The sequence below is a fragment of the Phoca vitulina genome, unplaced genomic scaffold, assembly GCF_004348235.1.
Source record: "Phoca vitulina isolate PV1807 unplaced genomic scaffold, GSC_HSeal_1.0 scaffold13, whole genome shotgun sequence".
In the NCBI taxonomy this organism is placed as follows: Eukaryota; Metazoa; Chordata; class Mammalia; order Carnivora; family Phocidae; genus Phoca; species Phoca vitulina.
The window spans coordinates 5,287,105-5,357,416 of record NW_022589716.1 but is presented as its reverse complement, the minus strand read 5'-3'; the positions used below and the strand labels follow the sequence as shown (position 1 = coordinate 5,357,416).

Genomic DNA, 70,312 nt, shown 5'->3' with positions numbered 1-70,312 from the left:
GGTGATAGATGCCCTTGGGGAGGGGGTGCCTAGGCAGACGGAGTTGGCTCCCAGTCTGGGGCTAGGTGCTATTCACTATGAACAACGGTGAGTGGAGAGAGAAGGGAAAGGTCTCAGGCAAACGACCTAACTGAGGCCATCTTGTGTCCTGTGAGGCTGTTGACATTTCTAACTGATGCATTTGTACAACTTGTGGTCCCTGGACACCCTTTGGAGGGGGAAACAGCTTTTATCCAAATACCTCCAACTACTACAGAGAAATCGACAGCTTGCTTTTTTACAACACCAAATGAGATTTGGGTTTTCTTTTCATAGCATCAGTTTTGTTTTGCTGGGCTGGTCTGGTAAGTCCAGATAGTCAGTTTGACTTTTTTGAAGATAAATTCCTGCAATAATGCTTGTCAGATTTTCTGATTGTCATTGATTACGTGCTGATTTATCTAGTCTGTAGTCCTTGCCTTTTTTTTTTTTTCCAATTAAAAAAGAAACCTGAATGATTTGGGATTAGGTAATTTCTCACTTTCAATTGCTAGTGTTGGTCTCTGCTATGGAGGTCTCTCTGTATGCAACGGGGGATAATCTGTGCAGAAAATTTACATCATACACTCAGTGCAAGAAATAATTGTGTCACTTAGAAGTGCTGTATCACTTAAGAGAAGAATGTGAGCTCCCTCTTCTGTTCTCATTTCTCCATTTATTTTCTATTTTTTGTGTTTTCAAATAGGGGTTGACCTAACGGGCAAAGCTGGCCAAGTCTGCAAAGAAGCTCAGAGACTCCTGGAGGCGACCAGAATTGGAAAGGGCTCTCTCCTCTGACGAAGTGCCAGGTCATGCTGAGGACTCCTTTGGCCAAATGGCATTCTGCCTTGTTCTTTTTTTTGTTTATCATCTTCCCTCCAAGAGGAGACGTAGGAGATGGTCTCAAGAAGTGCTAATTGTCTTATAAAGTGTAGCTGTTTAAGGAAAAGATAAGGAAGGGCTCCTTGCTTGCCTTCCTCCCCCTCTTCTTCCTTCCCTCCCTCTCTTCTTCTGTCTTTCCTTCCTCCATGCATAGCTCTAGGGAGCAGCTCTAGGTCCCCCACCCCCATTGGCTCACAGATGCTGAGGATGCTCATGGACCAGTGGGGGGGACAGACATGAAAACAAATCAGCATGATGGAGTGTTATGGGATCTCTGAGAGAGGACTGTTGGGGCGGGGGTTCAGCTCATAGAGTGGTCCATCCTCGGGTGGTGGGTGTGGGAGGGATAGGAAAATTGGGAAGGGTTGGGGGAGCCCCGGATCATTTCACCTCCCAGATGTAAGATGCTTGAATTATACAGGGCCAGCCCTTTGGCCAGCGCTTTGGCCAGCGCTGGGGCCGGGGAGCGGGGGGGCGGGCAGGAGAGGGGAGGTGTTACATTTTAAAAATGGCCTATCAAAATCTATGCCAGCTTTTAGAATGTGGAATTGTCCTTGCTGTGCTCCTTGACCGGCCCATGACGTTGTCAGTCCTGGGGTGGTCAGTGGGGTCCAGGATGCTTTGCTATTGTGTGTCCTGGGTTGCCTCTACTGATTAAATCGGGGTTCACATCTGTTCCCTCCTGACTTCTCTGTCAGGCTTAGTATGACTGATGACCTTTTGGAAGCTTCTTTCACTTTTAAGTCTTCTCAGGGGCTGTTCCTTCTTCCTCCACCTGGTCCTTGGATGCTCATCAGGGCTGCCCTTGGCCCTTTCCTTAGCCTCACCTTGTCCTTGAGCTGCCCTGCCCTGCCTTGGCTCTAATTCTGCCCTCCCCAGGGCCTTCCCTTTCTCTCCTCTTGGCTTCTTTAATAAACAGGGTTAGTCTTTCATGCCTTTTTAAAAAAAGATTTATTTATTTGTGAGAGAGAGAGTGTGGAGGGGAGGGGCAAAAGGAGAGGGCGGGAGAAACTCAAGCCAATTCTGCGTTGAGCGCAGAGCCTGACAAGGAGCTCACAACCTGACATCACGACCTGAGCTGAAACCAAGAGTCCGATGCTTAACCAACTGCACCACTCAGGTGCCTCCCCCTCTTTTTTCATCAAAGAAATGCATGTGTCGAGTTTACAGAATTGGTACAGCTGAATATTCTTCCAATCGTGGTACAGGCAACGTAGCGCCAAATGATTTTGTTGGTTTTGGAAAATTTTTCAACTGAAGCTTTAAAAAGAAAGTAGCTCCAAGCCCACACAGCGGGGTCTCCTGTACCTGTGTTCTTGCTGCCTCAAGGCACCTGGAGAGCCCCGGCCGGCCCGGAGTGGCTGCGTTCCTGCTGCCCCTTTTACCGCCCAGCGAGGGCGGGGGACGAGGACTGGCACCCTCGCTGTGGGGGCACTCAGGATGCGAGGTCTTCTTGCAGGAAAAGTGTGGGGTAGTCAGACTCCTTGAATTCCCCCGTCCCTTTTTTTCTTGTTTTTGTTTTAGGACCTTGTTGCAGGGAGAGAGGGATCCCTAGAGAATATTGGCTAATAATTGGGACTAGCTCATGGTCCCCGATGAATGTCTAAGCTGTGAAGAGAAGGAAGCAATTGTCAATTGTTCCTGATTACTTGCTGAACATTGTCAGCTAAGTCCTGAGGTGAAATGATATGTGCACGGTTCCATAAAATAACATAAGGCAGAAGGAGAAGTAATTATGGACCACAGGAAATGTAAGTAGGGAACTAATTATTTACTGTTACTGAAGCAGCTAGACCCATGCAGTGTGTGTGTGTGTGTGGTGTGCATGCATGCACAAAGGCGGGGGGGGGGGGGGAGGGACCCACCCAGGAGGCAGGACTTCCTGGCGGGTAAATCAGAAAGGAGTGTTGGCTCAAAGCTGCATCTTGTTGGGAATTGCCCTCGAAGGGAACCACCTTGAACAAGGAGATGCTTCCTCTCCAGGACAGAACACCTAACAATTGGCTGCTATGGAGAGTCCAAAGCCCAGGTGATTCCCTGGGGCAGATCTGGGTCCTCCCTGCCCAACTAGATGGTCAATGGGCAAATACTGTGGCCACAGCTGAGAAGGGCAGGGCGGTCAGGGGCACAGACCTTGGGGACGAGGGTCTTGTCACTCCACCAGGTGAGCCATATAAAGCATCAGCAGTGACAGCTCAGGGTGAGGGAATGTTAGAATGGGTGGAGGAGGAAGGAGAAGATGTGTTATCAGCAGTGCCCCAAGGTCATTTGCAGTGTTGGCGACTGCAGCCTGGTCCACTACTCCTTTTCTTAAAGTTCCCCCAGGACTGATCAGAATCCCGGAGGAAGTGAATCCCCAGCAGGAGGGGCTGATCGCGATGGACACCTGGATCCCCTCCTCGGGACCCTGATACTTATTCCCCCAGTTGCTGGGTGTGTTGGCTGGAACTGTCCTTATCACATGGACGCTTTGCTTTGAGGAGGCTGTAAGCCTTTTGAAGGTAGGATCTACATCTTTTGCATCCTCTGGAGCACCATTTCCCAAAATGTACGTGTAGTTCATGATAATAGACAGTGCACAGGTGACCATTGTTTTTTTTTTTTTTTTAATTTTTTTATTGTTATGTTAATCCCCATACATTACATCATTAGTTTTAGATATAGTGTTCCATGATTCATTGTTTGTGCATAACACCCAGTGCTCCATGCAGAACGTGCCCTCCTCAATACCCATCACCAGGCTAACCCATCCTCCCAACCCCCTCCCCTCTAGAACCCTCAACAGGTGACCATTGTTACTATTCATTATTATTGCTTTTAAATTTCAGGCCTTGTGTAAATTATCCAGGACTTCACAATTTGCTTTGGACAGGTAAAAAGCATTTTAGAAAATGAGTTGATGGCCAATCGGAACATGAAAAGATGCTCAACATTATTCATCGTTAGGGAAATGAAAATCAAGATCACAGTGAGATACTACTCCACACCCACGAAAAATGGCTAGTCTTAAAAAAGCAAAACAAAATGAAACCCAGGCAGCAACTAGTGCTGGTGAGGATGTGGAGAAACTGGAACCATTGTGCAACGCGGGTGGGAATGCAAAATGGTGAAGCCGCTGTGAAAACAGGATGGTGGTTCTTCACAAAATCAGAGGATTGCCATGTGATCCTGCAATTCTGCTTGTGAGGAGCTACACAGAAGAACTGAAAGCAGGGACGTGAACAGGTACACCAATGTTCACAGCACATTATTCAGTTGCTAAGAGGGGGAAACAACCCAAATGTCCATGGATGGATGGGTGATAACATACATACCATGGAATATTTTTCCACCTTAAAACGGGAATGAAGTTCTGACCCATGCCCCTACATGGATGAGCCTGGAAGACATTATGCTAAGCAAAATATGCCAGTCATATGTATGGCTCCACTTATGGGAGGTGTCTGGAATAGTCAAATTCAAGGACACAAAAAGTAGATTCAACTCCCAGGGGCTGGGGGTGGGGAGGGGAATGGGGAGTTACTCTTTAATGGGTAAACTTTCAATTTGGGAAGATGAAAAAGTTCTGGAGAGGGATGGTGGGGACGGTTGCCCAGCAATGTGGACGTACCGAAAGCCACCGAACTTTGTAGTTAAAAATGGTTGCAATGCTAACTTTTATGTTATGTGTATTTTACCACAATAAAAAAATGAGTTGATATTAAAAAAATTAAGTATGGCTATTGTGGCCCAAACTGAGGTGACGTGTGAATGCCCAGGTTTGGAAAACACTGGCCCAGCCTCACCTGCAGAGCAGTTTCAGGTTATTTGCATGCAAATGAGAAGCCTTTTTCAATATTCTGAAGTTGCCTTTTCCTTTTAAGAATTTCCATTTCTGGGCAAAAACCACTCTGGTAAACAGGCAAGTAGAAAGGGAAGAATTGTGCCATTTGTTGAGAATTTTTGTACTAGTGCTCTATTTTAGTTTATGTTATTCTAACAACACTGTGGTGTAGAGACTCACCCCGGTTTGCAGGTTGGGAAACTCGGTCCCCACCCCCCCACCCTCCGCCCCCGCAACTAAGTGGCTAGACCAGTCTTCCTTCCACACTGGGCAGCCCACCCCCATGCTCTGAGCTCTTCAGGATGCACCTTTGGAACTTTGCATCTGCAGGGCATTAATTTGGAGAAACAAGAACTGGGGACCAAGTGGTACCTAAATGATGGAAACAAATGTCCTTCACAGCAGAGAACACACACAAAAGCCAGAAACAACACTGGGTCTGCGCTCTTGGCTCTTCTAGTTACTTAAGTTTTGAGCCTGATGTAGTCCTGGCTTTCCCCATGAAAACAGATGCAACCCACCCTCACTGTGGGAAACACAAAGTACAGAGAGGAAAAACCCACCACTGCAAAGCACTTGTCACAGCACAGCCCAGAAATAACCACAGTTCACACTTTGGTCAATAGATTTCCCATTTTTACTGGGCATAGTCACATATACAATGCAGTTTTAAAATACATAGTTTTATCACCTGGTTTACAACGAAATATATTGTGAACATTTTCTCTTTTGCAAGTTAAAATTCTTGCAAGGTATGGAGAAAACATAATTTATTAAGCTCTCTTGTTGGAGAAATTTAGTTAGAATTTTTTTCCAGGGAAGACTTCATCTCCTTTACAATGCATTGAGAAAAAAGGGGGCGTCCTTGTCTTCTACAGCTTTCTATAGAGGATAGAAATTTGCCTTTTGGGAACCCTCCTACACTGTTGGTGAAAATACAAGCTGGTGCAGCCACTCTGGAAAACAGTATGGAGGTTCTTCAAAAAGTTGAAAATAGAGCTACCCTATGACCCAGCAATTGCACTACTGGGTATTTATCCCAAAGATACAAATGTAGTGATCCGAAGGGGTACGTACACCCCGATGTTCATAGCAGCAATGTCCACAGTAGCCAAACTATGGAAAGAGCCCAGATGTCCATTGACAGATGAATGGATAAAGAAAATGTGGTATACACACACACACACACACACACACACACACTGGACTATTATGCAGCCATCAAAAAATGAACTCTTGCCATTTGCAGCGATGTGGATGGAATTAGAGGGTATTATGCTAAGCGAAATAAGTCAATCAGAGAAAGACAATTATCATATGATCTCACTGATATGTGGAATTTGAGAAACAGGATGAAACCAGAGAGGGAGACAAACCGTAGACTCTTAATCATAGGAAACAAACTGAGGGTTGCTGGGGGGGGAGGGGCGGGTGGAAGGATGGGGCAACCAGGTGATGGACATTGGGGGGTATGTGTTGTAATGAGCACTGGGTATTGTATAAGACTGATGAGTCACAGACCTGTACCCCTGAAGCAAATAATACATTATATGTTAATTAATTGAATTTAAATAAAAAAAATAAGAAACTTGCCTTTCAACTTAGCTTTTTAACTTGCTTCTTGGACCCGTCTAATCATCAACCAAGTAATTCATTTTATTTTTCCCAATATCTTTCCCATTTGCTTCCTCTTTTCTACCCAGTCTCCCTGGTACACACACACATACACATACTTCTAATACTTCAGCATCTAGTCCCTCACCTCCAGTATCTGCCCTCTGCACTCTTGTCTGCTTTCTTTACAGACTGTTCCTTTCCTTTCTTTTTAAAGATGAGGCCTTGGGGCACCTGGGTGGCTTAGATGGTTGAGCTTCTGCCTTCAGCTCAGGTCATGATCTCCAGGTCCTGGGATCGAGCCCCGCATCGGGCTCCTGGCTGGCTCAGCGGGGAGCCTGCTTCTCCCTCTGCCTCTCCCCCTGCTTGTGTGCTCTCTGTCTCTCTCTCAAATGAATACATAAAAAAAAAAACCTTTAAAAAAAATAAAAATGAGGTCTTAATTGATTTTGGTCAACTCTACTCAAAGCCTCAGTTCCACATTAGGAGTAGCCTTTAATAATCTGAAGATAGAATTCAATTGTTAAAGGAAAATAGTAAGAAACCCTTGGTAGAGATACGTGTTATCAAGAAATGTAGATCTTGGTCACAGAGTAGATATGGCTGACTTTTTTTTTTAAAGATTTTATTTATTTATTTGAGAGAAAGGGCAAGAGAGAGCATGAGCGGCGGGCAGAGGCAGATGGAGGGAGAAGCAGGCTCCCCGCGGAGCAGGGAGCCCGATGTGGGACTCGATCCCAGGACCCTGGGATCAGGACCTGAGCTGAAGGCAGACGCTGAACCCACTGAGCCACCCAGCAGCCCCTATGGCTGACTTTTTATTTATTTTTCTTCTTCTTTTTTTTTTTTTTTTTAATTTTTTTTTTTTTTTTTTTTTGAGAGAGAATGGGAGAGAGAGAGAGAGAGTATGGGGGGGGAGGGTCAGAGGGAGAAGCAGACCCCCCGCTGAGCAGGGAGCCCCATGCAGGACTCGATCCCAGGACTCCAGGATCATGACCTGAGCTGAAGGCAGTTTCCCAAACAACTGAGCCACCCAGGCGCCCTGGCTGACTTTTTAAAGAAGTTTTTTGGAGAGGGCAGGGCAAAGGAAAGTAGTTGGTACCTAAAGAAAATGTTAGGGACCGTGATAAAAATCCATTCGCTGTTTCAAGGCAACTAACAAATATCATCTCTCAGTTAGGACACTGGAACGACAGCCTTTACGGGATATGAAACTCACATGACAAATATTGCGTATGCAAATGTCCATTAACAGTAACTTTGTAGAGCGAGGCAGACGCCAGCTAGCGAAAAAGTGGTGCCGGAAGACAGTGTTAATTCAGGAGTCCTGGAGACCAGGAAGTGCTCATCCATCACGTGGCCATCTGAAAGGTAGGGACCCTTGGTCATTAAAGGAGATCCCTCCAGCAGTTTATCCTGCCCACATGACACCTCTGTACCAGCCAAAAATCAGTTGGGACTCAACATTTGATGAGTAGAGCATGCTTATGGGACCAAGAGTACCGATCACAAGGAATTCAGGCTCCCCTGAAAAAAAAACTCTTTCAGCAAAAGTCGCCACGGGCCTACCGTTAACTTGGGTTTTCCCCGGACACGTGCTCTCACACCTGGAAACTTACCCCAGCCGGTGACACCCTCAAAGGCAGGGGTGCCGCAGAACTTGGTTAGGCATCGACGAGAAGGAGACAACACATTTTGGGCCCCAAGTTCCAGGAAGAAAATACGGTCTCCGCCCCTCCAGTCATCCCGTTCACACTTACCAAACACCTATCCTGGGCCTGACACAGCAAGGATGCAAGTGGAAAAGCCACAGTCCCCGTCTGGGTCCGGGCTCCCCGCTTGTACTCAAGTGAAGCATCTTGACCATGTGCAATTTCTAACATCTCCAGGGTCAGAACTCTGAGAGGCCTCTGAACTTGGGGGGACCGAGAAATCTAGCTCAGGGCGGGGCGGGGTGAGAACCCTCTCTCCTTTGGGTCCCTGTCCTTCTTGCTACTGTTTTCCTCAAATCAATAAAAATCTGCAAGGTGACAGGGTTGAGACCATTCACCAAGGGGTCCACGAGGGGGGGCCCTTGAGTATCCATGAGGAAGTTCCTGAGGAACAAGAAGGGGGTGGGGGTCAAGCCTCTGGTGGAATTTAAGGGCAGGAGTTGGGAGTTGTCTGCCTGGAGCTTGTCTGGGTCTCCCTGTCCAAAGGAAAGGAACCCCCAAGAGCACCTCTTGGTGTTTAAGAGACCAAACTTTTTGTTTGTTTTCCTTAGTAGAAGGTTACACACTATAACACGTCAAATAGCCTTGACATAACTCTCCAGCTGGAAGGTGACATTTCTGAGGCACGAGATATGAAGGACGCCAGCGTGACCACCCCATCTGGAGCCCTTGATGCTTTTAATAAGCAGCCCTTTGGCTGCCAGGATCTAGCAAGCCGTGGGGTAAGAGGAGAGACCCTTCCCCCCTCACCAAGTGGCCACAGACAACTAAGGAACTTGAAAGGACAGAAGAGGGGACCATGGCTTACCACAGCCCGGTAGGAATGTCTGCCGAAAGCAGTGAAGCTGGCCGCGCCAGCATTTACAAATGGAACATCCCTTGGGCAGCCAGGTGTCATGGGGCACGGACTCACAGTTCCTGGGCAAGAAGGAACAGAGAAGGCGATGCATACGGATTTTAACTCCCTCCTCTTTTCCTCTCCGCCCACCCCGCCCCCCTTTAATGGCTTACTCTTTGCGGGAATCATGCTCACAGTTGCGGCCATAGAAGGAGGGGGGGCAGGCACAGAAGGACCCCAGCATGCAGGTTCCCCCATTCAGACAGCAAGTTCTGTTTAACTCCTTACCTGAAATGTAAGAAGAGGTGGCTGAGAGGGTTGGGGGGGACTGAAAAGCTAAGCTCCTGGGAGCAAAGGTTAATACAGTACTAAGGGCTTGGGTTCCCCAGTGCTCGGAGATGTCTAAATCTTGTGAATCGCACAGAAAAGCACGCTTGCTTTTTAGTGTGGCTCTGCTACCTGAGCTTCCGAGCAGAGAAAGCTTTTACGTCCTCAGGCTGGGGGTGGTTCCCAGAGCCCCGGGAATCAGGAGGGAAACTGAGTGCATCCCGGGGAGGTCAAGTACACACTGCCGTTCTAGGCTCCAGAGCCAAGTCCATCCATCCGCCCAGCTCCAGAATCAGCTTGCCACCCAGGAGAAAGAGCGTCAGGAAGAGAGGAAACAGGAAGGACCAGGACGGTGATAGCACACAGTAGATCTAAGGCAGGTGGGTCTTACTATCCTGGATTCCTAAGGACGGCACAAACTGGGAAGACCGGTGACGGATTGCAGGCTCCTCCCGGGACCGAACGCTGTCATCTTTTAAGGGCGGCTCTCTCCTGGCAAGTTCACGGAGGCCCAAGCCTTAATGACAAAAATCAACCGGTGGGCTCAGGATTTCAGGCCCCGTGACAATTGCTGCTGATCAAAATAACAAAAAGTCTCTCACCAGCAACCAATTCCAGTTCAAACGCTTTGGAAATGGCCATGATCAGAATCACACTGGGAAGACGAAATCAGACACCCGTTAGCAAAACAAGGCAAATAAAACCTTTTGCGTTAACAGAGTTTAACACCTGGGTCTTCCCAGCACAAGGAGAAGACCACAGCCCACTAGGGAGAAATTGTAGAGTCCTACCTTTCTTTCTCCTTCCTTTCTTTTCAAATGGCTAACTCATGTAACAACATCAAGAAAAACGATGAGAATAAAAATCACCTAAAAGCCAATTCTTTTCAATATGTATCATGACTTCTTAGGCTCTGTCCTCCTAGAGCCATAATTTTAAGTAGGCGTAAATCTTTTAGCTTCGATTTCACAGAACGCATATTCTCCTGCTCTTAGATTTCATATAAGAATTTTAAAACGACTGCATGACATTCTCTGGAATCAGTGAATCACATTTTATAAACGATTTCATTTAAACCGGCCATTTGAAAGATTTTCAGGTTAAAACAAATCCTGCCTATAACTCTTCACGGTTTTGCAAATACTGAATCTATGCCTTGAAACTTCTCAGGAGCAGATTTTTAATCTGGTTGTTGATACCGATCTTTTCTTACCCAAGAGAGGAAAACGCTAGTCATCTATCCCCCAGGCTGCGCCATTAACCCGATTGAAAATGTTAAAAACCAACGGCAAAGCTGGACGGACTCTGTAAGTGTGAAGTTCTGGGTCTTTAGGAAAAAACAGCATCCCTGAAGTTCACATTCAAGATGGGTTCATACCTGCAAGAGAAGCGCTCCATCTTTCTGCGGTCCATAGCTCCTAACAGGTTAGGGGGAAAAAAAGGTCAGCATGGCTTTCATTCATGGTCGTTGCTAAAACACCCAAAGGAAAACATGAATTTCCTGAAGTGAAAATGGGAATTTAGAAAGAAGAGTGTCCCCGATGAGAAATATGCTTTCCCCAGAAGGTCTTAGGAAGAGCAGGAGCCAGGATGTCTGGGAGACTGGGGGCTCATCACCCAGCTGGGTCCTAAGGAATGCTTTGACCTTAGCCGGGGAGCCAGCCCGGCCCCGGCCTCTCCTTTCTCAACAACCACGCCAGCGGCGGGGAGGGCCTGCAGGAGGGCGGGGTGGGGGGGGGCGGAGACCTACGCCCATCACCCTGCAGAGCCTCTCCTGGGCTGAGGTGAGGGCGATGAAGCCCTGGGACAAAGTGGGATGGAAAAGGCGGGGTCTTGTTAAACTGGTTAACTAGCCCTAATATCTCTATCATTAGTTGCCTCTTTAAAAAAAAAAAAAATCAGATTTACTCTTAAAAAAAAAGCAAATCAATTGTTCTGTGCAGTTGGTGATTCCAGATTGGAGGAGCAGTGGAAAGTGATTGCTTTTTTTTTTTTTAAGGATTTTATTTATTTATTTGCGAGAGGGAGTGAGAGAGAGAGAGAGAGAGAGAGAGAGCGCACGAGCGTGGGGCAGGGGCGGAGGGAGAGGGAAAAGCAGACTTTCCATCGAGCAGGGAGCAGGGAGCAGGGAGCAGGGAGCCGGACTGGGGGCTCGATCCCAGGACCCTGGGATGATGACTTGAGCCAAAGGCAGACGCTTTACCGTCTGAGCCATCCAGGCGCCCCAAAAGTGATTGCTTTAATTAGGAAACCCTCAACACCACTGAAAAGTCTCATCTCAAGGAATTTGATATTTTGTTGCCAAGTTTTACTTGAATTTCATCTTTGTTTTTCCCAAAAAAAAGGCGTGTTGAGCCTGGTGCTTGGCCCTGAGTGTCCTGGGGTGGCTGAGTTGGGTGTCTCCACCAGTGGGAGGACAAAGACTAGGAAGCTCTCAGAGGGGAAGTTCAGGGTCGCCAGGGGGCCCTGGGGGCTCCTGACCCCCCTGTGAGTGAGTGAGTGTAAATTCCAGGTGGGCCCGAATTGCAAGGGGAGTCTCCGCCTGGCTCCCCAAGACACCGGAATTAACCCCCTATTCCGGGTCCTGTGTTACCCCTACGAGTGGTTATTTGGTGGTTCCTGGAAGCCCCCTGAGGCTGCCGCTGGAAAGGCGCGTCCCTGAGTCGGAGTCCCCACCTAACATCTTGGTGCTCCAGATGATGTAATTTGTCCCAAGTCATGAGTAGTTCAGATATCATTTAATTCTATTTTCTAAAGGAAAAGCCTGTCGTTTACCCACTGCTGCGGGGCATACGGGTGTGAGGCTTTTCTGTGCTATTTTTTTTTAAAGATTTTATTTATTTATTTGACAGAGAGCACAGGCAGGGGGAGCGGCAGAGGGAGAGGGAGAAGGAGAGGGAGAAGCAGCTCCCCGCTGAGCAGGGAGCCCGACTCGGGGCTCGATCCCAGGACCCTAGGATCATGACCCGAGCCGAACGCAGTCGCTTAACCGACTGAAACACCCAGGTGCCCCCTCTGTGCCATTTTCACCCATCTCTGTCCATTGAGGTCACACCGTGGCAGAAAGGACCAGGCAGCATCCAGGCCATTTCAGTCTCGGTGTCCCCTGTGCGCAGGCCACGGGCCACAGGTGCTGAGAGGAGCCCTTAATGGCTTCCACACCTGCATCTTGGGGGAATTAAATTTAAAATAATTTTTACTGAGGAGTAGGGCCCCATCAGAGCAATGGTGGGGTGCAGCCCATTTACTTTACTATAGAAGCAGCCGGCTCTTGGGTTCCTGCTGAGCTTCAGCTCCCGGTGTGGCCTTTTGACTTGTTAAAAGCTTCAGGTGGCCTGCTGAGTTGCATCGGGAACGGGGAGCTTAGCTAGAAGCCCTTGGAAGCTGGCTGCGGGGGAGGGCAGTGTAGAGGAGAAGGCTAACCCAGCCCCAGGAGCTGCAAAGAAGCAGAGCGCAAAGGAAGTACCGTATAGGCGTGCCTCCTGCTGTCACGCTTCGCTGTATTGCACTCTGCAGATACTGTTTTCTTTTGTTTTTGTTTTGTTTTGTTTTGTACAAATTGAAGGTCTGTGGCAATCCCACGTGGGCCAGTGGTTCCCCTGTCTTCTCCCTCTCCTCGGGCCTCCCAGTCCCCGAGAGACACCAATATTGAAATGAAGCCAATTAATAACCCTATGGCGACCTCGAAGTGTTCAAGGGAAAGGAAGAGTCGCATGTCTTTCCCTTTAAATCAAAAGCTAGAAATGGGGGCGCCTGGGTGGCTCAGTCGTTCGTTAAGCATCTGCCTTCAGCTCAGGTCATGATTCCAGGGTCCTGGGATCGAGCCCCGTATCGGGCTCCCTGCTCCACGGGCAGCCTGCTTCTCCGTCCCCCACTCCCCCTGCTTGTGTTCCCGCTCTCTCGCTCGCTGTGTCTCTCTCTGTCAAATAAATAAATAAAATCTTAAAAAAAAAAAAAACCAAAAACCAAAAAACCACAAAAGCTAGAAATGATGAAGCTTAGTGAGGCAGGCCGTGCCAAACAGCCAAGCTGTGAATGCAAAGGCGAAGTTCTTGAAGGAAATGAAAAGTGGGACTCCAGTGGACACACAAAGACAAGAAAGGGAAACAGCCTTATTGCTGAGAGGGAGAAAGTTTTCCCAGCCAGCAAATTCCTAGCACTGGAATTGCGTGTTTGAAGGGTGGACACGTCCAAATCATTTTCCAAGAAGGCTGCACCAGTCTCTACATATCCCCCACTTCTGCTCCCCCACCCCACATCCCTCTCCTAACCAGCTGGCTGCAAAGAGCCTCTTAATTTTCACTAATTCTGTATGTAAAAAGAGTATCTCATTATTTGGATTTATACTGTTGCCCAGGGTTTATTGGATCTTGTATTTCTTTCTCCATGAGCTGGCAGGTAGTTCTTGGAGGGAACCTGAACTGGCTTCTTTCTTGCCATTTGCTCTGGGAAGCCCTTCCCTGGCTTCTGGTTAGCCCAGAGCCCTGGCCTGGCACCCACTGCTGGAGTTCACCTTATCTTATCAACACTGTATTGTAAACTGCTTGTTTTCCTGTCTTTCACCAACCCTTCCCCCTATGCCTTCTCCCCACAGACTAGGAGGTCCAGAAACCTGGTGTGCCAGAATTTCAGCTTCCCCAGCCTCCCGTCCTGTGTCTGCCGGTGCTAATCTGACCCCGTCTGCCCCATCTCTGGCTGATGGAAATGTTGTCTTAGCCTCCGTTTCTCAAAGTGGGGGTGGGACGAGGGCAAGGTCTTTGAGAGGCACCACAGGAAAACAACTTGCTTTCCCTATCGAGAGCCAGAAGATAGGACAAAGAATGCCCCAACCCCCAACAATCCAGGAGAGAAAAAGAAATCACGTGCTATAAACCTCGCCCATTCTGGGTAACTTCTTCAGGAGAGTTCACCGTACAGAAGACAAGATAATCTTGATGTACTTACTGGAAAAGTCTGATTGAGACTTTTAGACGTGGCTATGGTTTAGAGTTCTTTCCCACCAAAACTGTTCTTCTAATCAAATTCAACAAATATTTACTGACTGGCTACTCTGTGCTGAGCGCAGTGGGGGAGATGGGATCTCTGAGACTGGGGCTCCCGCTCCCTAACCACCCCCTCCTTCTGCTGCACGTAAGACAAGCCCAGAAATCTATGCCAAGTGCCATTTTACTTTTATCAAAACTCTGCTGATGGCGAGGGAGCGGTCACTTCCTGAGGCCCTGCTGACCAAGTCATGGCTCCAGCAGAGAGCTGGTTTCACAAGACCTGGAGAATCTCATTTAAAAGTGCTTCTTAAGTGGATTTTGTATGTGATTGCATCCGGGCATTCTTCACAGCTCTTGATCGTTTTGAAATGGATTAAGAGCAAGTGGAAGTCCAAGGCTGAAATGCAAATCCCAAATCGTATCAGAAATCAATTACAGTGAGGCTTCCTGTATGCAAATGGCCCCCGGGAAACTTTGAAGTGTGCCCCATTCTGGAGACAGCCCCCAGGCTGCCCTTCTGAGCTGCGGCCACCACCGTGATAATCAGTGGATGTTGTGTTAACCCACTGAGTTTGTGAGAATTTGTTACCCAGCAATATAGAATGAATGCAAACACTTTGGAACTTTTTTTTTAAATTGAAGTTAAATTTTAAGTTTATGCACTCATAAAAATGTACAAATAGCAAGGGTTGTAGGTTAATAAATTATTCCAAAGTACCATGTAACCACTACCCAGTCAAGAGTAAGAATATTACTAGAACCCCAGAAGTCCACCTCCCACTTCCCCAAAGCTCACTACTTTTCTCATTTCAAATCCCATAGATTGGTTTCTCCATGGTTTGGAACTTTATCTAATCCCGAGTGTGTGTGTATGTCTGCTTCTTTCTGCTCAACGTTATGCTGGGGGGAGCCATCCATGTTGTTTGTAGAAGTTTGCTCTTATTCACTGCTGTGTGGTGCCCATTGCATTGAATCTACACAAAGATTCAGCACCGCTTTACTGGAAAGATCATTCTTACATTACTGCTCTACAATGGCATTTTTCATCAGGAATCATTTGTTCATGTGGTGTGAAGGGTTTTGTTTTGTTTTGTTTTTAATGTCTTATTCTATTGCTTTATTCTGTTTGGTTAGCCTCTTTGTCTCTTCTTGTAGAACCCACACACGCTATATTCACCAACAACAAGATTCTACATGTAAATAATCCAAAAGACTCTAGAGATAAACTATGGGACTTGAGAAGTGTTCTGAGCTTAATTGGTGTGTCCTGAAATTTATATGTTGAAGTCCTAACCCCTAGAACCTCAGAAATGACTGTTGGAGATAGGGCCTTTGATGAGGTAGTTAAGCTAAAATGAACTCATGTGGGTGGGCCCTAATCCAATATGATGGGTAACCTCATAAGGAGAGGAGATTAGAACTGAGGTGTGTGCATGCACAGGAAAGACCATATGAGGACCCAGGAAGAAGAAACCCACCTGCAAGCCAAGAAGAGAGGCCTCAGAAGAAACCAAACCTGCTGACACCTTGATCTTGGACCTCTAGCTTCCCGAACTGTGAGAAAAGAAATGTCTGTTGTTGAAGCCCCTAGGTCTGTGGTATTTGCTATGGCAGCCCCAGCCAACTTACATAGTAAGTACATTTCACAAGGGTACTGGATGCAAGGTCAACAATGAGAAGTCAGCCACCTGGAAGAGGGCCCCCCCTGCTCAACCGTGCCGGCAACTTGATCTTGGACTTCCAGCTTCCAGAGCCGTGAGAAACAGATTTCTGTTGTTCATAAGCCACGCGTGTACAGTACTTTATTATAGCAGCCCGAATGGATGGAGACAGTATGTGAACAGGCAGGCTCCTGATAAATCTGACGGTGTAAGGCCTCAAGGGGGATTAATCAGAAAGACAGGACCCTGAGCAGACTAGCTCATCCAGCACTGGATCCTTCGGGCTAGAGCAAGGCTGTAGTGAATTCAAGATTTTAATAACAGGGAAAAAATGTCATTTTTTTTTCCATTTCAATTTCTGGGTATGTATTTACCTTTCTCCTTATCCACTTACGAAAATCACCAGGTTGGAAATCCATTGTCTTATTTCATCTCTAGATAAGCCATTCAGGTTTTCCTGAGCGGGTTTTCTCCAGAACTCTATTTGTCATTGATGTGGACATTGTTTATGAAGCATTATTTGTGGGTGCTCTTTGGTTTTTTTTTTTTTTAAGATTTTATTTATTTATTTGACAGAGAGAGAGAGAGAGAGAGCATAGCAGGGGGGAGGGGCAGAGGGAGAGGGAGAAGCAGACTCCCTGCTGGGCAGGGAGCCCGACATGGGGCTCGATCTCAGGACCCTGGGATCATGACCTGGGCTGAAGGCAGGCAATTAACTGACTGAGCCACCCCAACACCCAAGGCCATGCTTCCTGGGATTTCTCAACAAATATGTTGAAGGCGGGTGGAAGGGGGAAGGTGAGTGCATACCCCTGGGCACATTTAACTTGCTTTAAAGAGGTTACTAAGCCTCAGCTTCATTATCCTGCATTATCCTCCTACAATGGGAATATGAACATCTGTCCACAGAGATGCTCTACTATAGGCTTCTTATATTTTATAAGATATCTTATCTCTTTATTAGATAAACACCTACTATAATTCTAGCACATTCAGGCATTTGACAAATGTCACCGCCTTTAAAAAAAAAAGATTTTATTTATTTATTTGACAGAGGGAGAGCACAAGCAGGGGGAGAGGCAGAGGGAGAGGGAGAAGCAGGTTCCCCGCTGAGCAGGGAGCCCGACTTGGGGCTCAGTCCCAGGACCCTGAGATCATGACCTGAGTTGAAGGCAGAGGCTCACACAACTGAGCCACCCAGGCGCCCCGTCACTGCCTTTCTATATATTTCTTTCCCTCCTGAGGCAGGTCAACCAACCCTCAGACATTCATTCATTCCTTACTCCTACTGTGTGCCAGGTAACGGGCTAGGTGGGATGACTACCAAGATTTAAAGGAAGGATGGTTCCTGTCCTCAGACCCTTACAGTCAAGGGGAAATGGACATGTAATTAAGCGCGTTTCATCAATGTTAGCGAGTCTGTGCTGATGATGGTGCGGTGGCAAAAGAAGTAAGGGGTCACTTTTCCAGAGGCGGAGTCAGAGAGGGGAACAGGTACAAAAGCATAACTGGGCCTGGCAGAAGGAGGGAACGGGAAGGGTGTGTTTGAGCTGGAGAAGGGTGATGGGGCAGGCAGTGGTGATGCTAGGGGCAGGTGAGACCTGGAGGCCCCCAGGGGGCGGGCCCTAGACACCCGGCACACAATTTTGCCTTTAATGTAGCACTATGAAGAATCCAGCAGGAGAGTGACCTGAGCAGGTCTGCGTGTTTGGGAAGATCTGTGGCGACAGAGGTACAGAAGCTGGGAGCGACTGTTGTAATAGAGCAGCCAAGAAACGCACAGGCCTTGAGTGATGCTCCGCTGCACGCCTGGAGAAGTGGGTGCGAGGGCGGGGCAGGAGGAACCTGCAGGCTCTCCCAAATTCAGCAGGAGGAGGGAGTAGTGACTGGCTCTGAGTGCAACGTGCAGTTTCTAGTTTCCTAAGGACTTCGAAAAAAGGAGATCCATGTATAAAGAAAGCGTCAACAGGCTTCTGGACGCAGCACAGTATCTCAGGGAGGTCACTGGTGTTCCCATGCTCACCTGAGAACAGGGAATCCTTGGGCCTCGTAGCCTGCTCAGTGAAACGAATGGACTAATGCCTCTCTGTCGGTGTGGTGGCCAGAGTGTGACGAGATAACAGAAAATGCTGACTGTCATTTCTGCTACGTTAAGGACAGTGGTACCTTTTATTTCCTGTTTTGTTTCTGGTATTTTCCAAGGTTAGACATGTCATCAAGCACCCAGAACTGTGCCTGGCATATAGTGGGCACCCAAAAAGTGTGAGCAATGATTCGTGGGGTGTGTGTTTTTTGGTTTTTTGTTTGGTTTTGACTTTGTGTGTGTGTGTGTGTGTTTCATTTTAATCAAGGATGGTACCAAAATTTAAAAAAAAAAAAAAACCACGAAAGAATTAAACAAAAGCAGCTCCATCTCCAATTGCACCAGCCCACAGGAAGAACTTCCAATGGGAATTTTAAGATTGGCATTCTTGATCATTACAGTTTGGCTGAGTGGGAATGACCAATGCAACCCTGGGTTTCTTAATAGAGCCCAGTCATCGGCAAAACCGTCCTCCAGGGGGCGCCGGTGAGCACCACGTCCGGACTGCCTGGGGACCACAGGGATGTGTGGTCCGCGTCCAGGATACGGGTGACACTATTCTTAGCGGCGGACCTGGCACAGATCAGCGTTCTGGCCTCCTGCAGTTGAATAACTGTATTTGGGAAGAGGCTTGGCCTCCTCCCAGAGAAAAACTACATGAAAGTCTTCGGGAGGGTGCCACATTCTGAGCCTGGCTTCTTAACCCTCTCTGTGGCCCATCTTGGTGGCGAGGGGAGCAGCCGTCAGGATGGCCCACTGGGGTCACCCACGTCTAGGCTCAGTCCCTCGGGGAGTGCAGCCCAATAGAAATGCCATGCCAGCCCCCTGTGTGAGTTTAAATGTTCTGGCTGGTCATGTTAGCGAAGTACAGAGAATCGGGTAAAATTAACTTTCGTGATATATTTTGATTGCACCCAGTGTATCCCAAATAGTATCATTGGGTCATGTAGTTAATGTAAGTTACTGTAAGATGGGGGCAGGGCAGCCTTCCTCGGGGGCTTTTAGCGGCACCTGCCAAGCGGTGAAGCAGGGGCCCTCACCAGGCATTCCTTCTTCAGCGGGAAGCATTTGGGAACGGTCACTGCAGTGGCATGAGTTGGTTTCTAACATTTTGGGTTTTTCATTCTTCTATCATTATGTCACAGGCGTGTGACACCAGGGATTTACTTGGAAGAAGGCTTTGCAGTGTGTGTGACTCAGCGTTCCCACGGGCGTCCTGGGCTCAGAATGGCTGTGAGGAGAGCACGCGGCCCCGTGGATGTCTGGGCGGCTTTGTGTGTGAGGCCCCCTCAGATCGGAGGCAAACCTGGGGGTCCCCGGGGAGACGCTGAAGCTGCGGACTGCACTTGGTGAGAGGCTCCAAGGCCAGCTGCTGCTGAAGTGCATAAGAAAGTGCCCAGCTGTGAGGAAGCAGCTGAGGCTGGTAATAATAAGACTGTGTTAAGAGTTGGGGACTGTAAGGGGACCCTGGGGGTGAAGACCACAGGGCACAGTTCTACCTTCTGCCCCTCGGGAACTCAGAAACTCCAAGTTCGTTCTTTCTTTTTAAGATTTTATTTATTTATTAGAGAGAGAGAGAGAGCATGAGCAGGGGGGAGAGGGAGAAGCAGACTCCCCGCTGAGCAGGGAGCCTGATGTGGGACTGAATCCCAGGACCCTGGGATCATGACCTGAGCGGGAGGCAGACACTTAACCAACTGAGCCACCCAGGCATCTTCCTTCCTTCCTTCCTTCCATTCTTTCTCTTTTTTCCTTCTTTTCTTTTTTTTAAAAGATTTTATTAAGTAATCTACATCCAAGGAGGGGCTCAAACTTACAACCCTGAGATCAAGAGTCCCATGTTCTGCTGACTGAGCCAGCCAGGCGCCCCTGGAAGTTCTTTCCGGACACAGCCAAGAGATGCAGCATCTGCACACAGTGAATTTAATACAGTAATAACAGTTCCCTGTATTAACGTAAGTACATTGTGTATTTTAAAATACTCCTTGATCCACATCCCTGCCTGTGAATCAGAAGCCACTGTGGAACATGCTGAACTATGATCACTGGACCTCACCCCAGACGGAGTCAGAACCTCCTAGGGAGAGAGGGGTCCACCCAGGCCACCCGGGTACCACTGTCTCAGACTGAGCTAATTCCAGGTCCTTAGGGCCCTTTGTGTTGGGGTCCCCGGACCTGGAGCTTCAGCATCACCTGGAGCTTGTTAGGGAGACAGACTCCGAGCCCCTCGCTGGCCTCCTGCGTCAGATTCTGCACTCACTAAGATCCTAGGTGGTTTGGGTGGGAGGTTGCCAGATAAAATACAGGACACCCAGGAATATTGAAATTCCAGATAAACCACAAATAATTTTTAAGTATGACTCATGCAGTGTTGGAAACATACTTATATTAAAAAATTACTTGTGGTTTATCTGGAATTCAAATGTAACTGAAAGTATTTTTATTTGCTAAATTTCTCAATCCTATCTGGGTGCACATTGCAGGCTGAGGAGCCTGGGCTGAACAATGACCTGCTTCTCTAACCCTGACATCATAAAGGATGCCCATTGTATTTGAATGTATTGGTGGGGGAAAATATTTTCCCCTTAAATATGATTGAGCTTTTGAATAATTAGCCCTCTTATAAATTGAAAAAGTATTTAAGTAGTGTTTGACCTGAAACTAGCTTTTCAATTTATATTCTTTGGTTCAGAACACCATAAACAAAACAAAACAAAAACCAAAGGAAACAATTACTAAATAGGAAACTTACATTGTGTAGCAAAAGAGAAAAATACTATTCAAATTCTAAGTAATAAAAAGCACATCCAACACTTTAGAGGTAGGATTTAATATTGTCACAGAGTTTTATTTGATTCCCATCAACTTGGCATACAATTTAAAATGATAATTTATTAAAAAATTTTTTTGTCTATTAAAATAAAAAACCTTATTTAAAAAAATTTAATTCCAATATAGGTAACTTGCAGTGTTATATTAGTTTCAGGTGTACAATATAGTGATTCAACACTTCCATACATCACCCAGTGCTCATCCCAACAAGTGTGCTCCTTAATCCCCATCACGTATTTCACCCATCCCCCACCCACCTTCCCCTGGTAACCAGCAGTTTGTTCTCTATAGTTAAGAGTCTGTTTCTTGGTTTGTTTCTCTCTTTTTTTCCTTTGCTTGTTTGTCTTGTTTCTTAAATTCCACATATGAGTGAAATCATATGGTATTTGACTGGCTTATTTCACTTAGCATTATACTCTCTAGCTCTTTCCATGTCATTGCAAATGGCAAGATTTCATTCTTATTTATGGCTGAATAAAATGGACACTTGGGCTGCTTCCATATCTTGGCTATTGTAAATAATGCTGCTATGAACATAGGAGTGCATGTTTCCCTTTGAATTAGTGGTTTTGTCTTTTTTTGGTAAATACCCAGTAGTGTGAATACTGGATTGTAGGGTAGTTCTATTTTTAACTCCATACTATTTTGCACGGTGACTGCACAACTTTGCATTCCCACCAACAGTGCACGAGGGTTCCTTTTTCTACACATCCTCACCAACATTTGTTGTTTCTTGTGTTTTTTATTTTAGCCATTCTGACAGGTGTGATATCTCATTGTAGTTTTGATTTGTATTTCCCTGATGATGACTGATGTTGAGCATCTTTTCATGTGTCTGTTGGCCATCTGGATGTCTTCTTTGGAAAAATAACTGTTCTAGTCTTCTGCCTGTTTTTAATTGGATTGTTTTTTGGGGTGTTGAATTGTATCAGTTCTTTATATATTTTGGGTACTAAGCCTTTATTGGATATGTCATTTGCAAATATCTTCTCCCATTCTGTAGGTTGCCTTTTAGTTTTTTGATCATTTCCTTCACTGTGTAGAAGCTTTTTATTTTGATGACGTCCCAATAGTTTATTTTTGCTTTTGTTTCCCTTGCCTCAGGAGACCTATCTAGAAAAACTTTGCCATGGCTGCTCTGAGAGACATTACTGTCTGTGTTCTCTTCTAGGATTTTTTTTAAAAGATTTTATTTATTTATTTGACAGAGAGAGACACAGCGAGAGAGGGAACACAAGCAGGGGGAGTGGGAGAGGGGGAAGCGGGCTTCCCGCGGAGCAGGGAGCCCGATGTGGGGCTCGATCCCAGGACCCCGGGATCATGACCTGAGCCGAAGGCAGACGCTTAACGACTGAGCCACCCACACGCCTCTCTCTTCTAGGATTTTTATGGTTTCAGGTCTCACATTTAGGTCTTTAATCCATTCTGAGTTTATTTTTGTGTATGGTGTGAGAAAGTGGTCCAGTTTCATTCTTTTGCTCATTCATTCTTTGATCATACGTAGCTGATCAGTTTTCCCAACACCATTTGTTGAAGAGACTGTCTTTTTCCCATTGCCTATTCTTTCCTGCTTTGTTGAAAATTAATTGGCCATATAATTGTGGGTTTATTTCTGGGTTTTCTATTCTGTTCCGTTGATCTACGTGTCTGGTTTTGTGCCAGCACCATACTGTTTTGATCACTACAGCTTTGTAATATAACTTGAGGTCTGGAATTGTGATGCCTCCAGCTTTGCTCTTCTTTTTTCAAAATTGCTTTGGCTATTTGGGGTCTTTTGTCGTTCCATATGCATTTTAGGATTGTTTGTTCTAGTTCTGTGAAAAATGCTGTTGGTATTTGGATAGGGATTGCATTAATAAAATGATAATTTAATTATAAATGTCAACACATAGAACATAGTCCCTTCAAAATCCAACTGTTTTGTAGTTAGAGTTATTATGTCTATATTAGACAAAGGGTGTTTTTCTGTTTAGGATGAAGGTGTATGAGGAGTCTGTTGCCCGGAAGTGGGGTGGTTGTAGGGACCCTCTTGGAACAGGCAGGGGTGGGGGTGGGTGGGGGACATGGCGGGTGGGGGATGCAGTAAGGTGGGAGCAATTCCTGATTAACTGATTGGCAAATTGTCACAATGTTGGATCTCAGCAGAGCATCTTTGCCCAGTTAGTAAAATCACTAAAGAGAACCTAAATTCTCATATGTTTTAGGAACTTTAAAAGAAAGACAAGGTGAAATCCAGACCTGTGAGAGCTGTAGCTTCAAACATTGAAAACAGTTTTACATTCGCTGCGTCGTATGGTGTTCTGATCCTGCTTTTCGTGTGGTTCTTAGCTCGGAGTGCAGAGAACACAGGGCCCTTTCCCCTCTCTGGCCTATTTTACTTGACTCGCTTCAGGACGGCCCGTGTGAAGAGGGAGGTACGGTAATCCCGGGTTGTAGGGCTCACACTGGCCAGCTCGTCATTTGCCCCGTGCCAAGCCCTCCCCTCTGAAATGTGTTTTGTCTCATGCCGGGCTGAGTCACATAGAATAGATAGATAGTTTATCAGCACATGTCCTACAGATCATATTATCAGCCGACAAATATAGCCCATTAGTGCACAGGCCAGGAAGCTCCAGTGTGTGGTGGCCGCGGGTGTCAACAGTCTCCGCAACCCGGATTCCACTGGGCAGGCACCAGGCAGGGGCTGGGGCTGCCGGGCAGTCACAGGTAGGTGGCCGTCGTGGGGGTGGGGACGCGGCAGGGGCAAGTGAGCGTCTGCTCCTGAGACTGGGGGGAGATCGTGGGGGCGGGGGCTGGGAGCGAGGGGGCTTGTGGCATCTGCCGGGAGGATGGGGGGCAGCGCCTCCTTGTTTATATCTTCCCACTGTCCCATGGCAGGACAGGGGTAAACACCCCCAGTGAGACATAGGGCGGAGGCTCATGCATTTATCTGCATTTTAGGGCAAGAACTGGAATTGAGTGGAGAAGGAGAGAATGTGGCCAGGGCAGGTGGTCCCCAGCAAGGCTGCTGCCGTGGCAGGGGGTCCCCAAGATTCCTGCTCCTGGTTAGTGGGGTTTTCCCCAGTAAACTGCCCTGGTGCCCAAGGCTGAGCTCAAAACTTTCTGGTCCAAAGTGTTGTCTAGGGGAGATAAATCAACTTTGTTTGTGTCTTGGGTGGCCTGGAAGGGATGATTGACATCTGCGGGGGAAGTCTTTCCTCCTGGGACTGTCTCACCCTCCTGGGGAGAGGGTGACGTTGGGAAAGTGATCAGAGACCCAGGGGAGAATCATCCGGCTTTGTAAGCAGCTCAGCTGAGTGCCGGTGACTCTTTTCTGCCAAATCCTCTCCGGTAACTCAGGGGCTGGGGCGATCTGGCAGAGAACCTCCGCTAACCATGCCCGGAGCAGAAGAATCCTCAGGTACTCATATCTAACCTTTCACTGGTGACAATGTCTGTCTTCATTTCTTTTCTTCTTTTCTTTCAATAACTGACATTTTTGGAGTTTACTAGGTGCCAAGTACGGTCTTAAGCACTTGACACAAATTATCACACGTGACCTTGTCACCAGTTCTCTGAGTGGAGTGCTGCTGTCCCATCCGTGTTCAGATAAGTACACTGGGGTGCAGAGAGGTTAGGTGACCATCTCAGGGACGTGCAGCCCTAAGTGGAGGAGGCGGGACTCCAGCCCGGGCAGGCAGGCTGACCCTGAGAAGGTCCTCCTGATCCCTTCCCTGAGCCTCTGCCTCCCAGCCAGGATTTTCTAGCTTAACAAATTACCATGAAAACAATGGGTGTTCCCAGGGAAACTGACCTAGTGAGAGAAACTGTAATTTAATTTGGAATTTGGCTGCAATATCGTGATTATACAGACCTCACTCGAGTATTTAGCCTTTAATAACCCTACTGTTTCTATCGGAACACTCGCTCTGTGTTCCAACTCTGGGGTCCAGGCAGTGGCTTTATGTGAGGATCGAATGGGATTTGTGCGTCACGAAAGCCCCTTGTTGGCCATGTCTTTGCTCCCTCTGTACACTGGTGTCACCAGGAATCCCCATGGTCATAGTCACTCCCTTAGTTCCAGCAAGGCTGATGGTGGGTCTTATTCACATGGCGGCCACACTGGGAAGAATGCTGTGGAAAGCCTGGAGCCGGTCTGTGCAGAGGAGAGAGGGGCCCTGGGGGTTCTGAAGAGCAGGTGGGGACCATGGGGCTAGGCCTCTCTCCCCATGGATGTTCGGGTGACCCCCCGGACCTCAGCTCCGTCCCTCAGACTAGGCACACACTGTGCGTTCTGCCTAGACACACCTCCCCCTTGCTGCTGTCTGTCTCCCACCCAGAATGGCCGGACCCCTGTATTGTGGGCTTTGTTGGGTCTCCTCCCCCAGACCCTTCGTACTTCAGACCCTCAGAGATGTGAGCCCTGTACCCAGCCTCCCACGCCCCTCTGCCCAGTCTGCTGCTTGACCAGAAGGGGGAGGATGAGGTGACCAGAAAGTGCTCCTCCCGCCTGGAACCCTGGCATTCGTCTTCTGAGTGGAGACGAGTGCTCTGGTGCCAGGGGACATGTTTTTCCAGTCATGCCCTCTGGCTCGGACAGTGGATAGCTCTGTAAAAGGGATTCTGATGTACCTGGGTTGTGGAGGAAGTGTGAACAATTATCCAAGCAAACTTGCATGGACAGTCCCTTTCCCCTTCCTCGGGGTCCCTATGGGACTGCCTTGAGCCCCCCTCCCCACGTGCACTTGAGGACGTCCCTCCCTTCTCTTCTGACTCCACAGCATCTGTCCGCCCCCATTATCGAATCCACACGCAGCACTGAAATGTATCTCTGTGAGCATCTGTTCTCCTCCCCAGATGGAGAGCTTAGGGGCAGGGACATTCATCCTTCCCCTTTTGATGAGTGCCCCTAATGTCAGTTATTTGGGGTTCCCAGGAATCAAAGAACAGGGACACATGCCAAGTAAACTGGCTCAACATGCAGGGTTTCTGTGTTGAGGTCCAGAAGCAGAAGCCTGGCTGCCTCTCCTCCAAGGCTGCCGTCTGTCACCCTCTGTCCCCTGGTGGCCGCTCAGGGTCAGTGGCTGACTCTGAGCCCACGTCTGGGGCTTCTTGGGTGGCTGGCCCTTCTCAGTGCAATCCACAGTCAAATTATAATTAAACCAACAAGCAAATCGTTCAACTCATATTATGTGCTGTGAAATAAATTAGCAACAGTCTGAGAGATAAAATAACGGTAGGATCTACCTTAGATGAAGAGGCCGTGAAGGCCGTGCTGAGGAGAGAACACTGAAGCTGAGTTCGGGGGCGTGGGGTGTGGGGAAGCCAGGCAGATGGGGGAAGAGTGTCTAGGCAGAGGGCACAGTGTGTGCAGGGTCTGAGGTACAAAGAAGCGCGGGGTGGGTGAAGCACCGAGGAGGAGAGCGGTCGAGGGCGGATCATGCCAGAGTCTCACTGGACCCTAGGAGGAGCTGGGATCTCCCCCTCACCCCGGAGGGAAGTCTCTGGAGCTCTTGAACCAGGCGGCAGGATGATGTCATTCTCTCACCGTTGTGCGACAAATGGATTGGATGTGGGTGAGTGGGAAGTCAGGACACCAGCTGTGAGGCTTCTGCGTGACTGAGGCCAGCTGTGGCACGAACTGGTGGTGAGAAATGCATGCCCTCTAAGACTTGGGTGATACGCTGGATGTGCGAACGAATGCGTGTGTTTGTGTAGGTGCTCATGCCCACATGGCGGGCGGGGTGAGGAAGCAGAAGGCATAAAGGAGTGACCTCCAGGTAATGACAGAGTCAAAGTGAGGAATTAAGGCAGCCAGGAATGGTTAGATTCTAAGTGAGGAACTTTGGAAGAAATTACGTTTCTTTGAGATAGGTGTGAGACATCCAGGTGGCTATGTCAAGGAGGCAGCAGGTTATAGACACCAGATGTCGCTATAAATTGAGACTGATTCTTATTTTACTGTCTACTGTATTAATGATTTATTGCTGCATAACAAATCACCCCAACACTTACAGCTTAATACAACAAACATATTATGTCATGGTCTCTGAGGGTTGGGAATGGCTTAGCTGAGAGGTCCTGGCTTAGGGTCTGTTGTGAAGTTGCAGCTGAGATGTCTTCTGGGGCTGCTACCATCTGAAGGCTCAACAGGGGCTGGAGGATCTGCTTTTAGACAGCTTCCGCTCACGTGGCTGCTGGCGGGAGGCCTCTGCTCCTCTCCATATGAAGCTTCTCCATAGGGCTGCTTGAGCATCCTCATGACACAGTGGCTGACTTCCCCCGGAGTGCATGCCCCAAGAGACAGACAGAGGAGCACCTGGTGGGACTTGGTCTCAGAAGCCGCATGCCATCATTCTCACCACATTTTATTCATTAGAAGTGAGTCACTGAATCCAACCCATGCTCAAGGGGGAGGAATTAAGTTCTACCCTCTTAAAGGAAAGAATGTCAAGGAATTTGTGGATACTAGTTAAAGCCATCAGATCCACAAAGCAAATCTAGTTTATTGTTCACTAAAGTTTATTGTTCACACACGGGATCGGCACATGTTTTTGTAAAGCACGTGGGCACCGCTGGAGGGGGCTAGCACTGTGAGCCATGGAGACCAAGCTGGAGCGCCACCCCCCACCATTCCCCTCCACTCTCAGTGTCTGTCTATCTGACCAGCTGTATCTTGCTACTGCCCAAGGCCCATGCTGGTTGCTCTCTATATGTTGGAGACTCTGCTGTTGGCAATGGCCAGGCACCAGGCAGTGGAATCTCTCCTCAGGAGTTGGTGACTTAGCAAGGCCACTTAGCCTCCAGCCAGCTACCCAACTTGAGCCGGCAGGAAGAGAGAAGGACACACCGGCATCTGGGTGTCACCAGAACAGAGAGTGAACCTGACTACAGCAGATCCCCATTCCCAGTCCCTCTGCGTGCTGGCCTGCCGGGCCTTTCCCTCTTGGGCCAGTCGCTCTTGTCCTGAGAATGTCTCTAGCAGGTGGCAACCGAGCACGAAGCGTGGAAGCATGCTCATGGCTCTGGCAGGCCCAGGGCAAGTCAGCAGGGAGGGGCAGGCCAGGAGTTTTCTCTTTTGTGATGTAAGTACCTACAGAATATCTTCCATTTTGCCAGTTGGACCGGGAAGCCTCCAATATTTACTATCTTGCCCTTTACTGAAAAAATTTACTGACCCCTGTAGTGAAGCAAAAGGTTTTCCCAGGAGGAATTTTCCTTTCCACTGTGAATCCAACCTTTGAGAGTCTCTGCTTGTTGACGTGTTCACTCAGGACCCAGAACACCAAGCACGGGAGGAAAAATGAGCCTCAGGGCACTCTGGCCCAGTGTCCTTCCTGTTGCCATGAGCGATGTTGTTGTCATCCTCTCCTCTCTTCTAGTCCTGTGTCTTTTCTTCTCTGGAAGATGCTCCCTGGCTGTGGACTGTGGGGCCCAAAGCTAGGGATGCGTGTTCTGGTGCTTCTTCTGTAATGCAAAGCCAGATAGATCTCCAGCAGGCAACTGGAATCAGATGTCCCCTTGGGTCCATGAATCTTTGCTGCAAAATCCACTGAGGGCTCAGGCTAATGCTCTGCATTTCTTATGGTGCCTCAGGAGAGTCTGCTCGGATGTTGTGTTTTCTCTAGGAGGATAGTGCTTTATTTGAATTGACGGTCTCTTACACTACATCCTGGAAAGGTGAATTTCTCTTTACTGCTTTGGGATAGTATATCATGGTGCTCTTTCTATAGTTCTGGAGAAACCTAATGCTTAGGAAATTGCATTTTACGTGTTTGCCTGAAAGGTTGTGTTGACTGGAGCTCATGCTAAAAGCAGAGATGAGCTTTGTAAATTTGCCAGGGAATCGTCTTTCATTCCTGAAACTGCTGAGTGACTGGTCCCTGCTCCCCAGTGTGGCTTTGTTCCTGGATCCTATTATAAAACCACTCTTCTGATCTGACACCCACCCACAGAGCTACCATCTCCAGGGTTGATCTCGAACCTGCCCAGTTGTCTAGGGAGGTCTAGATTCAGCCCTGTCCTGCACAGGACACCAGGGGCTGGGTTGGACCTGGCATTCACGGGTTGGTTATTTCTTAGCTTCCCAGGCTTTCTGGACAGTACACGCAGACCTCTAGCAAATGTGGTTATCTCTCACTGCTCTTAGAGCCTCTGCATTTTGTCACACACATTTGCAAACAGAACATCTCACAGGCAAGACCTTGATTTAAATTCTGGCACATTCAAAACCCTCTTAATTGAAGAATAGAACCTCCTTCTCTGTTTTGCAAGATACAAGGGAAATGGGGAACATGGTTAGATGACAGACAGGATATGCTCTTTCCCACCAAAATACTGACATTAAAATTGATTTGGAAGTATTTAAAAATAGAACCTAAAGGCATCAAGAAGAGACCATTCCTCTAGGATACAAACCTGAATTACATTTTTCCAAACGAATGCATAGAAACTAATGAGCAATGGTGTGTGTGTGTGTGTGTGTGTGTGTGTGTTCAACGCATGGGCAGTTAATGGACAGATCTGGCTACTCCCCAAGGATTTGCTGGTCTAAGAAAATGACAGTAACTCAACAGCAGAGGCTGAGCCACGCTGGTTGATCGAGAGCACACACACCCTGAACAGAGAGCAGTCTTTCCAGCTTTAAGTACCCTGGGCTGCCTGGGCTGTCCACGCTGCTCGGAAAGCTCCCTTTACTTTGGCTTTTTGCTTTGCTTTTATGTGTAGACTTGGATTATGTGTAGAGGTGGCCTCAAAGCATTTAAGTCGTCCTGGTTCTTTCTCTCCTTCTAATTTTTCTCCATTTCAGGCTGGGGACTGTGCTCTCTTGTCTTCAGGCTGATGCTTGGCAGGCCTTTATGGCAGCTTTTTTTTTTTTGGTCAAAAGCCAAAACCTTAAGACCTTTGCAGCTTAGGAGCTCCTGAGCTCAAAATGACAGAGTAAGGAATGTGGTAAAAGACAAATTAAATGCAGTGGTTTCTGGTTCTGGGTGAGACAGAGTTAGGAACACTCTACCATGTCTGTCCCACTGAATGCAGCTCTGAAACCCGGAAGGAATACATGGAGCGGGAATATGAAGACTCTGAAAAGTAACTGGTTGCAAGAGAGTAAGGGCAAGACACCAGAATTCCAAGTACAGAGAGCCCGTGGTATGTTTCCCATTTTCGCCTTCAGTGTTGCGCAGCCTGGACGCAAAGCAGCCTAGAACCCAGAATTGGGCACAGGGTGCCTAATATTGCTCCACAGGTGGAAAAGGGGACCCCTCATGCTCAGAGAGTGCAGGCAAATCCCTGTTCTTCTTTTCTCCATCCTGTCATGCTTCAGCCCCCAAAGGGTTTAGTAGTAACAGGAGGGGCAAGGGCATGGCGGGGGGAGGTTGATAGCGGAGGGCTTCAGTCACTCAAAACTTTGAGAAAGGGGTCATTCCTTTTGGATTGAAGGAGTTGCAGGCCCCAGAGGATGGAGAAAACTCTCATTGCTTTTTCTCTCCCCAGGCCTTCCTGCTACTTGGCCCCCAAAAGAGCGTGCATAGCAAAGCAGGGGGATTAAAGTCCCAGTTCTCTGGCCAGAGGACTGTAAAAAGGAGCCCCAGAAATCTAGAAGAAGCCGGGGAACTGAGGAGAGGGAAGAGCTCGGAGAACAACCGTAAAGTCGTTTAGAGCTCCTGGGCTCATCCCTGAGCTGCGCCTGGGGATCTGACCCTAATCAGCATGCCTTCTGCTGTTTGAGCTGAAGGCCAGGGTGGACCAAGGCCTCCATCCCAGACGGCCACTGGGGGGTGACATGGGCAGCTGAAGGGCACTGAGCCGTCGGAGGACAGTCTGCGGGGGAAGGAACGCGAGGTCTGAGCTGAACCACACTGATCACCTACTCTGTCAGTCATTAACGAACTGCCTCTCAGCTCTGAACGTAGCCTTCAGCATCTGTACTGACACACAGCACTGTTCCTTGAAGTACTAGTCCTTTAAAGCGAACTCCATGTTAGACTTTCTCAGGGGAGAGCCCTGGAGGGACAGTGCGGTGGGAGGAGGTCCCCGGCCTTTTCCGGTGTGGGCGGGAGGGGGCGGGCGGGGGCACGGCTACTGGAACCGGCCCCAGCCCCTGGCCCAGAACCTGGTCCTTTGTAACCGGACAGCCCTGGCTAACAAGAACTTTTCTGCAGTCCTTTCCACCTAGAAAACAGAGCCCTCATGGAGCCCCTGTGCTCTGAAGGCTTCCTGCGACCCTGGGCCCCCACTGCATATGTCCACAACCCTGGTGGCTGGTCACGTGGCCTTCCACCGGCGCTCTGGGCGGGGGGTGGGGGGTGGGCGCTGTGAGTTGCCCAGTGAGCCAGACCAGCCTGACCAAACCAGAGGACTTCCCTGCTGTCTGCTGGGCTGAGCCGCAACTTCTCAAACGAGGTTGGAAGACCTTCCAAGTTTGTCCTTTCTGGGGTCCTCTCTGTCTGCCCTCGGGTGTGAATGGAAAGATAAAAGGATCAGCAACAAGTAGAAGATATAAAGAACCAAAGGGCAACTTTAGAAATAAAATAGACAGTCATTGAAATAAAAGCACTCCCTGGATAGATTCATAAACATAATGGAGATGATCTAGGGAAGGGGTGGGACATTTGAAGATGGATTGCTGAATATTACCAATCTGAAAAAAGAGAGGAAAAGAGACTTCTAAAAAAGTGAGCAGACTCAGGAACCTCCCGACCAGAGGAGCTAGGCAAATCCCACACAGGATAAACCCAAAGAAATCCATGCCCAGATTCGTCATAATTAAACAGGAAAACCAAAGACAAGGAACAGTTCTCAACAAGTCGTGAGAGAACCATGATGCGTCACTTCGATGAGACTTATGGTTCCAACAACTGCACATTTCTCGTGGGAAACCATGGAGGCCAGAAGAAACAGGCAGTGTTTATAAAGTGCGGAGCAAAAAGAATGAACTCGGGATTCTCTATCCAGCAAAAACAATCTTCAGGAGTGAAGGTGAAAAAAAAAAGGAAAAAAAAAAGGAAAAGAAAAAAAGGAGTGAAGGTGAAAAAAAGATATTCAGGCAAAGGGGAACAGAGCATTTGTCAGCGATGTCCTCTGCCTGAGGGGACTGTTAAGGGGAGTTGTTTAGGCAGAAGGGATATGCTACCAGAGGGGACATGGGACAACAAGAATGAGGGAGGAGCCACAGATATGATCCATACCAGGGGAGACGTGATGGGCTAGCTTCCTCCTCGTGAGTTCTTTCAAAACATTTCATGATTGGGAAGCCCAAAATAGAACACTGACAGGTTCAGTGCATGGGACAACGGCAGCACGGAGGCGAGAGCCTAGGGGACCTCGGTGGTAGTAAGGTTTCCATGTCTCACTTCAAGTGCTTAAAATATTGTTTCTGATGGACTATGAGAAGTGAAGCCGGAAGCTTATTCTCCCTAGGGCAACCATGAAAAAGAAAAGACTACACGGAGAAACATAGTCCAAAACACAATAGAGAAAATAAATTGAATACTAAAAAAATGTTCAGATAAACGCAAAGGAAGACTTGAACGTGTAAAGAGGAAAACAAAAGAGGAGTGAAGCAGAATATAGGTAATAAGTGAATTTAGACCTAAATGCAAAGTATCAGTAATTATGTTAAATGTAAATTGCCCAAATACACCAATTAAAAGACATTGTTGGAGTGTGTGAAATAAATAATCCAACAAGATTCTGTCAACAGGGGCGCCTGGCTGGATCAGTCAGTGTGAGATGCGACTGCTGATCTCAGGGTTCTGAGTTCAAGCCCCACGTTGGGCGTGGAGCCTACTTAAAAAAAAAAAAAAGGTTCTGTCTACAAAATCAAATATAACCATACACTTAGGTTAAAAGTAAAAGGAAGGAATTGAAAAAGTTTTGCAAATCATTTATTTGACGAAGGACCTGTGCTTAGGATATATAAAGAATTATTACAAGTCAATAATAAAAAGGCAAATGGCCCAATTTAAAATTTGGCAAAGGATCTGAACAGACATTTCTCCCAAGAAGGTATAAAAATGGTCTGGGGCACCTGGGTGGCTCAGTCGTTAAGCATCTGCCCTTGGCTCAGGTCATGATCCCGGGGTCCTGGGATCGAGCCCCACATCAGGCTCCCTGCTTGGCGGGAAGCCTCCTTCTCCCTCTCCCACTCCCCCTGCTTGTGTTCCCTCTCTCGCTGTCTCTCTCTCTGTCAAATAAATAAATAAAATCTTTAAAAAAAATAAAAAATAATAAAAAAATAAAATTTAAAAATGCCTTTAAAAAAATAAATAAAATCTTTAAAAAAATGGTCAATAAGCACATAAAAAGATGTTCAGTCAACATCATTAGCTGTCAGGGAAATGCAAATCAAAACTACTAGACGCAGCCCTTACACCTTTGTCAGAAATCTCCTTTAGGTAAAAGAATTTTAAGGGAGACAAAAGACAGTCCCAGATGTCAGAAATGAAGGGAAAGACGGAAGTAAATCGGAGCCAGCATTTTCAGCTCGTTAGATGAAAACGAAGGCTCTCCAGCATTCCACTGCACAAACAGAAGCCGGCTCTCCCACTCAGCCTGGCAAGCCATTCATAGAATACACAGCTGAGTCAGAAGATTAAATATTTGATTTTGTATCCCCACTGACTGCCATTTAGAAGCGTCTGGAACTGGAGCAGAGAATATTCAACAGCCCTGTGATCTGCCAACTGACACGCTGTGTGTGTGTGTGCGAATCAGGAAAAGGATGGAGCCAGATTTCAGGGCTCTTAAGTAGGGGAAATTTAAAACGATAACTAGGAAGTTATTTTTAGATAAGGGAGATCAGTGTAGGTTAGTGGAATGAACATTAAAATGTACTTTTATGTCCTAATTATTTATTTATTTATTTTTGCAGTGAGCAAATAATCACTTAAGGCAAATAGTAAAAACAAGATGCAAGATGGGAACATAAAAAAGAAGAGAGAAAGCTCGTTGAGCAGCCTGAGAGGGGAGCAATATGGATGCAAATCTTTTATTCAGTTTTCATTTGTTGATTCCACAAGTATTTATGGAGGGTCTGCTCTGTGCTAGGCACTGTGCTGGGTCTCGCTTGGATGAAGGACCAAGATGTACCTGACTTTGATTTTCCTTGCACTTGGAAAACCACATAAACAGAGACCAGCAGCTTGTGAGGTTTCATGTTGCAGGGGACTCTCACAGGACAGTCCCCCATGCTCTGTGGTGTGGTCAGTCCCGGCTGGGAAAGTGCTCACGCGCTTGGTGCAAGGATTGGTTTTGTCGCTTAATGATGACTGCTGTGTAGCCTTAGGTCACCAGGACTGTGTGTATGTGTGGGTTTCTTTCTTTCTTTTTTTTTTTTTGTGTGTGTGTGTGTATGTTCTGATTAACTCACAAACGTACCCTTGAGTATGGTACAGCCCTATTGGGAAGATGAGATGCTAGAAAATTCAGTAGAACGTGGGCTCGATCCAAGGACCCCAAGATCACAACCGGAGACCTGGAACCATGAGGCTTGCGGAGGGCCCAGGGGGCTTTGGGAACCCACAATTCAGCTGAGAGGTAGGGACACACGTGTGACCTTGTAGAGGAGGAATCACAGAGTGGGTGTTGGACTTGACCTACCCAGAGTACTATCAGGTTTTAAGAACATTAGCAAACTGCTATCTTGGAATTAACAGGGCATCTCATCATTACTTAAGACGATGGATTCATTCTTGTTTCGTTTTAAAGTTCTTGCTAAAACTGGGGTGCCTGGGTGGCTCAGTCGGTTGGGCGTCTGACTCTTGGTTTCAGGTCTCCAGTCGTGATCTTGGGGTCCTGGGATCGAGCCCTGTGTGTGTTGTGGGCTCCGTGCTCATCAGGGAGTCTGCTCATCCTTCTCCCTCCCGCTCTGCTCTCTGCCCCCTCCCCCCCAGCGCTGGCTCATGCGCACTCTCTCTCAAATAAATAAATAAAATCTTAAAGAAAAAATAAAGTTCATGCTAAATCTATTTTCTTCCGTGTGTGTGTGAAGCTGACATATGTACGTTTCTTAAATAGGTAGTTTCCTGCTCCCAAAATGGGACACAAAGTGGTCGTGTTCGACATTTCTGTCATCAGAGCCTTGTGGGAAACGCGTGTCAAGAAGCACAAAGCTTGGCAGAAGAAGGAGGCAGAAAGGCTCGAGAAAAGTGCATTGGAAAAGTATGTGTTTTTTGTACTTGCCTGTAGCTTCTTTAGCGAATGGGGACTAGGCAGGCTGCGGTCGTGGTGTGGAGGGGGATGCTCTTCTTTTGGGATTTCTCAGTGACTCTTGCTCATTGGGCTTCAGAGGCATCCCACTGTTGCCCAGAGCGAATATCTGATTCCCATAACAGTGACACCCCCCCCCCAATGGTGTATGGACCCACATGCATTCCAGGCACTGTACCAGGCCCGGGGGAGATGCCATGATACAGTAAACTCTCTACAGTACACTCTGTGGAAGGCTGCTCAGCTGGCCTCACGAGGCCCTCTGATGCTTTCCACACCTGGGCAGACCATGCCCTAGGGCACCTCAAGGGCACTCGCTGTCCTGCATTTCCACCCTCACCTGTTAAGCTGAATGCTGGGTAAGACTCGCTGTACTGACACCATTTTTAGTTGGATTGAGAGGAGGTAATTCGACGACGCTCATGTAAACTCATGAAATAGGAGTAAAAGAGAGTTACACGTATATGAAATGAAGCTGAGCGCTTTGGAAAAACTGCATTTGGGATAACTGTGAGCCACACAATTGACTCAGCACTGCACAAATCCGAAAAAGTATGGCAAGTTGGAGAGGTTGCACATTCTGGTGGCTTTGCATGTCTACTTTTTATTCCCTATGAAGGAACCAAAACTGGAGCTCTTGCATGATGTGCGGAGGGTGTGGTTTATATAAGGAAGGCAGAATGGGATTCTGATTGGCAGACCCATTCTCGGAGGAGGTCCCTGACCCTATCTCAAGTTGGCAAAGGTTGATATTTTTCTGTGCTTTAAGTTAAAAACCAAATGTGTAAGGTATGAATGTCTCTCTATTCTTAGTTCTCCATTTTTATGAACTATTTGGATCAAACCAATACCTGTTCTGATCATGCTTGATAATTATTAAGCTGTTACTGTAAGCATCACAGCCATTCCAGGTGGTTATCCTTATCCCCAACTTGCGGACAAGGAAGTTGGGACCTAAGTGACTTGCCCGAGCTGACACAGCTGGTAAGTGGAGGATTTGACCAAGCTCTTTCCCCTGCACAATGTTGCAATCACAGATAGTTGGGACGTTCTTTCCACTTGCACTAATTTGAGGTTATCCAATATGATGTGAAACTTGAATTTAAGAATTAGAACCTCAGACCGGGCAACACCTGTGGTAATGGGTCTGAGTGATCTACACTAGCACGAATTACACAGGTCCCCGGACCCCGTGAGCCCAAAGTGGCTCTCAGCTCTGCTCAGACCTCCTCCCCACTCCTAGCATCTAGGGTTACTCTAGGGTAGGACAACTTGTTGAAGGGGGACGCAAGCCCTGGGGGGTTTGGGGAAAGTGTGTAGCTGAGGTAACCCTTCCCCACCACCCCGAGGGTTCTTGGAGCTGGAGCATCTGCGGAGAGCCAGGGTCCACAAACTGTTCTCTCAGCTGCTTTGGAGTGGTTTTTGCCTCCTGGCCTCTGTCTTGCATTGTGGTGCTAAATGGCTTTGTGGACAGCTTCCCATACCTCCCGTACCCGGGGTCGGCCCTGAATGGGGCTTGTGCCGCGTCTTATCTTGCCCTAAGACAGAAAACTTCTTGGGGATTTATTAGGCTTTTCTATTTTTTTTTTTAAATATTTTATTTATTTGACAGAGAGAGACACAGAGAGAGAGGGAACACAAGCAGGGGGAGTGGGAGAGGGAGAAGCAGTCTCCCCGCCGAGCAGGGAGCCCGATGTGGGGCTTGATCCCAGGACCCTGAGATCATGACCTGAGCCGAAGGCAGACGCTTAACAACTGAGCCACCCAGGCGCCCCTTGTTAGGCTTTTCTAGCTGAAGATAAGAAAAACAGCCATCATATTGGCTGGGCAGGTGAGGAGGAAGTCGGGATGGTGGAGGAAGGAATGTGGGGGTTCAAGGAGCAAGCTGATTAGCTTCCCTGCAAAAAATGAATGTAGTAAATTTACGTTTTTTGCAGGTGTCTCTGAGTTTCCATACTATGATTCATACTGTGATTGTTAATACTATTTGAAGGTTAACCGTTAGTTTCTCAAGATCTGTTTTCTGTAGGGAAATCAATATATTGAAAAGCTGGTGAAATCCTTATCAGAACAAGCAATTATCTGGTTAATTTAATTTTATGAAAACAGGCAAAACACTCTAGGTTGCTCCGTGATCTCACTTCATGGTACTTCATTTTGTAAGACTGTATTTGTTTCACGAAGCGTGTATCAAAACTTAAAAGTTATTAGCCGGGGGGACACCTGAGTGGCTCAGTCGTTAAGCATCTGCCTTCGGCTCAGGTCATGATCCCAGGGTCCTGGGATGGAGCCCCGCATCAGGCTCCCTGCTCGGAGGGAAGCCTGCTTCTCCCTCTCCCACTCGCCCTGCTTGTGTTCCCTCTCTCGCTATCTCTCTCTGTCAAATAAATAAATAAAATCTTAAAAAAAAAAAGTTATAAGCAGAGATACAATACAGACTAGCACTCTATCTGAATGAAACTCAGTCTCTGAGTGGGGGAAATAGAAGAACCGCTGTAAGGCTCTGAGTGAGGACTTTCTCATCCAGGGAGGCTCTTTGCCATCCAGGCTAGGATTGTGGGTTCTTTTCTTAAGGGAAGAGCATTTTATTTGCACATTTACTGATTTAATTAGTGGAACTGTAATGGCATCATTTTACATGTCTATCTGTCTTGTGTTTGAAGTTCTACTAAAATTGATTCAAGAGGACGATAATTCAATTATATGGGTGATAAAGTATAAAGACAAAGACTATTTATTTATTTGTTTATTTTGATCTCCCCCCCTTTTCTTATTGAAATGTGGCTGACACACTATGTTACATTAGTTTCAGGTGTATAACATAGCAATTTGACAACTCTATGTTATGCTAGACAGTTTACTTATTTTAATTAGTCTCAAGGAAGAGAATGGAATTGAAAAAAAGAGTTCATAGTCTCATCTTGACTCTCACCAAAAAATAGCTTATATTCTCATGAGGTTTCAGAGGGAATGGGATAGAAAACATTTAAAAAGAAATCCAAAAAAGATTTGTTATATGCTTCTTTTTAATGAGATGTGTCTAATACCCTTTTTTTTCCATTGTATATTGGCTGCACCAAAATATGTGAGTCATTTATGTTGGTTTGTCATTTGTGATATAGGAAGGATGTATTCTGTAGGGCTTAACGGGCATTGTTCCATTACATTGGCAGGGTAGCCCTTCGGGTTCGTTCTAAGAAATGAGGGTAGAAGAGACGTTAACTCTTCTTAACAAAGTGCTTGGTGAACACAAGGCTTGGTGAACAGTGGCCGTGCTGTTGGCTGTTGCCATTTTGAGGGGATTTCTTTTATTCCTTCAATCCGCATGTCTTAGACCCAGGGTCTGCCCCACATCCTTGACTGCTACTATCAGATCTAGATCCAAAGGCAGGTATTTACATTCATTCATTTATTTATTTTTAAATATTTATTTTTTATTTAAGAGAGGGAGAGAGTGCATGAGCAGAGGGAGGGGCTGGGGGAGAGAAGGGAGAGAGAGAGTCTTTTTTTTTTTTTTTAAAGGTTTTATTTATTTGACAGAGAGAGCACAAGCAGAGGGAGAGAGAGGGAGAAGCGGGTTACCTGCTGAGCAAGGAGCCTGACGTGGCACTCGATCCCAGGACGCTGGGATCATGACCTGGGCCGAAGGCAGCCGCTTAACTGACTGAGCCACCCAGGCATCCCGGGAGAGAGAGAATCTTAAGCAGGCTCCACGCCCAGTGCAGAACTGGATGCAGGGCTCGATCCCAGGACCCTGACATCATGACCTGAGCCAAAATCAAGAGTCGGATGCTTAACTAACTGAATTACCCAGGTGGCCCTAGGTATTTACATTTATTTTTATCACATGGTATTAAAATATTTAAATTATACAGAAGCGCTAATAATGAAAAGTAACAATCCCAAGCCAATCCTACCACTTTCTCCCAGTATTAAATTCATCTCTCTCCATGTGCTGGAATTTTTAAACTTATCACTTTTATGACATTACATGGAGACGTCATAGGTAGATCCTGAAGCCCTACCTCCTTGATTGCTGAGTGCCTACCCAAGCTCAGCTCACTGTGACTCGGATGTGGGTAGGGTGGTAGCTGGGCTAACCAGGGCCATCAGCAAAATACTTTTTAAAATGCTCCTCTTTCTCCCAGCTTAATGGCAAGCTTGAAACTCCAATGATACCCAAAGTCATTTTGGAAGAGCAAAAAGTGTGCACATAGACCTCGGGAGCCAGCCCTGCAGAAATTCAGGAACGAATGTCCCAGGCAGACACAAGAGCAATGCAAACACTAAGGCATGGGTTGGCCTGGGATGGGGAAGAGGCAGGTTTTAGGGTGAGGATTAGGAGTTTGGGTTGGAACATGTTAATTTTGGGACCTCTTTTTGACAGTCAGCTGGAGATACAGGGGAAGCAAGGAGTCTGGATTCAGTGAGGCAGTCTTGGCTAGAGAGCTATAATTGGGCACCATCAGCATACAGATCTATTTAAAGCCACGGCACTGGGAGATATCCAAAGAATGAGAAGGGCAAAGGCCCAAGGGCTGGGTGTTGGGACCTTGGAGATTTGGAGGTTGGGAAGTTGAGGGGGGGTCAGCCCAGCGACTAGAGAGGTAGGAGTGGAATTGGCAGAGAGAGGGGTCCTGGGAGCCAAGTGGCAATCAGGCTTCATGGGGGGTTGGGGGAAGGGCTGTGCCAAATGCTGCAGATGGGTCAGAGAAGATGAAGACTGGATTTGGCCACTGGGTCTAGCAAAGTGGAGGTCATGATGACCTTGAGAACAGTTCCAAAGAAGGGGGATGCTGAGAACAGTTCCAAAGAAGGGGGATGTTCCAAAGAAGGGGGTTCAACAGAGAACAGGGGGGTGGGAATGGAGAATTGTGGATGTGAGTCAGCACAGCTCTTTCGTGGGGTTGGCTATAAAGTGCAGCGGGCTTGATGGAAGACATGAGGTTGCAGGGGGTAGAGGTGGGGGGTGAGGGTGGCAGTGTTGCCCTTTAAGTTGGGAGAAATAACCGTGGTACAAGCATCAGTGGGAGTGATCCACAGCAGGAAAATACTCAGGAGAGAACCGAGGGCAGGAAGTCCTTGAGCAGGTGAGAGGCTGGGTTTAGCTCGGGAGGCGGTGTAACCACAGGGAGGATCTGGGAGAGTTCTTACAGACCAGCTAAACACAGGCAGAGTTGACAGGAACAGATGTGAGCAGGTGGCGTGGATGAGGTGCTGGGAGTTCCACGTGTTCTGTTCTCTTTCATTTCTTCCCTCCCTGAACCAGGAGCTCTGGGACGGAGGATGGGGTAGGCGCTGATGGAGGTTTGCTTGAAAGGGAGAAAATGTGCAAGAGTCACGTAGGGCCTGGGGCAAAGGGTCAAGCTTGGGAGTGTGGCAGGGCTGCTGGACAGCAGTGAGGGGCCTGGGGTCAGGGGTCACCATTCAAAGCGAGGCCAGTTTGCAAGGCAGTGAATTTTCCTCCACGCTCACTCCTGGGTGGGTGCATGTGCGGAGACAGGGGTGGGGGGGGGAGGTGGATGCCAGCTAAACTGAAGTTTGTCCAGGTGCACACAAAAGAGCAAGAGAGGGGCAGGGGGATTGAGGAGGGATGCAGGAGTGATGAAAATGGGACCACGAAATGTTTTTTATGAAAGCCTTACTGAGGAGCGTAACTGACACACAGGAAACTACACGTATTTAAAGGATACAATTTGAAAAGTTTGATGTACATATACCTCTGTAAAACCATTTGCACAATCAAGATAGGATCATATTCGTCATCTTAGAAGCCTCTTCCTCACTCTAGGTGGTTCTTTCCTCTCATCCCCTGTCCTCGGTGCCTGGGCAGTCACTCCTTCCTGTCGCTGTAGATGATTTTGCATTTATTAGAGTCTCACAAATCATTTTATATAAATGGAATAATTTTTTTTTTTGGTCTGTATTCTTTCGTTCAGCCTGATGACACCGAGATTAATTCACGTGGTAGTGTGTATCAAGAGTTCATTTCTTTTTATTGCCGAGTAGTAGTCCACGTGTGGATAAGCTACAGTGTGTCCATCCATTCACCTGTGAAGGTGCATCTGGGTTGTTTTCAGGTTTTGGCTATAAAGCTAATATGAACATATGCCCAGGTCTTTGTATGGATAGACACTTTCCCCTGTCTTATAGAAATACCTAGGAGCGGAACGTCTGGATCATACGGTATACATATCATCTTTATAAAATCCGTGGGGATCTAGAGGGTTGGTGACTGGCAGGGTCCGGCTGTGTCCCCAGGCACCCACCCCGGCATTGCAGCTCTCCTGAGGAATTACTGACATTGACCACACTCTAGTGCTGCTACCAAGCTTTGCTAACACTCCTAACTGTTGACTGGTGGAAAGACAGTCTATAAGTGCTTACTAGAATGTTTCAACACCTGTGATTCCTTTAACAGCGTGGTCCTGGCCCTGAATCAGGGGTCTCTTGTTGGCTCCACACCCTCTGCACGCTGCCCCGGCAGCTTTGCCCCTCTGGTTCCCCTGCTTACTCATTCCCTACGATTTGCCCATCACAAGGGTGGGGGTTGGGGGGGGTTGGGGACGTGAAACAAAAACGAGGCAGAACTGAAAGCAGTTGAAGCTACATAAAGGAGAAGGTGATCACAACTCCCTGAGCCCTGGCAGTCCCACCCCAACAAGGGATGAGGGGAAGAGGTCTGGGCTTTCTCTCCCCACCTCGCCACACCCCTGCCAGACTTCTCACAGGGCGACTAACCTGTGCTAAATGTTAACGCTCAAAAAAGGTGCAGTGATGACTCTGCAGATATAAAAGGAATGTGTGTTCAAAATTCTGGTTTTCTCTTGGGGAGCTTGGGTGGCTCAGTTGGTTAAGCAACTGCCTTTGGCTCAGGTCATGATCCCCGAGTCCGGGGACCGAGATCGGGACTCCCTGCTCAGCAGGGAGTCTTCTCCCTCTAACCCTACCCCCTCTTGTGCTCGCTCTCTCTCTCTCTCTCAAATAAATAAATAAAATCTTAAAAAATTTCTGTTTTTCTCATTATGAACAAGAGGACAAGCAGTGAGGTGTTACAGCCAGTTCAAAGGAGAATCCAAAGGACAGACACATTTAGCTATCAGGAACATTGAAATGAACTTGGAAACAGAACAAACTGTCCTCAGAGGTGGGGGAGGGTTGTCCCTCCACCGGACAGAATTGATTTCTGTGTTGTAGTCAAGAATTATTTGTGTTGCTATCAGTTTTCTACAAGTTCACTTTAATCTCTGCAGAGTTGTAAAGATCGGTCAGGTATGTTATAAACTGGGGCTGCCTATATATTTCAAACCAGATGCCCTTGAAAGATTAGCATATTCCTGTGGCCATGCATTTAAAAACAAAACAAAACAAAACAAAACAAAACAAAACAAAACAAAACAAAACAAAACAAAACAACTTGGGCTAGCACCACATAATATCAAAGGAAACTGTAATTAATAAAATGCATAGGTAGCTTTGGTAGAAATTTTAGGCAGGAATTCCATCCCTCTCTAGTGCTGCTACCAAGCTTTGCTAACACTCCTAACTCTTGACTGGTGGAAAGACAGTCTATAAACACTTACTAGAATGTTTCAACACCTGTGATTCCTTTAACAGCGTGGTCCAGGCTCTGAATCAGGGGTCTCTTGCTGGCCCTGATTCTCCTTCTCTACTTTTTTAGTCAAAGTTGCTGATAATTCACAACTCTGAGGGTTTAAGATGCCCCTTACATTCCCACAGCAGAGGGACCGAGAGAAGAGGTGCAGGGAGGAGGGCTGAGGTTTGGGTGGGTGGGGGGGTCGGGGGGTGCTTGAGTCTCCTGCCGCTGTGGGGAAATCGCCGGCCTTGGGAAGGGCTGCGCCTGTGCCCAGGTGTCCTGCTGGCTACTCTGGGCAGGTGAGGGCGGTTCCCCAGGAACGTGACTTTGGCCTCTGCTGTCCATTTAGGATAAAGGAGGAGTGGAACTTCGTGGCCGAGTGCAAGAGGAAAGGCATCCCTCAGGCTGCATACTGCAAGAATGGCATTGTAGACACCAGTGTGAGGCTTCTGGAAAAGATCGAAAGGAACACTCTCGCAAGGCAGAGTTCACTTTCCAAGGAGAGAGACAAACGGAGCAGTCCATTTGTGTTTGAACTTTCGGGGGAGCAGTGGACGGTGAGTGCAGCAAGGGGGTGCCCGATGAGCGCTGCTGGGCTCTGCTCCAGGCATTGATTGGCCTTGGCCTTGGCCCAAAGAGGAGCTTTCCCATGGATGGGGAGGAGCCAGTTGCCTGCTCTGAATCAGATTCTCTCGTCCCTTCCTCCATGCAAGACCGCGTAGTCCTGGGGAGGGCAGCAGGATCCCTCCCAGGCTGGCAGGGGCTGCGACCCCAGTGGCCCTCCCCAGGATGGCACAGCCTTTAAAATATATACTCCTGTGGTCTCTCCCCCAGACCTTTAAAATCACTCTTTGCCCCCACCTTTTTTTTTTTTTTTTTTAATAAACTGAGTCTTTTAGGTAACATCCCCCAGTGGGTAGTGACAGACCCTTTAACTGCTTTTCCTCCTGAGATTCTGAGGCCAGGACAAAGATGCCCCCCCTCCCCTTTCCTCAGGTGTTTACAGGTGGCCTCCTGCTCTCAGTGCCCCTGACCCGCTGCTTTGCTTGGGGAGGCATCTCCAGGGCTTGCCCATGATCTGACGTTTTCTGGTGGAAGCAGCACCTGAGTGTGCCCTGGCAAGCAAACTGGGACGATGGTCCCTTTCTGGGGCACAGGGTTCTCTGGAACCTGCCCTCCATCTCTTTTTATCCCCCCAACTTATGGCTGAAGGCACTCTGGGCCCGGAGACTGAAATTTTGGAGGGGGGGGGGATCCTGGGGGTTGTCCTTTATTGGCCATGTGATCTGGGGGCAATTTACTCCACTTTCATATATTTTATCTTCTCCAGTGCTAAGGCCTGCCTTGGCTTCCTCTAAGGGCTGTTGTGGGTTCTAAATGAGCCGATATTCTAGGACATTGACTTGTTGGTTGCACTGTCCTCTGAAACTGGGAGAGATTATTACTGTACAATCTCTAGTCTTCTTTCTCCTGCATCCCCATCACTGAGATCAGTGGGTGCTCTTCTGCAGTTCTAGTTAAATACCGCTGGTAAATCATTCTCATGTGCCGTTGTCAAACACGGTCCTGGTCTAAGCACTTACCCCACAGGGGTTACCCAGCCCACCTGGACAACCTCCATCCATAAGCACTTCTGAGCACCTTTCCAACTGTATCCCAGAGCCCTTGAGCCAGGGGCGGCCTTGGATTCTGCTGAGTTCCTCTGTCGCTTCACAAATGAAGGCCGAGGGAGGGAGGTGGTGTGCCTGGAAAAAGGCAGAGCCTGGCCCAGCGTTCAGGTCTCCCTGCTGTCTTTCTGGTGCTCTTTCCTATGATAGACTCAGAAAAACAGTGAGAAATTTGGCACAGCAACTATTAGATCTTTATCAAGCAACTACCTAGGGAGGGGAAACGTAGCACAAATTTAAAAATCCAGTGCATGGACAGATTTTGTTTTGAGATGTTAAATCAGTGTGTGTTGAGATGTAAATCAGTGTGGCTATGGGTGTGAGCCTGGTTGTCTGTGTTCACTGGGCATTTGATCTTAATATCATGAATGAACGGCAGTTTTGTAATTGGGCTAATCTGTGAAATTAATGACAACCCCAGAGTGAAATTAATGACAACCCCAGAGTCTTAAAGTGGCTTCTTGGAGGGGCTGTGGGGCGGGCTAAGATTAGGCCTGATGCTCTCCCCCATGCTCTCTCGCTTCTTGCCTTTTACGTAAATGCCCGGTTGTACTTGGCTCTGCGCACGCCGCCACTCGGCTCCGACACCTTGAGGAACTAGTTGTGACTGATGTCATTCATTCTGTTTTAGGAGCTCCCGGATTCGTTGAAGGAGCAGACACACCTGAAAGAATGGCACATCAATAATACCCTGATTCAAATCATTCCTACTTATATCGAGCTGTTCCAAGCCATGAGAATTCTGGATCTGCCAAAAAACCAAATCTCCTGTCTTCCAGCTGAAATCGGTATGTTCTCCAGCAGGAGCCTCAGTGTTCTTGTCTGGCAAGCAGGCTGCTGGTGGGCAGGTGGTGGCTTGGCGCTTCCTTTCCCTCCTGGCCCAGGACGCTGCTGGACCGGGCTGTTTCCTGTCTTCCCAGAGCTGCTGGTTAGTTCGCCAGGTCCCCTTGGGGCAGTGATAGCAGGATCCCACCTGCAGAACTCAGCATAGGCAGACATTTGCCAATGGCTCAGAAACTAGAAGTCTCATGAGTGAGCAATGCTGTGTTTAGGAACTTTTTGTTTATTTTCTTTTAGTTTTAGAAAGTTAAGCATGCAATGACATGTTCATTGCAAACATAAAATACGACCAATTTGTTCCTGTATAAGTTTAGTGTAGCCCTATTATGTCATTTTGATCAACAGTTTATAATCCTCCATCATTTTTCTGTTTAGCTGCAGTACCTTAAAATGAAGGCTACAGTGATCATTACTGCTTCTCTTTCTCTTGGGGTGGGAGGGGTGAAGGTCTGGGGGCTGCCTATAGTTCCATGAAGGATTAACTAGAGAGTAAGCAAAAAATGCTATGATCAAGGACTGACATGCTCAGGATAAAAGACGAGCTGACATTTAATCAAGTGCTTAAAAAACAAATACAAAATTATGTTTCATGTCTCCCTCATCGTCATTTATACAAATGTTTTATATCTTTGTCTTGTGTTTGTTATTAAAAGACCTTAAAGGATCTTCCCCATGGATGTTCATTTGTTCTGATGACAGGTCGTTTGAAGAACCTGAAAGAACTCAATGTGAGTTTCAACCATCTGAGGAGCATTCCTCCAGAACTGGGAGACTGTGAAAATCTAGAGAAACTGGATTGTTCTGGAAACCTAGAATTAACCGAGCTCCCCTTCGAAGTAAGAAAGCAGTCATATTGGCACTATGATTTACTTGTATTTGGTTTATGACATGGGATGATCTATAATGCAGGGAAGACAGTTTGCAAGATGAAATCCATCTTTATTATATCATGCTTTCTTGACATTTCAATCACCCTATACCAGCGATTAGAAGGTCTTTTAAAATGTTCTTATACTAGGCCAGGAGCTGAATTTAAGTTCAGAAAAGCTATCAAAAACAACCAAAACTAGGCAAAAATGTCCTGTTTTCATATAAGATATTTTTATTTAATGCCTATTCAATGTATGATGCCTGTTGTCTGTAATGCAGATCTGGATTTATTTAATCCACAGTGGTAAAATAAATTGGAAACAGTTGGAAATAAACTGGGTAAATTTTTTTTAAAAGTTTATATATTCATAAAAACTTGCAGATAACCAAAGTAGTCTTAACAGATAAGATTTTAAAAGTCTATTAATTTAAGCAATATTCATTAATGATTTTTGGTCTGTATTCACTGGAGAAATGATTTAAAATCACATTCTGATGAGATGGAGCAGCTGAGAGGAAAGAGTGTTGCCAAACAAAACTCAACAGGCTTCTTATGCTGAAGGGAGATAGAGATCTCATAATCCTGCTGGTAATGAACAGACTGGAAACAGTGTTCCTGGTGTGGTGCTAACAAGGCCCTGGCTGCTGATTAGAGTCCTAGATGGGGTGTTACTCTCCTTGCCTGGAAACTTCTGGGTGGGAGGAAGTGGCCGCGTCCACTGTCGCCTCAGGAAATGCCCGACAGTCCAGGTGAGGGCATCCACCCAGGAGCATGACTCCATGCATGAGACTGCTCATTCCCCAGGCCTCTTCAGTTTATTTATTTTAATTAATTAATTAATTTTTAAAGATTTTACTTATTTATTTGACAGAGAGAGAAAGAGCGTGCACACTAGCAGGGGGAGTGGGAGAGGGAGAAGTAGACTCCCCGCTGAGTAGGGGAGGGCTCCATCCGGGTTCTGGGATCATGACCTGAGCTGAAGGCAGATGCTTAACTGACTGAGCCACCCAGGCGCCCCCAGGCTTCCCCAGTTTAGAAATTGGCTCAGTCTTCTCTTGGTTGTCCAGGCTGGAAACAATCCAAGTCATCTTGACCTCTCTTGCTCCCATGCCCTGTATTCACTCTGTAAGTCCTGTTGACAATGCCCTTCAGAATAGGTTCTGTATCTGACCACCACCCAGGAACTGGTCACCAACACCCTTGTCCAAGCCCGTGCTGTTATCATCAGGCCTGGGACAACAGCCTTCTAGGCTCGCCTCTCTGTCCCTTCTCTGTTTCCCCCCTTTATTGAGATATAATTTATAGACCTTCAGATTTAACCATAAGTGTACAATTCACCATAATTCACTTCCAGGATATTTTTATCATTCCCTCAAAATTCTGTCTCACCTGTTTACAGTTAATCCGCATGAGTTGGCATATTAAGCAGCCCTAGGCAACCACCATTTGGGTTTGTTTTTTTGTTTTTTTGTTTTTTTGCTGGCAAACAGCAATGTCCTGCTGATTCACCTATATTGACATACATGGGAGCAAATGTACTCGGGGTATAGATTTTTAGGCTCTTTGCTTTGAATGGGATTCTGTAAATGCACTGTACTTGTTATACTTCCCCAGTTGGCTCTGTTATAATAGCTCACTGACTCTTCTTATATATAGCTTCACTATTTCCAGCCTGAATGGTTCTCATTGGCCATAAATTTCAGCCACCTGTTCAAAGTATGGCTGATTCAGGATAAATAGAAACTATGTAGCTGAAGACAGGTCATGTCTCAGCCTCATGTGTCCAACTTGTATGTATCCAAAGGAAGCACACAGCACACCAGGTTCTCGCCCCTACAGACTCAGGAAAGCACTGTTTGCCTGGATGCCATATCCAAATGCTGGCATTAAAACACTGTTTTTTTTCCTTTGGTTAAAAACATTACATTTACCATTGTGACCATTTTTAAGTGTATGGTTTGGTAGGGTTCAATGTATTCGCATCATTGTGCCTGTCTTCATGAGGATGCTTCTCACACAAATAATTGACACAATCCTGAATTCAAGTTCAAACAGACCTCAAGTAGAATGAATGACCCATGGAGGGAACTACCAGGAATTTTGAGACAAAGGTAAAGATAATGAAACTTCTGTATAAATGAGTGTTGTATTTATTTTGACTGAATGTCAGATTTTTATCTGGACAGCCCCGGAATTGTCAGGCAAATATAAGTACCTTTCAAAAGAGTTTGAATGTTTTGCTTTGCCCTTGATGAAAGTAGCTAGTGGGGAATGACGATATCCAGGCATTTGCTCTCCTTGCTAGTTTGATGCCACTGTGATTTTCCTTATTCTAATTTTCACAGAAGTCTTAATTTATTGAGGATATTTAAAGGAAAGAACTTGGGGCGCCTGGGTGTCTCAGTCGGTTAAGCATCTGCCTTCAGCTCAGTTCATGATCCCAGGGTCCTAGGATTAAGCCCCATGGCTTCTCTCTCTCCCTCTGCCTGCCACTCCCCCTGCTTGTGCTCTCTCTCTCTCTCTGTCAGATAAATAAATCTTAAAAAAAAAAAGGGAAAGAACTTATTCTTTTACAGGCTGAAAAAGAAAATGCACCTTCTACATTTATTGTAAAAAGAAGAAAGATGAGAGGCTGATGGTAATTCAGTCTTGGTTTTTCTGCTGGTCTGAGAATCTCTGCAACACAGCCAGAGACTTTAGACTGAATTATGGGCACCCCAAACATCTTTTTTTGACTGCTTATTCACTGTCACATTACTGTCTTCACATTCATTTTCATAAATTCAAAACAAGAGCAAAACTAGAATGTGCCCATTCAAGGGGGTGAGTTTGACCTGTGGGTCACTAAAGCAAATGTGGCAATACGGGATTAGGTATGATATTAAGGTAAAGACAGGCATAAGCCTACTGCTTCTTTCTTTTCTACATTTCAGTCATTCCTTCTATTGGCCCAACTGGCTCCATATTGCATATTTCATAAGTTTGGAAAATGTGTCCTGAGAGGCAGCCTAAATGTTATTTGTGGACTCTGAAAATAAGTCAGTAAAAGGTAGCTCCTTCTATTTGTCTATATTGTCACAGCCACGACCCAACTTACAAAAAAATCCAAACATGAGACACTTTTCCTACGTCATTCAATATTCGTAGATTTGCATTTGAAATAAAAAAAAATATTTCCCTGCATATCCAGTTACCATGTTAAAAACACAAATTACGGAAATGAGACATAAAGAGTAGAGATTTCTGATCTTTTGCCATGGCCCTTCACAAGTTCAAATGTGAGTCTTTTTAAGATTTGCCAAAACTCCTTGTGGCTGTCTTCAAGTCATTCTGTTTTTTTAAGGCTTGCGCTTTTTGTCTTCTGTGACTTTGCACATGCTGTTTCCCATCTGGAGTTCACTTCCCTTTCTTTCCACCTGTCGAGGAACCTCAGGACCCAGTGCAAAAACTCTATTCTCCGTGAAATCTTTCCTGACCCCTTCCCTTACCCCACCGTGACGTCGGCACATTAGCCCCTTATGTCTGTGTTACCGAACGCTCCAAGTTGAAAACTTCACATTAGTTCTTGCTACATAAAATGGCATTGCTTATTTTTAAAAGTGTGAACTCCTGGAGGGCGGCCCCTGCGTGCTGTTGATCTCAGCCCGCCCTGCATCAGCGCTCCAAGATACATACTCTGCTGATCTGTGTTGCATATATTCTTAGAAGGGCCTTTGGGAAGAAATAGCACCTGAAAATTATTAGTTGAACATACCCTCTCTTACAAAAGTAATTAGAATATGTTGTTATTCCTTTCTAGTTAAGTAACTTGAAGCAAGTTACATTCGTAGATATCTCAGCAAACAAGTTTGCCAGTGTCCCGATCTGTGTCCTGAGGATGTGTAATTTGCAGTGGTTGGATATCAGCAACAATAGTCTGAGTGACCTGCCCCAAGATATAGACAGGTAGCTACTCGCATTCTGAAGGTGAGGTGTATGAATTACTTACTAACGCCTTAGACATTGTTAACGTTTTAAACATGCATAACACACGAATGGTCTTTGAAATCAGTGACTTTTCCAAGAGCTTATTGTTTCTGGGAAATGAGTTTCATTCTTCATATGATAAGACACTTTCCAGTCAGCCTCATACATGTGCGTGCATATGTGTGTGCATTTGAACACATCTCTGTTGTCTTGGTGACCTTTAATTTGCTTGAATCGTCAACAGAATGACATCATTAACTTTCTTTACCCCACAGAAATAGCAAAGTATTTTTATTATATATGGAATAGGAACATATCACTCTATGTCTTTATATATATGTTATTTACGGACGAGGAACATATTACTCTGTGTTTAGAGTATCAGTGAGGATAATTTTTTTTTGTTTCATTTATTGATTTATCACATATAATCTTTCAAACAAAATCGATATGATTAGGAAGGTTTTTCCATTTATATCCTTGTATTTCATGTTTAGAAAATAATTACACCGGGCCACCTGGCTGGCTTATTCAGTAGAGCACGCGACTCCTGATTGTGGGGTCGTGAGTTCAAGCCCCACATTGAGCATAGAGCTCACAAAAAAAAAAAAAAATTATACCGAGTCATGTAAGATCCATTCATTCACTCATTTATTTCATTCATTCATCCCACCAATGATATTAGGCTCCTGAATGGCAGGCCCAGAGTTTAAAATGGTGAATGAAACACAGTATCTGGCCTCCTGGGATCCACAGTCTTCTTTATAAAGATAGAGCATAATAAGTAAGCTGTCGTGATACAGAAGCCAAAACTGACTTAGTACTGAAGGTCACTCACATGACCTTTTTCTACTCCTGGTACTTATGATGCGTATTGGTGCTTTCCAGGTTTGTGAGACTAAGTGGGAATTGTTTTAGTTTGAAACACGAGGGGAACTTGGTGAAATATTTGTGGGATCAGTCAAGATTTTGCAAATGCATGCAAGAAAAAACTGGGGGGGGGTGTCCACCGAGTCAGAATAAAACGGAAAACAAATAAAACATATCTGGAGCACATTTTGCTCATTTCCTTTTCATTTTGCAGGTTTCTTTCCATTTTAAAGTTAGAAAATATGATGGGAGAGGAATATCGGGCTTTCAAGATATACCCCCAGGAAACATGTTGCTCAAATCTGTTCATTCCAGGCCCCAACTCCAGTATGGTTCCTTTCCCATCCCCTGCTGACCCCGGGGAATGTGGTAGACACTTGGAGAGGTGTACTGATTGGTCAGGCCCCCTCCCAGACTAGTGTATAATGCGCCGTTTGCTTATCCTGCTGTTATATTTGTCTTTGCTTGGCAATTAACCCAGTGAAAACTTAAAAAACCCAAATAGTGTCACCTGGCATGACTTTATTTAAATTTTAAAGTCCGTTTATTCTCATAGGGTCACATACATAAAATAAACTATGTAGGGATTTCATACCAGAATTTCTTTGCCATTCACTTGGTTTCCGCCCCCTGCCCCCCTTCCCCATGAAGTTAATCCTTTTAAGTTCTAATCCCTTTTACTTCTTCTTAGGCTAGAAGAACTGCAGACCTTTCTCTTGTATAAGAACAAGCTGACCTATCTTCCTTATGCCTTGCTTAACCTAAAGAAGCTCACCTTGTTAGTTGTCAGTGGAGACCATTTGGTGGAGCTCCCGACGGCCCTGTGTGACTCATCCACACCTTTAAAGTGAGTAGATCCCTGTAGAGACATTCACGTGCAAGGTAAGGGGCACCTGGCGCCTGGGCGCCCACCTGTCTCAGGAACCATATTGGATGGTTCTTGGGCTCGGAGGACCTGATCCCAGTTCACAGAAGTTTCAATGCCTTTTTACAGGATTTTGAAGTTTTTGGCCAGTGGCACGAGGAAGTAGATCTCGGAGGATTTCTGGACAAACGCTGCTTTGTTTGAAGCGTGACAAAGCGCACGACCAGGGCTCCCTGGTTGTCTTACCCTTCTCTGGTTTCCTTAAAGGAACCTGTAAACCACCCCAAACTAAGAAAAGCCATCCCTGCAAATGTGATACAGATTCTAATCTGGCGGGAGACATTTGAACAGTCTTTCTTACCTTGGAAGTGGACTTGAAAAGCCCCAGCTCCACCCTCCCCTGAAGCTGACTCCAGGCCACCTTGACACGAGGTTGCTCCAGTGAGAGCCACTTCCTCCCTGTGTCCGGGGACCCATCTGCCTTGAATACCAGGTGTTTGCTATTTGGCGATTAAGGGGCGATTTCCCAGAGATGTCCAGTTCTTTCCGTGGTAAATGCTCACTTGGCATAAATCTTCCTCATCTTCCGATCCTGGCAGTAAGATGCATAGCAGACAGAAATAGAGAAGTGAACTATTGCAAAGAGAGAGACTAAATTCATTCCTGTGTTAAGCACAAGATGAACAGGGATATGACATCTTCTCCCCACTGGCCCACCATACTCCTTCCACTGGAATGGGTCTTCCCTTGCCCTTGGCTGTCCTAGGAATGTCTTCTGGATGGGAAGAGGCCCCCTGGTGGGAGGGGTAGCAGGACCCCCCACCTCCTTGGAGCCCCTTCCACACTCAGGCAACCAGGAGCAGCAACTTCACAACCAAAGACAGGAAGGGAACTCCTGGTGAGGGGAAAACTGACCTGTGTGCAGGTAACTAAAGTCATTTCAGATGATGTCATTGTAGGACTTGGAAATCTAAAAGAATCAGATGGAAGCTCTTTGAATTAATAAAAGTTTAATAAAGACACTAGATATAAGTTTGCATTAAGACCTCTATGTCTTACTAGTTTCTTAGAAATAACCTATAGAAAAATAATGGAAAGAATGATGGCAGTAATTGTATTAGCCAAAAATATAAAAATCTAAAAAAGAAATCTAGAAAAGATGCTAGTAAAATAGCTCTCTTATGTGAAGAAAATGAAAAAGTGTTCCCAAACGCTATCAAAGAGGTCTTGAGTATTTGGAAAGACATACTGTGTCTTTCCTGGATGAAAAGGAGATAAAGACGTGATTTCTTCCAAAGATTATACTTTAGTGTAATGTGATTTCAACCATGACTCCAGTGGGATTTCTTTTTTGGAACTTGAACAACTGATTGGAAGGGATATCTGAAAGGCAGAAAGCTAAGGACAGCGACAATAATTTTGGAAAACAAGAGTAACAGGACAGAATTTGCCTTACTGTGAGTCATAATGTGTTTAAAAGGTATAAGAATCAAAATGAGGTGGTGCTAGGCAATGATTTGTAGATGAATGATCAGAACAGAGTAGGTAGTACTGAAAGTGAGCCTAATCTATGATACAGGGATTTTCATAAACCAGTGCGGAAGGTCTGAGTGACTTAAAACACCATTAGGGAAGTTGGCTAATTAGGGAAGACAAAGCCTGTTCTTCACTCTACAGCATCAGAAAGCTTATGGCCTATAGCCATATATATGCTGTGTGTCATATAGGGAGACATCTAGATTAAGCCACAGATTAAGTATTAAAAGGAAACTATAAAAAGAATAAGAAATGCCATGTTAATGATGTGTGGATTGACCATGTGTTTAACACCTATCCTTCTTGAGATCCCACTGAGATGAGGAAAAAAAAGAAAAACCTATAAGCCCCCCCACGACAGAGAAAGCAGGGGAAGGCCTTCACAGAATGAGAGATGTCAACACGCTTTGGGAGACATACAGGAGATGGAACAGTGGTGACTGATAAAAATAGAATGGAATAGGCTCAAGTTCAGAGACCAAACCAAGAAATTGAGCCCATTGACCCCTGGAGAACTCTGAAGAAGCATGTGGTCAGAAATTCCAGGTCCGCTGGGTTGGTGCAGATTGAGGCAGGGTGCTAAAAAACGAAAGGACAATTTCATGTACGCAGACGATCCCCCGCCTTCCAATCTCCTCTTCGATTCCATTGGGCAGACCACTCAGCACCTGACCAAAAAGCTTGAGGTTTCGTCTAGGGTGGCCCTGGGGGAAAAACCCCGGAGTTTTGTGTTTGGAGACTCCGCAGGGGACTGGCAGCTCCTTGCCCACATGGTCACCCACGGTGGGCTGGAGCCTGGGCAAGCATGGTCTGCACGTGCGGGTGCCCAGCCAACATTTTGTGGTCTCAGCCTCAAACATGAAGGCATCACCGAGCCTTTCCAGATGATTGTCACAAAAACATGAGTTTTTCAATTTTAGAATCAAACTGCAGGCAAGATAGAAAAGTTAAATATGGTTTCAGATCAGAATGCGGATGGTGTTGGTGTTAACGGTGTAAAAGTGAAAGTACGTGATGTCTGTGATGTGCTTTGAATGCATCAAAAAATAAGATGGCTCGATGAGTAGATTGAGGGGTGGATACACGGGTGGGTGTGTAATAAAGCAGGTGCAGTAAAATCTTAAATATGGAACCTAGGTGGTAGGGATGGGTGTGTTCACCGTAGCATTTTTTTGACTTTTCTAAATGTTGGAAAATTTTCATAGTGGGATGTTGAAAAAGTGAAAGTATAGATCATAAAAATTGGGAGGTGGGAGGGTTGGGGAACTGAAGAGAAGGGAAGGAATACTTCCGCTTGATTAAACAACATTGAAGTATTGGTCCTGTGTAAAAGAGAGCTCCAGTAGGTTAAGTAAAAATAATGATTGACCGATGAAAGAGACTGACTCTGGGGATCTGAGACACAGAGGTCGGGTGAGAGACTATGGTTTTAAATAAAAAAGTAGCCTTTCACTATTCAAATTTTAAAATATGTACAGTGATTATTCTGATAAAACATTGAAGAATGATGAAATATAGGCATTTTCTTTTTTTTTTTTTGGATAGGGACAGATGATAAAAATTAACTCAATGAAAGAGCTTGCAAAGGGGGCTCATGGGTGGCTCAGTTGGTTAGGCTGCTGCCTTAGGCTCACGTCATAGTCTCACGGTCCTGAGATCGAGCCCTGCATTGGGTCCCCTCTCCCTCTGCCCCTCCCCCCCTCCATTATGCTCTTTCTCTCTCTCTCTCAAATAAATAAAATCCTAAAAAAAAAAAAGAGCTTGCAAAAGAAAAGTTGCATGGATCTATCCACAAAGAATTTAAAACTTTTTGCTTTCTCCGCATTTAGACATTAAATAAAATTACAAGGAAAAAGAACTGGGAAATATATGTTACAAAAATAGGACAGGTGGGCTTTATCTTCCATGTGTATAGAGCTTCCACAAACCAGTAAGAACGATACCACCCAAGCCAGCAAGGGCCCACACTTGCAGCCAGAGACTATTCGAGGGATTTCCAAGTTTGAATTGAAATAATTACATTGCCTTTCACACCAAAACATCTTTCAAAATGGTGAGGACAGGAGATCAAATGTCATTTTAGTTTCTGTCCTTGAGCTTCTTTTTTTTGGTAGGAGTATCCATCTTTTCCGTTGCAAGGATATTGATCATCTGACTTCTTTATAATTTAACCCCACCTCATCTTAGAGTTTGATATCATTCATTGGGAGTAATATCAAACATAGTAGGACACGATCCAGTGTGAAGGGTCTGACAGAGAGCAAATGTTGGTGTGTCCACCTCAGGGCCTCCTGCCCACTGTCCTCCGTTTGTAGCTGAGTGGCTCTCATTCCCCCAGCAGGCCTCTGAGCAGGACTGATTCCATAATCCTGTTGGATTATTCCATGGACCAGTTCCACTGGTGATGCTAATATTATGCGGTCGTCTGTGACCTTCAAGGATAAGTAAGAACTTGAGATTTAATACCACAGAGGTTGACTTCTTATGAGACGAATTCTGTGGTTAAATACGTACAGGTGAAAATGTGATATTGTCCATATTTTCTTGAATAGATTTGTAAGCCTTATGGACAATCCTCTTGATAATACCCCGTGTCAAGATGGTGTTGAAGTGATGGAAAGTGAACGAGATCGTCAATGCTTTGATAAAGAATTTTTGAAAGCCTACATCGAAGATGTTAAAGAAAGAGGTACGTTAATCTTATTTAAAATTATTTTAGGGGCACCTGGGTGGCTCAGTCAGTTAAGCACCCAACTCTTGATTTCCGCTCAGGTCATGATCTTGGGGTCCTGAGATCAAGCCCTGCAACTGGGCTCCACGCTTTAGTGCGGAGTCTGCTTATCTCTCTCCCTCTGCCCCTCTCCCGGCTCTATCTCTCTCAAATAAATAAATAAATAAATAAATAAAATCTTTAAAAAATTTTTTTAAATAAATATACGGAATTCCATGTACTCATGCAGCACATTTATTGACATGAATCACAATGCTAAAAAGTTAATTGGTTAATTGATTATTTTTCCAAGTACCAAATATATATACACATATAATTTTTTTTTTAATATCAAATTTTTCTAGTGTACTTGAATACTTGATACATCACCAACTATTTGACAGAGAGGCCTGGAAACATACACTTGGGATGTTGCATTACTAACTGTACATGAGTTTTTAACAAAATGACATTGACAAAACAGTATCCCGGTTAATGGGAAAATAAGATTCCATTTCAAAATCCATTTAAATTCAACTTTAGAAAAAGTTGTTTCTTACATAAATCAAGGTCCACTTATATAAAAATCACAAAAGGAAAAACACGAAGTGGCAGACTAGTACCTAGATCCCTTTAGCTTTGGTTTCCCACAGGGTGGTGATAATACCCAGGAGCAGGGGGAGGTCGCAGGACCTCAGGAAAGGGCGGGAAGCTATTTCCCCAGGGGCTGTTCCCAGTGTTCTGGAAGATAGAAGCCCTTCCTTCTGCTGTAAGCACACAAACACAGGAAGAAGCCATAAGCACCCTTTTTTCTTCTAACCACCTCCTTCCTGGCTATGGTTGCACATTCTAGACTAAGGATGATTGGTCACATTCAGATATTCAGGGGTTTCATGACATCAATGAAAAATACCATTTATTTGGCAAATTAAAAATTTTTTTCAACTAAATTAAGCAAATCTCTATGCAGTTACCTCCAATCCATTCAGGTATCCCCAATCTTGAATGCTGAAATAGTATGAAATAAATGAGAAATTTATATGAAACATGAAACAAATAGCAGAACCATTTATCTTGGCAAAATTTATCTTTGGGTTGTATAAGTTTCCTCTTGTGAAAACCTTTACTGTTGTATTTTATAGATTTATTCATAATTACATTTTAGAGCTATTGTTTAAAAATGCAAGAAAGAATTAGAGAAAATAGGTAGTTAGCTTTGGATCTGTTGGTCAGTGATAAAATAATTTGCTCTGTAAGGTTAACTTTAGTGATGATAGCTTTTGAACTCATTCACTTATTTCTAAATAATTATAATAATTCTGTCTTTCATGTATTCATATTGGTTCATATGATATTTCCAAATACTCAGCTGGTTTTGACCAGAGTCCATAGCTAAGGGGAAAAAAAAGTAGCTTTAGTGAGTCACGTGGACCTCCAAACTCATGTGATTCAAGAATGATGAGCAAGTGAAACCCTCTGCTGGTTCTCAAGTGTTAGTGACCCTAAGAATCACCTGCAGGCCCCGCCCTCAGAGATTTTGACTCAGCAGCTCTGGGGTAGGACCTAGAATGTGCATTTCTAACAAGGTCCCAGGTGATGTTGACACCTTGGACCTGGGAGCCTCACCTTGAGAGCCATTGGTACAGACCATCCTTTGACAAAATTTGGCTGTGAAGGGAGAGTGGGCAGTAACCAGTGAGAAGAGCAAGACTGAGTAAAGGGGTACTTACTAAGATCATGCTTGGTTTAGGAATAGCCCAAACTTTGCTTATAAACCATTTTCCCTTCCACCTGGGGTCTTACCTGCTGTCTCAGGTCCTTGGCCATCTATTTCTGTTTTGTCAATTTTTATTATTTTAGGGTCATACAGTTTCTCAGATCCTGATGTAGCTGTGTCAGTTTGTTGGAATGATTGCAAAAGAATGAGGGTTAATAATTCTATCTTAGATCTAAATATTTCTAAAGCATGACTAAACATTTGTGAAAGCTGACTTAATGGTGATAGATAAATCCATTTATCTCCATAGTTTAACATAGGAAGTGGTAGTATTTTGTGTGTTAACATGAGCCATGTTTTGTAGCTACACTTTGTGATAAAATGGGTAATGGTTGAGTATCTTTGTTTCTTTTGTTACAGAATCTGTTCCCAGCTATACCACCAAAGTATCTTTTAGCCTTCAGCTTTGATGCCATCCATGAGAAGACTGCAGAATCTCCCTGTGCTGTGGAGCTATAAATCTTGGTGTTGTGGAATAATGGTTTGCGCTTAAGGACAAAGTCTAGAAACCACAGTCATAGTTAGGAAAAATGATTTTCAGATTTCACATTTGCAAATAGTTCTCTCTGTGGACTGGAGAATTGATAAGTGGGTTTATATATAAAAGTTCATTTGCATATACTTGTTTCCAAAGAGTGCACATTTAATATTTTAGAAAATGTGTTATTTTTTTAAATTATAACTTAGAGACCAAAATCTGAAGTTGATTACACTGTTTTTAGGAATCCAGGGATAAAGGGATTGTAAAAAGAGCATTTATATGGGACTAGCCAAATGAGATTTTATTTTATTTTGAAAGAGTTTTAATGAATTACTTCTTTTACTAAGAAAAGCTTTCCTTGGGTTTATACAAACTGCTGTTTTCATATATTTTAATTGTATTTTGTAAGACTTTAGGTATAATTTGGGCATTGAAGGTAGAAAGAAGAGCTGGATTGTCTGCCCATGCATTGGGCACAGGATACTCAGATGGTGCGCTGGGAGTCCTCACAGAGGCATAGTGGTCCTGGCTGGTCCTGGGAAGCCTTACGTGGCCTGCATGGATGGTCCTCCTGTTCTGAGTGGGTACCTCGGGGGTCCCAGGATGCACCTTAGAGCAGGGAGTAGAGGCAGTACCCTTAGGGACTCCTCCTCCTCCAAGGTGGCTTTACAAGGTAGCAGGGATGACTACTTGTCCATTACAGATGAGGAGTGCCTAGGAAAGCTTTCCTGACAGGTGCTACAGGAAAAATCTGCCCAGGCCACAATGCTGCCGTCCACAGGGAGCTCATGAGACTGTTTTTTTGTTGGCAAGGATGGGATTCATGATAGGGCTTTGGACTCTTACACCACATCATATGATTTGGAGAAATTGTACAAATGTCTATTTTTATACCACTATTTTGGGCTAAAAGAAACAAGACTGTGAGTTGAAGATAAGCTTCAACAAGTAGCTTTTATGACTAAGAAGGAAAAAGTGCATATATTTACGTATATTCCTATATGAATCGACTCCTACATGGTCTAGTTCAGTGCCATCCAATAGAATTTTCTGCAGTGATGGAAATGTTCTTTAACTGTGCTGTCCAAATGTAGTGACCATCAGACACACGTGGTTTTGACTACTTGAATAATGACTGGTATAAGTGAAGAACTTTTAATTAATTAAGGATTTTTAATTATTAGATTGCCACAGGTGGCTGCCATATTGGACACACAAGTCTAGCCATTTGGGTTTTTTGGAAGAAAGGAAGAGTGATTTTTATTTTCTCTTATCTGAAGAACAGTCTGTCCCCAGAGGGGCCCCTATTGACACCCTCCATATTTTGTCTTGATAGATTTAATCATAATTCCCAGTGTTTTATCCTCAACAGATGCAAAAAAGGCAGAACATTCTAAAACCATATGGTAATGCTTCAGCGGAGGATTGCTTCAAGTTAAAAACAAACTCTGAGAAGTAGGTTAAGAGATGAAAAGAGTAGGAAAATGAGAAATCACTTCAATTGAACCTCAAAAATTGCATTTTTCTTTTTAACTCTTCAAAAATGGAATTGAAATTTATTAGTTGTACTACTTGAATGATTTTGAAATTTCATTTCATGCCAAGGTATACATTATATATAGCCAAATGGAAAATAAATCTTAAAAGGGGCAAATAGGGGCTTTCACACAAATTGTCCATGAATAATGCAAAATTTGTTTCAATAAAACCAGTCTTTTGTGCAAAAACCTGGTTTTGGAGCTACATATAAACAAAGGAAAAAGTATTGCAAAGTATATAATACATAATTGTTTCGTGTTACATTATATCCCATACCAAATATATTGTTTGAATATAACATTTGTAGAGATATTATTTAATTTATTCATGTAAATGTAAAAATGCAGCACGATTATAGGGCATCTCAGTGGAAATATCATAGAGATTTGAAAATTTTACATGATGCATATGGACTGATTCATAATTTGGAAAAGGAATTTCCATAGCAGGATATATGTATGAGCATTAAAGCAATATGAATAAAAGAATAAAATGTAATTCCTAGAAGAAAAATGTTCTGGTTCCAAAAGCTTACTATTATACCCATTTTTCAGACGTTGGATTTTTAAGGGGCAGAGACACAGGTGAAATCATCGAGTAGTACATTTTAATTACCAGCAAGGACCACACCACATTTCTTAACTGGAGCTTTCTAGAATGACCATTAGGCATGCTTGCCAAACACCAGTTTAGGGTAACTTAATGATGATGGCAAACAGTAACCTCCAGAAATCATTTACTGTCTTTCCTTCTTTGTGTCCCTTCCTTCCCACCTCAGTGCCATCTCTTGAATCTCTCACTACTCCTGAGTGGGAAGGAAGCCTACTTTGAGGTGTTGTGTTGGGTGGGTGTAGGTTTATGCGATTCTCATTTCCCACGTCCTGATTCATAGGGGCACCAATTTGCCTAGCTTCTCCCACCCTACTTGTCGGCAGCAGTATGTGTTATTAGAGTAAATTTTGATCATGTAATAACATTTCTTGGAATTTTAAAGAACTTTCCAATTCTTTCCCGAAATTAAAGTTCTTGACGCCAGTCTTCAGTGAGTTCACAAATGGTTCAACATCCACTTCCCTTAATGTCCCAATGATCTAAATTCCATTTTCTAGTTTGTTTTCCTTATTGACATACTCCAAATCATTCCACCCATCCTTGCCTATCTTTGAATACTGTAGAGTCTGTCTGGAGATATCAACAGATGTTTCGAATCTCCCTGTATTTGCCATCTCTTTATTGTGCAAATGTGCACGCACACACGCATGCACACACATTCCAGTCTTTTCTGGAAGCTGATCGGCACTGGGACTCGGGGAGCCAGGATTGCAAGTCCAGCTCTTTTACTAATGCACCGTATAATCTTGGGAAAATCACTTCACCTTTTACCTACCTGTAAAAAATAGAGTTGGAGAAGACATTTCTAAGGCTGATTCTTTTTTTTTTTAATGATTTTTTTTTTTAAAGATTTTATTTATTTATTTGACAGAGACAGAGACAGCGAGAGCAGGAACACAGCAGGGGGAGTGGGAGAGGGAGAAGCAGGCTTCCCGCTGAGCAGGGAGCCCGATGTGGGACTCGATCCCAGGACTCTGGGATCACGACCCGAGCCGAAGGCAGCCGCTTAACGACTGAGCCACCCAGGCGCCCAAGGTTGATTCTATCTTTAACATTTTATGACTTGTTTTCTACTAAGAACCCCTTTTTATATTAACAACCCAGCGTGTCCTCCCTACCTCACTGGTCACTCAGCTTCCAGCTCCTTATGGGCTGCTGGGCACCCTTGTTCCTTAGGCATGTGTTTGAAACTATCTTGTCCACTATTAAATGTTAAGTTTCTGGAGTTTGCTAAATAGATAGACAGACTGTGCCCAATATTAGAAAACGAATAGCAAATCTGTGAAGAATTTACCCACACATTTCTGTTGTGTTCCCAATACTTGCATCTGTGCTGAGATGTACAAATATTATTTCAGATATTGCCTCAAAAGAGGAAGTGTGCATCATAAAGAATTGCATTTTCTAGATATCCAAATCAAAGATACACTGAGGTATCACCTCACACCCTTTGGTGTAGCTATTATTAAAACAAAAAAACCCAGAAAATAATTGTTGGTGAGGATATGGAGAAATTGGAACCCTTGTCCCTGTTGGTGGGAGTGTAAGATGATGCAATTGCTATGGAAAATAGCATGGCAGTTCCTCCAAAAATTAAAAGTAGAATCACCGTATGGTCCAGCAATTCTACTTCTGAGTATGTTGAAAGTAGGGTCTCAAAGAACTAATGGTACACCCGTGTTCCTAGCAGTACTAGTCATAATAGCCAAGAGCTGGAAGCCTCCCAGATGTCTACAGATGGGTAGACAAAATGTGGTATATACATACCATGGAATGTTCTTCAGCCTTAAAAAGGGAGGAAATCCCATCACACGCTACAACATGAATGAAACTTGAGGACATTATGCTAAGTGAAATAAACTAGTGACAAAAAGACAAATACTGTATGAGTCCACCTCTATGAGGTCCTCAGGGTAGTCCTATCCATACAGACAGAAAGAAGAATGGGCATTAGTAGGGAGCAGGGGGAGGGAGAAAATGCGAGTTGTTTAATGGGTATAGAGTTTCAATTCTGAAAATGAAAAAGTGAAAAGTCAATGAGAAACTGAGCATGCACTCCAGATGGGTGTATATTTATTTAATTACACATTGTGTCACAATACCATTTTACTAGTACAGTAACGCACATTATAAACTGTGCAACAAGAAATAGTAAAGTACAAAGAAACATGAAATAGAGTTTGAAGGCTATCTCCCCGACGTGGGCGGATGGTCCTGCCGCAGCCCTGAGCTGCACGGACCCTGCTGTGGAGAACACTGCTTTGAGACCCAGGCTTTCAACCTAATGAAAACCATGGCAAGTGCTTCCACAGGCTGACGTCACTGGGTCTGTGCAAGCTTCTCTGGGGAGAGAGGATCCACAGGTCTCATGAGATTTCCAAATAGTTCTGTGAGCCATAAAGGCTTCGGTCTCAGTTCTGACAATGAGCAGAATGTCAGCGTCCTTTACACAAAACTGCATTGAATTGAAATTAACATTAACCCTTAAAAATCACATGAAATCAACCACTTTAAAATGAACAATTCAATGGCATTTACTGCATTCACAGTATTGTACAACCACCCCCTCCAACTTGTGCCAAACATTTTCATCACCACCCACCCTCTGCCCACAAAAAGCCCCATACCGATTAATCCCCTTCCCCGCAGCCCCTGGCAGTCACCAGGCTACTTCCTGTCTCTGGATTTACCTCTTCTGTGTATTTCCTATCCGTGGAACAATACTACATGACTTTGAACCTGGCATCATGTGGAGGTCCACGGAATGGTCTCTACGATGATCACCACGACGATGATCACCACAATGATCAGAATGAAAAAACAGCAGCAAGCATTAAAGTTCCTGCACCTGAGATTCCAGGCTGTGTGGCAATAGGGCCCCTCACTGCAGGTGCTGACCTGGGTTCTCCTCTCCACGTGGTGGTGGGTGTTTGGTCTCGGGCTCCAGTGGGTGGGGAGGATCGCAGCCTTTGTGGACACAGTACACCAGGGTTGGGGTAAAGCCTTTCCCTTGTTTCCCATGGCGTTCCCCTTCACCGCATCCGCTCTGGTGTTCCCCTTCACTGTGTCCGCTGGGGCGCCACTCCTAGTGGGAGAGGGCGTGGGGATGGCGGTCCCAAGGGCGGGTGAGCTAACGGCAGGAAGTGACGGCAACGCTGGTGACTGCAGGGCCTCACCTGACCCTCTCTGAGCACAAAAGCCCTGCAGACATGCCTCGCAGTTGTTACTGTCATGCGGCCCTTCAAGAGAGATTTCGTTGATGGTAGGTATCGTCTCCATGGACTTAAATCCTTCTCTGTAGCATTTCTTCAGAATTCGGAACACCAGGTTGTTCAGGATCCTTGAGATGTTCTCTTTTGTGAACTCGGGAACCTCAAATGGAGACTGATTGCACTTCTGACATCTCTGGGCAAAGACCCTCATCTTCACCTTGCCCCTGGGTTTCCCCTCACTCTTGTGCATGTGGAAAAGGACCTGAACTTGAGCAGAGGCCCAACTGCGAGAGCACAAGGAGCACTGGAACCTGTGGGGACAGAAGACGAGACCCTCAGCTTGGCCCAGGATGGCCGAGTTGTGGGCTGGGCCAGAGGGAGGAAGGGGCGCCCAACCACACAGAGACGTGACTTGACAGGGGTCGAGGTTAGTGGGGGAAGAAATTAGCGAGCCCCTGTCTCCACCGTGCCACCAACATGCCCTGTGACCCACAGGTGTCTGTCATGAAAATTGCAGATCACAAGCTGTTGGTGCTGGAAGGGACCTTCTAAGTCCTACACGATGGTGCTAGAGATGCGGTGCATGCTGGAACCCATCATGTGCAGAGACTTGGTGGGTGTCAGAAGCAGGACTAGACCTCCGGTCTCCTAACCCCAAACCAAGGCTTCTTCAAATGTAGATTGAAGTGGGTCAGAGGCTACAGGGGCAACAGCAGCTATTAAATCATCCCCCAAGAGCTCCGAACTGAAATCCACAGGTGGTACAAGCGGGTGTTGGTAGGTGCTACCATCTGAAAGTTTGTGCTTCCCCCCAAATTCACATATCGGAATCCGAACCTCCAAAGGTGATGATGTTAGAAGGCCTTTGGGAGGTGCTTAGGTCATGAGGGTGGAGCCCATGTGAATGTGATTAGTACCCTTATCAAAGAGATCCCATAGAGCCCCCTAGCTCCTTCCACCATGTGAGGATACAGGAGAAGTCCACAACCCGGAAGAGGGCTTTCACCAGACTAGCTGGCACCCTGATCTTGGACTTCCAGCCTCTAGAACTGTGAGCAATACATTTCTGTTGTGTATAAACTGCCCAGTCTGGGGTATTTTTTTTTTTATTTCATTTCATTTTATCTTATTTATTTTATTGCCACCCAAACAGCCCTAAGACAGTAAGTCGTAGAGCCACAGATCAGGGCAGGTCTAGTGTCTGGAGGAAAAGCATTGCTTTGCCCTGTTGCCCAGGGGCCCCCAATCTGCCAGTATTTTAGGGAGATCACTGTGTCCAGCTCTCTCTCCTTTTGCTCCCCCTCCAACCCAATTCATTGCTCAAGGTAGCCTGGAAAACTTCATATTCTGTGTGCACCTAGCCTCAGGGTACAAGAGAATGACACCTCATCTCTGCAGGGAAGAGGGCAATTTCCTGAGCTCACATATTTGGACAAATATATGTCAGGATATGATGGAGAGAGGGGAAGAAGGCACACAAGAACATGGCTGCACCCAGGACAGGAATTATGGGAGAGGCAGAAGCTACAGTATGGCAGGGACAAATTATCCATGCACTCCCACCCACTTCCCAACCCCCTCGCAGTTAGGTCGGGCCATATGACTGGTTGCCCAATGGGATGTGGGCAATGACGTGTTATTTCCAAATCTGGCACAGAAGCTCTTGGAAAACCCTCCAGCTCCTCTTCCTCTGCCTCGGTGACATGGGGACCACGTGTTAGGTCAAATCATTGATATTTCGAGGTTTATCTGTTCTAGCAGCCAAGCCTCGACTAATCTGGGATGGTGGATTGGAGGGGGCTGGGAAGAATGAGCCAGTCAAGGTTTCCTTCTTGTGTTTTGATTCTGGCCGCATCTCACAGGGTGAACATGGCCATGAAATGAAGGGAAGAGGCCAAGAGGTTCTGACCACCATGAGTGAGATGGCCTTACTGGGGTCATTCGGAGTCAGTGGTGCACAGGGCCCTGGCCTCTGCTCTCCTGAGCTGCTTCCCCTGGCCCTCCCTCTGAGTCATATTGCTCTGTTCATTGCCAGCTCAGAGTTCAAGGTTCTCACAAAAGAAGGGGGGGACTGAGATTTTGCTTGGATGCTCCTGGTGCCAGCTCCTGGCCCGGGAAAGCCATGGGCCACAAGGAGAGGAGACCTCTGCTTCCTCTGCCCAGACCCTCCCCCAGAGAGGAGGGCAGTGGGCAGGCACCGAGGCCCTGCCCCAGTCCCAGGAGAGAGTCTCAGGCCCCCACCCTCTGTGCAGGGGGGCAGCCCCACTCCCTGACCCTTGGAGCTCTGCTTTCCCACCTGGGAAAAAGGGTAAGGCTTTGGATGACTTCCAAGAGTCTTAGTTTAAAAGGATCCGTCAGCCCAGAGCAGAGGGAGCAAGACTGCTGCATGTTGCTCAACTACCCTAACCTCTGCCCTCTCCTGGAGGGGCCTCCTCAGCCCACGGGACCTCTCCCTTCTGGGCTCCATAGTGAGCCCCAGGTCCTCCGAGGCGGGAACTTTGCCCACCCAGCTCTCCTTCATCTGCTCCCCTTCCCTCTTCCTCACTGCTCCCCCCCAACCCCTATGCAGCCCACACCAGTGCCCAGTCCTGCTACTGTTTGGGGTTCACTGTGATAAAGAAAAAACCCTTTACCAAAGCTAAAACGTCTTGGATGATGGGCACCGTACTTCCTGTAGTCTTCCGTGTGCAAGCATGGGATAAAACAAGAAAAGGAGCAAGGATACACAGTAACGAATTTTCTGGAATACATACCATCCCTTTCCCCACTCACCTGGCAAAAGCCCTCTGCTGGTACTGTGACCATCCTGGCTTCAGGCTGTTGGGAAGAAGGTCTTTGTCTACTGTCAGGGTCCATTCGTGGCATGGCTTCACCTCCTGAATTAATTCCTGGAACGTTTGCTTCCATAGCTCCATGTCCTGACTCATCGTATGCTATGTGACGAGCTGCAGGCATCAGGATCTCCTGGAGACTCTGACGGGTCTGTAGCAGAACATGAGGTTTCCTGCTTTAAAGAAGGGCCTGGGACCTGCTCTCCCTTTGTGTACCTGACCTGGGCCCATGGACCAGGTCTTTGCCTCAGGGACAAAGGTCAGTTGAATCTGGCTCCCAGTTCAGAGGACAGCGCTAGCCTCCTCCACAGGGAATTTCCAAAGACACAGAATGCATGGTTTCATCCAACAAAATATGACCACGGGAAAGCTCCAGACTCTGGATTGGGTCTCAGGAGTGGATCTCAGTCTGACTCTGCTGATTACCTGCCTTTAACCTGGAATACATCCTTTACCTCTGAAGCCTCTGGAAATGGTGGAGAGAGGCTGCAGGTGCTTTTTCTGTTCTAACACTTGGAAGTCCTTATCCACTGGGCTGCTGTGCTCGTGACTGGGGAGGAGAGATGCAGATGCAAAGAAGGACAGGGCCATCGTGGGCCCTCCCTGCTCCCTGCGTCCCTGCCCTGGGCTCTCTGCTTCCTGTTCAGGTGGGTCTCTGTATGACTGGATCTTACAGCCCGCAAGCTGTCCAAGGAGACTCCTGAACCTTGTCCTCCACCCATTAGAAACCAAAGCTGACACAGCCCGAGTGCCCAGATGAGGCTGCAAGGTCAGTCCCCACATGGGTGAGCGGCCAGCGGCCACACCTGAACCCACTTCCTTGAGGAGAGGCTTGAAAAGGAAGGAGAGAGGAGCAGGGGGCAGGCAATGGCCCGGGGAGGGCGGGCAAGATTCTGGGTGTCTGCATGCCACGACCCCCTCCGCAGACAGCCTGCCACTGACCTGCGCCCCTGACCAACTGCTGCCCAAGAGGAAAGCCCCACCCTTGGCGGCCCGCTGCCCTGGCATCCCCCCAGCTGCCTCCGTGCCTCTTGGGCCACTCTCCATGCTGCAGCTGGGGCAGGGGCATCTTTCCAGAGGTGGAAGCCCCCACCCGCACGCTGCATGTTCGCATGGCATTTGGACCCTCACAGGCCACCCCTGCCTTCTACCAGCCTCAGCCCTGCCCAGCTGATCTTCCCCCAAGCCCATATCCACCCCTACACCCTAAGCCACAGCCCCTCGCTCCATGCCATCCTCTTAGACTCCTGCTGTCCCAGCCCTGCGCCCTGTGCTCACGGCCACCCCAAGGAGGAGAGCCCCTGCCTTTGCTCCCAGGGCTCCTGCCCAGGTTCCAGGGCCCAACAGCGCATGCTCCATGTTGCACGCCCCCCTGAGCTGGCCGCACCAGCCTCCTAGCTGCACCCGGAAAGAAATCTCAGCCAGGTGAGCAAGCTTGCTCCCTCCCTGCCCGTAGTTGTACAAATGCCAATGCTCTTCTGCATCGCAGAGCTGGTTCAGAGCAAGTGGAGAGCAGAGGGTGTTGAGACAAGAGCCTGTCTTACCTTCTGGCCTGGTATGAGATCTTGTGTGAAAATGTCATAGGCAGTTCTGCGTTGTTAAAACCACCCTTGGCGGGGCGCCTGGGTGACTCAGTCCGTTGAGCCTTGGGCTCTTTGGTTTCGGTTCAGGTCATGATCTTAGGGTTTTGAGATCCAACCCCGCGTCAGGCTCCGTGCTCAGCACGGAGTCAGCTTCAGATTCTCTCCCCCCTGCCCTTTCCCCCACTTGCTCTCTCTCTCTCTCAAATAAACAAATAAATAAAATCTTAAAGAAAAAAACCAACCCTTGAAAGCAAGTGTGCAAGGGGATCCTTGAAGATCCCCAGATAGTTCAGTGTTTCTTTGTCATGTAAAGGTTACTTTAAGCCCCTCGCTCTACTAAAAATACTCTAATTGGAAGACTCTGCCTTTTTAAATGATATAAGTATTTGAACGCAAGCATTAAAGAATGTGAGAAGGTTTGTCACATTTAAATTAACATAGGCTAGGGTCGTTTGGGTGGCTCAGTGGGTTAAGCGATAGACTCTTGATTCCGGCTCATGTCATGATCTCAGGGTTGAGAGATCAAGCCCTCCATTGGAATCTTCCCTGGGCCATGGAGCCTGCTTCAGATTCTCTCCCTCCCTCGCCCCCTGTCCCTCCCCGCTCTAAGAGATTAATTAATTAATTAACATAGGCTAAATGTGTTCCCTCTAACTATCATGAGTAACATAATTTACCTGATCTTCCAGAGAATTCTGGGTTTCTGGGGTGGGGGCGGGGATGCCAAGGCCTAGGAAATAGCACGGGAGCTCAGCAGGGCTGAAGATAGCTGGAGATTCGTATTCCTCAGACCAGCCATGGAGTTCTCATTGAATTGGTCTGGGCGTCAGATCTCTTAAAAATTCCTCAAGTGATTCCAAGGCCGGGTTATTGTGGTCACCACTCCAGGAGGCTGAAGGGAAGGACAAGGTGGGCAGGTCCTAGTCAGCAATCACAGACCCAGAGCCAGGGGGGGTCCCTCCCCCGCAGCGCTGTGGTGGGATCAGCAAAGCTTACAGACGCTGTTTTGGGGGAAGTGGTTCTAGGGCTGCCCAGTCGCCTCCACCAGCTGGGTCGGACACTGGCGGTCTGGGCAGTGGGCTCCCAGAGGAGAAGAGGGGGTGGATGGGGTGGGAGAGAGGAAGGGGAGGGAGGGAGGAAAAGGAAAGTTTGGGTGGGATGAGGAGGGAGGGGTTTCCTGGAGCCTCCTGGGCAAGCTCCTTCCTGGCCTCACTGCACCTGCAGAGGAGATTTATAAAGGGGGTGAGGGGACAAGGGACAGAATGGAGCTGGAGGTCAGGGGTCTTTGGTCTGGGGCTCTGACCTGCTGTGTTACAGTGGACTAGTCATTTCAGGCCTTTTGAAGATGAAATGCCACGTTTTATGCAGAGGGCTACTAGGCATGCCTGGTGCCGAGAAGGGCCTGGAAGGAAGCCAACACTGGTCCCTGAAGCTTGACAAAAACAATTCCTGGGACCTCACTTGGAACAGTGACTCTCACAGAAACCCCTGCACTCTGGAAATGGGAATTTACGTGCAGACAGACAAGTTCTCCTCACTGCCTCTACCTGGCCAGGGTTCTGTCCCTCCCTTCCTGGTGGGCAATGGCCACGGCACGGCCCTCCTCATACCCAGCTTCTAACCCAGAGGCCATTCTCCTCGCAACAGGGTCAGGGACACTTGCTGTCACTCCTTCTGAACACTGGCTGGGGTCTGGCTGTGCCGCGGGTGGGGTGGGGGGTGGGGGTGGGGGCCTTGTGTGAAAGCTTGGGACAGGCCCAGCTGAGCTTGGACAACACTCTGCCTTCTCGTTTCAGCTCCTGTGCTGAAAACAAGTGTCCTTTTCAGGTCTATTTGTGCAATGTGTGTCAGATTTTTTTGTGTTTTTTGTTGGCGATCTTGTTGTTTCAAGTGGCCCCGAAGCCTAGTGCTCAGTCTAGGGTGCCTAGTGGTGAGGAGGCTGGGATGTGCCTTCCGGAGAGAATGTGCGTTCCATAAGCTTCATTCAGGCATGAGTTCTAGTGCTGCTGCCTGCAAGTTCAATGTTAATACATGAACATGACTTACTACATAAGGTGTCTTTAAACAGAAACAACACAAGGTTACGGATTGCTCAGCTGACCAAAAGCTAGAGGCTGGCAGGAACTAAGTCTGCATTTCCCCGGGGAGCGATGGTTCAGTATTTTGCTATTTCAGTGTTCTTGGCAACTTTATGGACCATAACCGCAAATCATGAGAGGGGCTGCATTTTCCTTTGTCTGCCCTGTGGTTTATCTTCCCTCCCATCCTTCCATGGGGAGAACTGGCTTGGTGAAACTAAACCACTTCTGAGCCTTGCCCTCACCTGTTACCCAGTTTTTGTTCAGAAAGTGCTAATGACTAGCGCAGTTAGCTCTAGTATTAGACCCCGC

The 70,312-nt window shown here is 46.4% G+C and overlaps 3 protein-coding genes across 3 annotated transcripts; 1 reads left to right on the top strand and 2 right to left on the bottom strand.

Annotated features, from left to right (window-relative positions):
- Positions 1-7,585: 7,585 nt before the first annotated feature.
- Positions 7,586-10,627, bottom strand: TDGF1 (teratocarcinoma-derived growth factor 1). Its single transcript, XM_032412133.1, has 6 exons — positions 10,593-10,627; positions 9,817-9,869; positions 9,606-9,731; positions 9,061-9,175; positions 8,858-8,967; positions 7,586-7,701 (listed from the first exon to the last, which is right to left on the bottom strand). The coding sequence occupies exons 1-6, from the start codon at positions 10,625-10,627 to the stop codon at positions 7,586-7,588; spliced, it is 555 nt and encodes a 184-aa protein (XP_032268024.1).
- A 24,152-nt stretch (positions 10,628-34,779) lies between these two features.
- LRRC2 (leucine rich repeat containing 2) lies at positions 34,780-58,217 on the top strand. Its single transcript, XM_032412269.1, has 8 exons — positions 34,780-34,917; positions 42,912-43,119; positions 44,861-45,017; positions 45,769-45,905; positions 49,740-49,885; positions 51,468-51,623; positions 55,730-55,866; positions 58,025-58,217. Exons 1-8 carry the CDS (start codon positions 34,793-34,795, stop codon positions 58,072-58,074), a joined length of 1,116 nt encoding a protein of 371 aa, XP_032268160.1. The 5' UTR covers positions 34,780-34,792; the 3' UTR covers positions 58,075-58,217.
- Positions 58,218-63,041: 4,824 nt separating this feature from the next.
- On the bottom strand, positions 63,042-67,959 carry RTP3 (receptor transporter protein 3). Its single transcript, XM_032412132.1, has 3 exons — positions 67,884-67,959; positions 66,281-66,490; positions 63,042-63,819 (listed from the first exon to the last, which is right to left on the bottom strand). The coding sequence occupies exons 2-3, from the start codon at positions 66,433-66,435 to the stop codon at positions 63,042-63,044; spliced, it is 933 nt and encodes a 310-aa protein (XP_032268023.1). The 5' UTR covers positions 66,436-66,490; positions 67,884-67,959.
- Between the last annotated feature and the right edge of the window lie 2,353 nt (positions 67,960-70,312).

Excerpts from the sequence above, each read along its gene's own strand:
- TDGF1 (XM_032412133.1), bottom strand. The coding sequence starts at position 10,627 with ATGGACCGCAGAAAGATGGAGCGCTTCTCTTGCAG. Across the intron at positions 9,870-10,592 it reads ATGGAGCGCTTCTCTTGCAG|TGTGATTCTGATCATGGCCA; the intron begins GTATGAACCCAT and ends TCGTCTTCCCAG. Across the intron at positions 9,732-9,816 it reads TGAACTGGAATTGGTTGCTG|GCTTGGGCCTCCGTGAACTT; the intron begins GTGAGAGACTTT and ends TTTGTCATTAAG.
- LRRC2 (XM_032412269.1), top strand. The coding sequence starts at position 34,793 with ATGGGACACAAAGTGGTCGTGTTCGACATTTCTGTCATCAGAGCCTTG. Across the intron at positions 34,918-42,911 it reads GAGAAAAGTGCATTGGAAAA|GATAAAGGAGGAGTGGAACT; the intron begins GTATGTGTTTTT and ends CTGTCCATTTAG. Across the intron at positions 51,624-55,729 it reads GACTCATCCACACCTTTAAA|ATTTGTAAGCCTTATGGACA; the intron begins GTGAGTAGATCC and ends TTTCTTGAATAG.
- RTP3 (XM_032412132.1), bottom strand. The coding sequence starts at position 66,435 with ATGAGTCAGGACATGGAGCTATGGAAGCAAACGTTCCAGGAATTAATT. Across the intron at positions 63,820-66,280 it reads CAGCAGAGGGCTTTTGCCAG|GTTCCAGTGCTCCTTGTGCT; the intron begins GTGAGTGGGGAA and ends CTGTCCCCACAG.